We start from the raw sequence: 72,089 nt of genomic DNA on the forward strand, positions 1-72,089 counted from the left end.
ACTCCTCACTAGCACTTCCAATGTGTACTGTGTGCTCGGATAAAATTGAGACGCATAAAATCCATCAATAGAGACAGCATAGTTTTCATTATGGAAACTTGTGCTAAAATAATAATGTGGTCATTTTACAATACTGTGAACTACTGCAAGGTCATCTAACATTTTTGTTCTCATTTTGTGATTGAATTATAATTGTATAACTCGAAATCACAAAGAAGTGTTTTTAAAATACAAAAAGGGCAAATTAGCGTTCTTCCGTAAACCCTCTATAGTAATTTTTAAGGAGGGAAATAATTTAAAATATCCCAGTAGGCTTTTCTTTCTTTCTTTTTTTTTTTTTGGCCATGCTTGGAAGTGGGGTTCCAACTTTTTGGTTTCAAAGAACGCTTAATTAATCTGATGTGAAGAAAAAATAATAATCGCTTTATTTCTCTGGCAGTCTAATCACAGACCACCCCCTTTTCCCCAGCCTTAGGGGAGGGAGCGTTTAATAACCGTCTGTGTAAACTGATGCCCAGGCCGTAAGAGTTCGCAGGAGCTCTGCTCGAACAAGTTAAAACCAAGCAAAGAGCGAAGGGCGGACCTCGAAACAAAAAACTGCTCAAACCAGCCAACGCAGAGGATCGCAATGGCTCTGCTGGCGCGGATCCTCAAAGCCCGTCTGAGCCCGGCGCCCGAGCGGGGCCCTTGGCAGCCTCGGCCCACGGACGCCAGGCTCCCGGCGAGGGCGCGGGCCGAGGACAAAGGAGTCGGGCGGCCGGGGGCGCCGCGGGCCGGGGGCCGGGCAGAGGGACCCCGGAGCCTCGCCGCCATGCCGGGGCCCCGGACCCTCGCCAACCTGGTGGAGCTCTTCTGGAAGGACGGCTTCAGCCGCATCCACGAGATCCAGGTAGCTGCGCGCGGGAGACCGGGAGCGCGAGGGGGCTCGCTCCGGCGGGAAGGCGCCGGGGACGAGGCCCGGGGAGGGAGCGCCGGGAAGGGGAACCGGGGAGAGGATCCCGGGAAGGACGCCAGCAAGGGAACCCCAGGAGGCAGCGCCGGGGAGGGGATCCGGGGAGAGGAAACCGGGGAGGGAGCGCAGGGGAGGGGACCCGGGACAGGATCCTGGGGAGGAGCGCCGGGGAGGGGACCCGGGACAGGATCCTGGGGAGGGAGCGCCGGAGAGGGGACCCGGGAGAGGATCCTGGGGAGGGAGCTCCGGAGAGGGGACCCGGGAGAGGAAACCAGGGAGGGAGCGCCGGGGAGGGGATCCGGGGAGAGGAAACCCGGGAGGGAGCGCCGGGGAGGGGACCCGGGGAGAGGAAACCGGGGAGGGATTCCAGGGAGGGAGCGCCGGGGAGGATTCCAGGGAGGGAGCGCCGGGGAGGGGCCCGAGGAGGCACCGGGGAGGGGCGCCGGAGGAGGGGGTCGCGGGCAGGGGCCGCCCTGGAGCCGCTGCGCCCCCCATGCGCCGTACGCTCCGGCGGGCTGGCCTGCGGAGTCGGGGCGCCGAGAGCCGCCGCCCGGCCTCCCGGGACCGTCCCGAGGGAGGCCCGTGAGCAGCGTCTCTCCCGCGGTGGGTGACAAGCCCTGCGGGTCTTTACGCGGCCGAGGACAGGTTGCGTATGTTCCTAGTCCTTTTTGTTTGTGTTTTATAATTGAAAGAAAACACAACAACCTAAAAATAACAGCGAGGGGTTCGGAGGCTCCGAGTTACGTGATCTCTAAGTGATGGGAAGACAAACGAAAGTTCGTGAACCTCGGCGTCAAGCCAGGTCTGGGCAGGGACTTAGGAAGAACCCAACCGGTCCAGCAACCCCGTCGGAGTGTTGGGAGCCCGCTCGTTGTACGGTGGCTCACCTTGACCCTGCGTTTTGCCCTTCCCGTGCCCACCTCAAATCGCGTCTTTCATTGCAAGGTGATCCCCACCTTTCAGCGTCGTCAAATCCATTCGCTCCCATTTCCTATGGTAGCTGCTCGCTGCTTGCCTCCGTCATTTTCTCAGGGCTCCCACCACAGCACCCGCTGTGATTTCTGGGACCTGGGCCTTTTGACCTCGTCCAAGAACACCCTCCTTCCCCACTACTCACTTCTTTTTGTTCAGAGCTTACCCTTCAACCTTCAGAAACTTCTCAGAGGAAGCTTTTTGTAACCACCCACCTGGGTTTTGGTCTGGTCATTCGTTCATACATTCATTCCCTCAAACCTTAACCTACATGATGGTGCAGAGGCCACAGCTACAGCTGGAGAAGCAGAAACTTACTTCATTGATAGAAAAACAAAACCAAAAACAGTGGGGCAAGAGGAACAATCTTAATTTGACTGAAATTCCAGTTGGCCCCTCCTCTCCGTGCCCCACATGGACTCTACACGATTTCTCCCCAAACATGTTTCTGGGGGTCAAAAATGATTTTTTTCTGTTCCACGTGGAATCTGAACATAAGGTATCAAGATGATAGTTTTCAAATACGGTAAAAAAAAAATGGTTATTTATTTATTGACAAGTTCAATACAGGTTGCTGTAGACTGGAGCATTGGTTGTTTACTAGAGCTGGTTGTTTTGGTAAAACCCTCTCCCCGAGCTCTCCAGGTCACCCCTAAGGCATTTCTAAGGAGGAAGAGAATTATTCTGTCACCTCAAGTCCAGTTTCCTTTCACTCAACTTGTGATCACAGAATGCTGTCTCACAAGGGATTCATCTATAGGGTCCAGGTCTTTCACTTTACATGTGGAAAAGGCCCCAAAGTGTCGGCTGAGTGACCTGCCCACAGTCACATAGCTGGTTAGTGGCAGAGCAGATGCAGTGATCAAGGTCGCCAGGTATGACAGAGCAGGAGGGTCCTGCGTTACATAGCAGCCCTTTACAAGCACCTGTGGAATCTTGGCCAATCAGTTCTCTCTGGACCACGGTTTCCCCCTCTGTGCAGGAGTCTAACCATCCTCATCCATCTCACGGGTTATTGTGAGGTCGTGTGATCAGGGCTGTGGAAGGGCTTTGTAAGCTGTAATGATAACCAATGCATAAGAAGAACGAACAGTTCTGGAACTCTTTTCATGTGCCAGGCACAATTTTAAGTCCTCCATGTGAGGTAATCTCTATTATTTCTCCATTTTGCAGGTGAGGAAACTGAGACACAGTGGAACCTAACTTCCCAAGGTCACCCAGCTAGTAAACTGTGAGCTGAGATTCCAACTCCAGAGTCTGTGCTCCAGCTGGCTACACAAACTGAGTCTGTGGCTGACTGTATCATTCCTTGGCCCTCCACCAAAAAGGGCCGTAAACTACCTGTGTCCTTCATCTCGTTCTTTTTGCCCCTTGGTCAGTGGCTCCCTTGTCTGATTGTGCCCATTCAGTAGCTGGATGTGCCCGAGGAGTGGCCCATCTCCCAGTAGTTCCGGTAACAGTCATCCTATCAGAGACCTGGAGAAATACCCTTTTGAGGTCACCTGTTTGTTAGGCAGAGTGATCCCTTGGCACCTGACACATCCCAGTTGAGTCTGAGTGTCTTCATCTCCAGGCAGCGGGACTTCAACTAGGTCCACAAAGAAGCAAACAGCTTCTACCTGAGAGCAGAAGAGTGGAGAGATGACAGACCCTCTGGCCCGCCATTTCCGTGGTTGGGAGTTGGGGTGATAAGAAATGTTGGCAGATGCCAAAGAGGGATGTAGTCATTTCCCCCATGCTTAGCCCTGCCTATGTCATGCTTTTTTTTTTTTTGACCACACCACACAGCATGCGGGTTATTAGTTCCCTGATCAGGGATCTAACCCACGCCCCCTGCATTGGAAGCATGGATTCTTAACCACTGGACTGCCAGGGAAGTCCCCATGCCTATGTCATGCTGAGCCATGCTGGAGGGTACTTTCTCTCCTTCCTTCTTTAATTATTTAACTGGACTATTTAACCCATTTACATTTATTGTGATTTCTTTTTTTGGTAACAACTTCATTGAGATATAATTCACATATCATACAATTCTCCCACTTAAAGTATACAACCATCACCACAATCAATTATAGAACATTTTCATAACCTTAAAAAGAAACCCCATATTGTATTCTTTAGCAATCACTCCCCAACCCTCTCATTCCCCCAGCCTTAAGCAACCACTAATAATTTACTTTCTGTCTTTATAGATTGGCCTATTCTGGACATTTCATATAAATGGAATCATATAATGTGTGGTCTTTTTTGTCTGGCTTCTTTCACTAAGCATAATGTTTCAAGTTCACCCATGTTGTAACATGTATTAGTACCTCATTCCTGTTTATGAACAAATAATATTCCAGTGTGTGGATAGACCACATTTTGTTTACTTATTCATCAGTTGATAGACATTTGGATTGTTTCTACCTTTTGGCTGTTATGTTTTCATTTCTTTGGGTATATATCTAGGCGTGAAATTGCTGTGTCAAATAGTAACTCCGTATTTAACCTTTTGAGGAATTGCTAGACTGTTCTAAAGTGGCTGCACTATTTTATATTCCAGCAACAGTGCAAGAGGGTTTTGATTTCTCCACATCCTTGCCAACACTTGTTATTATTACCTGTCCTTTTGATTATAAGCACCCTAGTATGTGGGAAGTGGTATCTCATTGTGGTTTTGATTTGCATTTCCCTAACGACTAATGACATTGAGCTTCTTTTCATGAGCTTATTAGACATTTTGATATCTTCTTTGGAGAAATGTCCATTCAAATAATTGCCCAGTTTTTAATTGGGTTATTTGTTGTTTTTTACTGTTGGGTTTTGTAATAGTTTTTTTATATATTCTAGACATAAATCTCTTATCAAATATGTACTTTGCAAATATTTTCTCCATTCTAGGGATTGTCTTTCACTTTCTTTGTAATGTCCTTTGACATTACGCACATTTAAAAATTTTGATGATGTCCAATCATCTGTTTTTTTCTTTTGTTGCTTGTTCTTTTGGTATCATATCTTAAGACGCCATTGCCAAATCCAAGGTCATGAATATTTACCCCTATGTTTTCGTCCAAGAGTTTTGTGGTTTTAGCTCTTGCATTTAGTCTTTGGTCCACTTTGAGGTAGTTTTTGTATGTGGTGTGAGATAAGGGTACAAATTATTTTTTGTCTGTGGCTATCCAATTTTCCCAGCATCTTTTGTTAAAGAGGCTATTCTTTCCCATTTAATTGTCTTGGCACCCTTTTTGAAAATCCATTGACCTTAGATGTATGGGTTTATTTCTGGGGTCTCAATTCTATTCCAATGATTTAGATGTCCATCCTTATGCCAGTAGCACACTGTCTTCATCACTTTTATAGTAACCTTTGAAATAGGGAACTGTGAGTCCTTCAACTTTGTTCTTCTTTTTTAGGATTGTTTTTGCGGTTCTGAATCACTGGAATTCTGACAGGGATTATGTTGAATTTATGGATCAGCTTGAGAAGTATCGCCATCTTAATAATATTAAGTCTTCCATTCCATTGACATGGAATAAATAAATTCCGTTTATGTAGGTCTTTAATTTCTTTCAATGATCTTTTGCAGTTTTCAGAGTGTAAGTTTTACACTTATTTTATTAAATGTGTTCCCAAGTATTTTATTCTTTATGATGCTATTGTAAATGGAGTTGCTTTCTTAATTTTATTTTTGGATTGTTCATTGCTAGTGTGTGGAAATACAATTGAATTTTGTGTATTGATCTTATATCCGGCAAGCTTACTGAACATGTTTTTTAGCAGATATCTTAGAATTTTCTACACGCCAGATCACGTCACATGTGAATAGAGACAGCTTTACTTCTCCCTTTCCAATCTGGGTGCCTTTTCTTTCATTTTTCTGCTGGGGGCATTTTTACAGGTTTATTACAGATTTCCTGCAGGGAGCTTTCTTCACAGGGCAGGCTGGGCGGCTGCTGAGTGTCTGAATGAAAGGGGCAGGCAGACCCTGTTTGACTCAGGACAGTCAAGACCCTGCAGTTCATCTACATCCACATTCCTCTCACATTGCTTCACACAGCTAAGGTTTTTTTAAACACACATCTTTAAAGAACTAAGAAAACTTCTATGAATATGATTAATGATGTGAAAATACGTTTACCTCAGGAATACTTAAAGCAACCACTCTTTTTTTGTTTTAATTAATATTTATTGGAGTAGGGTTAGTTTCTGCTGTACAGCGAAGTGAATCAGTTATACATATACATACATCCACTCTTTTTTAGATTCTGTTCCCATGTAGCTCATTACAGAGTACTGAGTAGAGCTCCCTGTGCTAGGCAGTAGGTCCTTATTAGTTATCTAGTGTGTATACGTCAATCCCAATCTCTCAGTTTAATCTCTGCCCCCTCCTTTCCCCCTTGGTAACCGTAAGTAAAGTGGCCGCTCTGATTCAGTTCTGCATAATGCAGAGCTTCCCTCTGCCCCAGTTTTCTGCTCCCCTAACATCCAGGAATGTCCGTGTCAAAGGTATATCATATCTGTGTATTTTTTTCCTTTTTTGATTTCTCCATGGTTTTGCAGCAGAAACACACACGGGAATATGGAAAAATCTTCAAGTCTCACTTTGGTCCTCAGTTTGTAGTATCTGTTGCAGACCGAGACCTGGTGGCTCAGGTGCTCCGGGCAGAGGGGGCCGCGCCCCAGAGAGCCAACATGGGGTCCTGGCAGGAGTACCGAGACTTACGGGGCAGATCCACCGGGCTCATCTCCGCGTGAGTATGTGAGGCCAGGCTGAGACATGAGCAGGAGCGGGGAGCCCAGGGACGCTCCGCCTCCCTGAACGCTGGGCTCCTAAAGACAGCTATTAATAAAGCACAGAACTCCCAGTGGAATAGTATCAAAAGAGCCTCACGTGTGATCTCCCCAAATCTCCTAAAACCCTCTGGGAAGAGATTTGGTGGCAGGGACAAGGTGGGGAACCCACTAGCCGAGTGATGGAGAGGAGCCATTTTTCGAGGAACACTTTGTGGCTTTAGGTGTCCTTTCGGTGACCACTGAGGGGGCTGAAGCTCACAGAGCCCATCTGTGGACAGGGGTGAGGGTGGTGAGCTGTTTTAGGAGACCTCCAGGAGGGGCTACGAACTTCAGCATTGATCGCCATGTGATGACGTTCCTACCTTATAACAGACTATGGTTATTATACACCTTTGTGTCTTCCGAGAGTGAATCGGTACAGCCTCAGGTAGGGAGGAGAAAACAGAGCATCTGCAGATCCCCTGGTCCAAATCCCTTTGGTTTAGAAATTCTATTTTTGGCTCTTTTGATATACATGTCCTTACACATGAACTGGGGAGTGATACCATCACTCCCCTCACTTTGCAGTGTCTGTCCTGTCTTCACCCCATTTGGGCTGGCAGATCTTGTTGACTCTTTATTGCTGGGAAATTTTTGCAGAGATACTCTGAATTCCTTCCTAGAATATCACTATAAGTAAGATTATTTGGAATTCACTTTATTCTAGGGAGGGTGAACAGTGGCTCAAGATGAGAAGTGTATTGAGACAAAGAATTCTGAGACCGAAAGATGTGGCCATTTTTGCAGGAGAAATCAACCAAGTTATTGCTGATTTAATTAAAAGAATCTACTTCCTCAAGAGCCAGGCAGAAGATGGGGAGACTGTGACCAACATCAATGACCTTTTCTTCAAATATTCAATGGAAGGTAGGTGAACTCAGGAGGTGGGGAAGATGGAAGAGTTGACATTTTACCAAAATATGGTTCTTATCACCCATTGAGCATCTCCTGTGTCCCAGACAACGTGCTAAGCCCTATACATACGTACATGTCATTGTCACAGTGCTCTAAATGGAACCAGGTTGACTGACACTGTTTTACAAATGGGGGAACTGAAAAACTAACCCCCATTTTTAGTGGCAGAAACTTAGTTTCAAATTGACGTCTCTCTAACTCAAGAGCCACGCTCCTGATTACTACACATTTTGTTTTAGCATAGTTTTAAAAGCAACAGGAGTCTAGAGGGCATGTACCACAATCATTCTAACGTTCAAAATCCATGTTAGATGGGTAGCACATTCCCATGGTGCAAAAATCAAACCCAAAAAGTACTCATGGAAAAGTCTCCTTCTCTCCTGACCCAGCTAGGTCACCAGCTTCTTCAAGGGATATTCTTTTTACTTATAAAAAAATCGATAGCATACCAAACATTTTTTCTGTACCTGGGTTTTTGGAGAATTCTGTTAGCTTTCCCACTTTTGTTTTTATTTATTTACTTATGGCTGCCTTGCGCGTGCCATGTGGAACTTCCCTGACCAGGGATGGAACCCGTGCCCCCTGCAGTGGAAGCACGGAGTCTTAACCACTGGACCACCAGGGAAGTCCAGATTTCCCATTAAAAAAAAAAAAGTTGCTTCAAATTTAAGTTAACTTTTTAAAGTTCTGGTATTAATGCTCTTTACAAATAGTAACAAAATCAACAGAGAAGTGAGTTGTAAACACACTGAAAAATCCTCCCCATCCCTGGTTCACAGAGGCCCTTTCCTCTGCCCCCTTAGCTCGTCCTGGGGCTCCCCGAAGTGTGGCCGGGAGGAGCCACCTTTCAACTCCCCAAAGTTGGGCAACTGGCTGAAAGGTTGGGAGTTTTGCCTTGTGGGTCTTGAACAGACTGTTAAGCTGAGGGCGCACTGAGGCAGAGGGTTTATCAGCATTGAACCCACAGCGCCCTGGGGGTCAGGACCTGGTAGAGAAAACCTCAGGGGTAGGCACCTGGATCACTTCTTTTTTTAATTTATTTTGGCTGCACCGCGAGGCTTGTGGGATCTTAGTTCCCCGACCAGGGATGGAACCCAGGCCCCCTGCAGTGGAAGCGAGGAGTCCTAACCACTGGACCGCCAGGGAAGTCCCTGGACCACTTTTGAAAGTTACATTTATGGCCAGATATAGTATATTGATGCTGTGAATGATCTAGAAGGAGAAGAAGAAGGGTTGTAACCTCTCTCCCGCGCAGGAGTGGCCACCATTCTTTACGAGAGTCGTCTGGGCTGCCTGGAGAACAGCGTCCCGCAGGCGACGATGGACTACATCGAGGCCCTGGAGCTCATGTTCTGCACGTTCAAGACGTCCATGTACGCCGGTGCCATCCCTAGGTGGCTCCGCCCGCTCATCCCCAAACCCTGGCGGGAATTCTGCAGGTCCTGGGATGAACTCTTCAAATTCAGTAAGAGAAGAGTCAGGGCACCTTTTGTAGAATCAGATGGACCTGACTTTCCTCCTAGTTGTGTATCTAACACTCACACAGGCAGTGGGTATTACTGTAGGGGATTCCCCAATGGAGTTACGTGCTATTTTGACTCAAGAACTTTTATATTGGTTTCTCGAATGAGCAAAAAGCACGTGGGTTGTGACCACAAGTAATGTGACAGATTTCTCACTTAAAAAAAATAATAAATTTATTTATTTAATTTATTTATTATTTTTGGCTGCATTGGGTCTTTCTCTAGTTGTGGCGAATGGGGGCTACTCTTTGTTGCGGTGCACAGGCTTCTCCTTGTGGTGGCTTCTCTTGTTGTGGAGCATAGGCTCTAGGCACGCGGGCTCAATAGTTGTGGCACGTGGGCTCAGTAGTTGTGGCATGCGGGCTCAGTAGTTGTGGCATGCGGGCTCCATAGTTGTGGCTCACAGGCTCTAGAGCGCAGGCTCAGTAGTTGTGGTGCACGGGCTTAGTTGCTCCGCGGCATGTGGGATCTTCCCGGACCAGGGCTCGAACTAGTGTCCCCTGCATTGTCGGGTGGATTCTTAACCACTGTGCCACCAGGGAAGCCCTGAAGAGGCGATTCTTAACCAAAACTTCTTTCAAAAGAAACACTGTTTTCAAACAGGCCAAATTCACGTTGACAACAAGCTGAGGGACATACAGTGCCAAATGGACCGAGGAGAGAGAGCGAGAGGGGGCCTGCTCACGTACCTCTTCCTCAGCCAGGAACTGACACGGGAGGAAATCTATGCCAACATGACTGAGATGCTGCTGGCTGGCGTGGACACGGTGAGCTCTCAGCTTTCCTTTCTTCTCAGCAGAGCACAGTTAAAGCTGGGGGCCTTTCCGAGGAATCTGACAGATGGCAGATACTTTAAGAGGACCATGCTTGTTTGTACTAGCTGAATGTCTGCTTCACTGCTGAGGGTCTCCAGGAGAAAACTCGACCTTTTTTCTTTTCTTTAATATAAATAAAGGTGCACGATGAATTCTGTAAATAACATAGCCCAATTCTATTACCACACACACAAAGTAGCAATATGTTTTAAAGTTTAAAATAATTCCTGATTTGCAAACATTTCTCCAATGTTTCATAATATCAGAAATGAAGGGACTTCCCTGGCGGTCCAGTGATTAAGACTTCGCCTTTCAGTGCAGCGGGTGCGGGCTCGATCCCTGGTCGAGGAGCTAAGATCCCCGTGCCTTGCGACCAAAAATCCAAAACATAAAACAGAAGCAGGAGTGTAACAAATTCAATAAAGACTTTAAAAATAGCCCACATCAAAAAAATCTTAAAAAACAAAAAAGAAATGAAAAGGGCACAGACATTAAAAACCCTCTTACTTATCATTCAAAATATTCCGGGCTATGGAGAACTTCCCAGTTCATTTGATAAAGTCGGCATAACTTCAAAACCTGCTAAAGACAGCTAAAGAAAGAAAAGTTTACTAAGCAGTTTGACTTATGAATACGTACATATATCAATTTTAAATCCTAGTGAATAGATTCAGTTAGTGTAGCAGATGAATAATACACTATGACCAACGAGGGCTCAATATCAGAATGAAACAAAGCATTGCCCATTGATTTGGAGGGAATTCCATACCCTATTACTAAGTGAGAAATGAAGATGCAGAAAAGCATGTATATCCTGTGTTCCCATTAGTAAAACAGTGGCCCTGTCCCATCTGTCCACGTGCACGTGTGTATCGCTGATCGCTGAACGTGGAGGAAAGTATGGAGCCTGCACCCTGGACGGTTAACATGGGTTCCTGGGCTGGGGCGGGGCTGGTACAGGGGTGTGGAAGCCAAGTTCCTTCCAAAAACTTATGTATAATCTGATACATTTACTCAAGTATAAAAAATGGTATATTTGTGGGTATATGTACAGAAAAAGTTTAAAATTTGCTAAAAGAAAGTGGTGAATAAGAAAAAGAAAGGCCAGGCTTTTGGTAATTGGTGGAAGAAAAGTCAGTTGAGTGAAATAATTAAGATTAAGACAGTAAATTTGGTGATTTACTGTGTCTCCAACGCACATCTGTAAGCACCCTTCTGTTCACACAGAATCCTCTGAGGTAGGTGTTACTGTCTTCTTTTAACAGGTGGGGAAATGAAACAGCTAAGCTTCCCTCAAGGTTTTTCCTTCACAGGAGTGCTTCCCGGACTTGAGGAAAGCACAAATCTCCTTTTTAGAGGTAGACAAAAACACCACGGTTGACATTTTTATTATGAAGTCACTAAAACATGTAAAAGCAAAAAACTTCACATAAAGTCATTATTCTTATGGATCATCTTCAACAATAAAGCAAAAAGTATATAAATTAAATACAAACGAGTCAATGCGGACAATGCAAGCGATGAAAGCTCTGATTAACCGTGTCAATGTGACAGTGTGGGTTTGCTTGAGTGGAGAAGCAATGATGGAATGAACGGCCTTGTATCTAAGCGGATTCAGATGCATGCTACTGTTGCCCCCTGGTGGTAACTAAGAGCATCACCGTGAGACGGAGGGCAGAGAGGACTCGTTCCTACGTGAAGGGAACATCTTGAAACTTCACGCTCATTTTCTAAAATGTTATTTTAAAAAGTCAACTTCATTGCAGCATAATTTATGCACGATGAACTGCATCCATTTAAACGGTACAATTCGGTACAGATTGTTGACTGATACAGAGAAGCACAGATGCAATCATTTTTGAAACCAGCACTGCAGTTAAGATCCTGGAGGTTGCTACCACCTCTGCAAGTTCCTCACCCCCATTTCAGTCCATCCCTCCCATAACCCCTGCCCCCGCCCCCGGCAACCGCCTTCTGACACTGTGTCATAACAGTTTGCAGTTTTCTAGAAATCAGTTTGCATTTTTCTAGAAATTTATATAAATGGAATTATACGGTATGTATTTTGTGTCTGACTTCCTTCACTCAGCAAAATGATTTTGAAATTCATGGATCTTGTTGCCTGTAAAAGTAGTTTATTCTTTTTTTATTACTGGACAGTATTCCATTGTATGGCTATACCACATTTGGTTTTTCCATGAATATATGATTTTAATAGAAATTTTCTGTTCTCTTCATAGGAAGCATCTAAATTATTTCCTTCTCATTTATAAGGAAGAACTTGCACGTTGCATTGTATATTACAGGACAGCTTGCCCTCTAAAAATACATAATATCTATTAGAGGGAAATAACATCAATATGGCCTACTTAAGTTAGATTTTTTTTAGATGAAAGAAAGGGCACTTATACTGTGGAATTTCCTTGTTTACAAGAGAGTAAACTACAGTCACATAGGTAATAGTATTGATTTTAGTGAAAATCTTGGAATCTAGGGTATAAAATAGAATTATTTATTCTCAATAACCAGAAATGTAATTCTTCAGTTTAGGAAGTGGTATAAACAATGATACTGCTGCTTTATGCAAATGCCATTCAATCCTTATATGGTGCTTTGCTTGATAAGTGCATGGGAACAATGATGGACCAGTAATAGTCCTGTGACCACCACCTCCCATCCCCCTCTCCCCCATCTCTTCTAGATTAGGGCGACCAGAGCAGCCCTTGCCCAGCCGTGGGCCTGCAGGATGCAGTTCTCGGGCTGATGGGCAGCCTCAGGTCCTTTCTAGCAAAACTCAGGTGACCCTTGTAGAGAAGGTCGAAGAAAGTTCTAGGCACAACTTCCAGGCTTGACCAGCGTTCCTACGTGCTCTCAAACTCCATGGAAGAAGAGGCAGATTGCTCTTCAATGATTTTTTAAAGTTCCAAAATAATTTTTCCTGTGGCTCTTCATTGAAAGAGCGCTTGAATCCCATCGTTGATGTTACTTTACAAAAATCTCTGTCAGTTTTTTTCCAGGAGGAGTTAAGGGAGATCATCTTTTGTTTCAGTAAGACATAAAACGCTCCGATGGACTTACATGGGCGTGGCTTTGCACCTGTGCTTATTCTCCCATGACTTCACGTCCGATGTTGCCTGCGCCTGAAATCCTTGATTTTACTCACCCACGTGCCTGTGTCTGCCGGTTTCTTTATTAGACGTCGTTCACGTTGTCCTGGGCAGTGTATCTCCTCGCGAGGCACCCGGAAGTGCAGCAGACCGTGTACCGGGAGATAGTGAGGAATTTGGGGGAAAGGCATGTTCCCACGGCTGCAGACGTCCCCAAAGTCCCACTGGTCCGAGCTCTGCTTAAGGAAACCTTGAGGTAAAAGGCTCACCAAAATTCATGTCAAAAACCGTGTCCGTTAAGTCTCTTGATTCTTTTATCGCAATGAATGTGCTTTTGACTTAAAAACTGGGTCCTAAAGCAATACTCCAGCGACCCTCGGTGGCAGAAATGTTTAGGAAGGAGGGACTCATGACCATTTTATTTCCTCTCTGCCCTCGACAGAGCAGCAGAAAGGCTATTCTGTTTTACAGTTAGAAATATTCATTTCTTCATAAAGATCTTTAGAGCCATCCTCGAACTTTGTACTCACAATAGACATTTGTTTCATCAACTGTTTCCCAGTGTGTTCCTCTGGGGATAAAGCAGAACAGGACTGACTGTCAGGAAAATGTTCTGGGCTGAGTGGCCAGTTACTAGACGTGCTTACTGCGCTCCTTGTGTGAATGTCTAGTCAAGGCGGAGACACCAAGTAGTGAGGCTTGTTTACTTCCGGACAGGACTTTACTGACCCTGGGAAACTCCGGAGCGTGAGGGATACGGGTGGTCTTGGGCAGGCTTGGGTGGGAGGTGGGATTAGGTGACTCGTGAAGGTTCTTCCTCCTGTGAGGCTCAGGATCGTGACCACAGCATGCCTCTGTGGAGGAAATGCCGTGACACGGAGCAAAGGTTATTCACAGAGTACACACTAAAATAGTGCTTTTAAACCTGACTCGATAATGATATTTCAAGCTGGCTTGCATCTTCCATCTTCAGCATGCTGTTTAATCTCAAAAAAAAAAAAAAAAAAAAAAAAAAAACGAAGAGAGAGAGAGAGAAAGAAAGAAAAAAGCCAGCTGTGTGTTAACTGGTATTTGTCAATTAAAATTTATTCAGTTGGGCTTCCCTGGTGGCGCAGTGGTTGAGAGTCCGCCTGCCGATGCAGGGGACTCGGGTTCGTGCCCCAGTCCGGGAGGATCCCACATACCGCAGAGCGGCTGGGCCCGTGAGCCATGGCCGCTGAGCCTGTGTGTCCAGAGCCTGTGCTCCACAACAGGAGGGGCCACGGCAGTGAGAGGCCCGCGTACGGCAAAAAAAAAAAAAAAAAAAAGTTTATTCAGAGTTTTCGTAGGATCACTTCCCGGAGAATCCAAAAACTGATGTAGCATTTCTCAGAATCTATTTCTTGGAGCCCTGAGTCCTATGAACTATTCCTTGATAAAGGGGTCCCATGCTTGCACAGCTTTCAGAAATTCAGCATTATTCCTCTTGGAACTTGCCCGGTGGTGCAGTGGTTGAGAATCCGCCTGCCAATGCAGGGGACACTGGTTCGATCCCTGGTTGGGGAAAATCCCACATGCCGCGGAGCAACTGAGCCCGCGTGCCACAACTACTGAAGCCCGCGCGCCTAAAGCCCGTGCTCCGTAACAAGAGAAGTCACCACAATGAGAAGCCCACGCGCTGCAACAAAGACCCAACACAGCCAACAAATAAATTTATTTAAAAAAAAAAAAAGAATTATTCCTCTTGGGAGCACAGTAGCATTTTAAAGGTTTTGCTTTGTGTTCTATAAATTTTTTTTGACTGTGAGGCCCCAGAATACTCGCTGGGCAAAGCTAGGGAGCCCATGAAGATCCTTGCAAGATTTCCTGGTTGAAACTGTACCACGTGTTACTTTTTAAAAAATGAAAATGGCAATATATCCAGACTTTTAAATGTTTAGTAACATATTTTGAAAGTCACCGCTCCCTTCCTGTCCCCGTTGGCTCTTTCTAGGCTGTTTCCTGTGCTGCCGGGGAATGGCCGGGTCACCCAGGAAGACCTGGTTGTTGGCGGGTATCTGATTCCCAGAGGCGTGAGTTTGGCGGACGTGGCGGGGCTGGGCTGAGCAGGGGCGGTTGGATTGGAAATTTGCTTCCACGTTTCGGGTGTCCCTGTACCTAAGCAAATATCTGTAGATGTCCTTTTCTTCTGCCTATATTTTTACGATGAAGATGGGGCTTTACGAGCAAGGAGATGTGGATTGTGTGATGCTGCTCTGGCAGAAACGAAGGCAGATATTTCTGTAGCTCGCAGGCCTATTCAACCCTCCCTCCCCACCCCCACCCCCACCCCCCCGCTGGAGGCCCCAGGGAAGCAGCAGTTCCCTCCAGGGAGAGTTTCTGAAGGACTTGAATTGCCTTCTCTGTGGCTGCATTGATGTTCATTCCGGGTAGGGTGTGAATTGAAGGGGGACCTGCCATCCCGGGTCTGCATGGCCTCTTGGGCCCTTACGTGACTCTTCCTGGCCCGAAGCATCTCTGGAGGGTCGGTCCAGCTGGGGCTATGGCTCTGCTCTGCTTTCCCTTGATTAAGTTCTTTATTACTTTTCTGGTGAAAACGGTTTGCTCAGACCCAGCTGGCCCTCTGCCACTATGCCACCTCCTACGAGGATGAGAACTTCCCTCGGGCCAAGGAGTTCCGGCCTGAGCGCTGGCTGCGGCCAGGAAACCTGCGCAGGGTTGACAATTTCGGGTCCATCCCCTTCGGCTACGGGGCTCGAAGCTGCATCGGGCGGAGGATTGCAGAACTGGAGATACACCTCCTTGTGATTCAGGTAGGGCCTGCGGGCTGGGCTTCATCCAGGTGACTGGGCTCCGTTGCTGGATCAAGACTTAGGTGAAAACAAGGAAACAAGATTTTGAAAACTTTCAGAGCTTCCTGTTAAATCTCTTTTATGTGTTAAAATGCCTCCCCTCCCCCTGCAGTAGCCACCTCTAGCCCCATGGCCACCTGCCTTGTTCCTTTCTTCCTTGGAGTCACATGGGCAGAACTGGGATGTGTGTGTGTGTGTGTGTGTGTGTGTGTGTGTGTGTGTGTGTGTGTGTGTGTAGCAGGGGTGGGTGGTTACAGGAGCCCAAGCACTCCCACAGGGGTTCTGCAGAAAGGCTAGTGGAAGGTGTCCAGCAAGCGGCCCTCAAACATTATGGACCATCCCGTCACCAGGAGCCCCTCGAAATCAGGTTCCTGGGCCCCGGCCACAGAGAGAATCACCTGGTGGGTCTGGGGTAGGGCTCTGGGCGATTCTGATGTCAGTGGTCTAAGGAAGTGCACGTGGTGGGGCACGGGGTATCTCTACTTCTGCTGGTGGCTGTGTCTGCTGTTCAAGCCCCGGTCTCCCAGGCCTCCTTCCTTCAGAGCTTGTCACTGTCACCTTCACCATGAAGGAAGTCACGCTCACCCCCTGCCGCCCCCTCAGCACCTCGTCTTCTGTGAATCAGCCTTTTAAGCAGGGAGGTGGCTCTCAAGCTTGTTTGGGTTTTGAAACATCAGGAAGGCTTGGTTTTGATGAGAGAATACCTTCCATGCAAATCTCTAAATGCTCAAGTGTTTACTTCTGCGCTTGTCCAGTATCTGAGCTCAGGCTGCGGCAGGAACTAAATAATGTCTGAAGGAAATTTCATGAAAGAAAAGCCCGCAGTAGAGAAAATTCTATCCATTAGCCTTTCCTGCAGATTTGGGGAGCCTGCCATGGAAAACCTAGGTCCAAGTTTCGGGAGCTATGACTCCAGGCTTTGGAAGCATGAGGGGATGACCTGGGGACCCATCTCCCTATTTCACCGATGAGGAAGCTGAGGCTCAGGGAGCTGGAGCCACGTGCCACGGTTGCCACGTGACAGGTGCAGGGCACGAGGCACGTGTCCTGTCTCCTGCCTGCATTTCCCCTCATGTCACCGGGGTGTTTCCTGCAGGCCGGCAGAGCCCAGGGCAGAGCACTCAGGGGTTAGGACCTTTATGGACGATGGCATCAGAGAGTCTAAGGGATGGGGAAGCCTGGCTGGCCTGTGGGGGATTGTGGGCATGGGAGGCAGGCTCGGAGGGCTGGAGGAGGTGAGGGGCCATGGCCAGGGAGGTGGGTGTGGAAGGGGGCGAGGAGGACACCAGCCGGGCCCACCTGGCTCTGGTGGGAAAGCTCCGGGGACCTGGTGAGACCAGCAGAAGCAGGCGCCGGCCTGTCCCTCGGTTGTCCCACCTCTGTGGACACACGGGTGGCTGCAGTCCTCCCAGGCGAGAGGTGTCCCTTCCAGGGCAGCTGTCCCGGGCAGCGGTGGGCCCCATGGACGCTGGCCAGGCCCAGTCATGCCCAAGGTGAGAGGCATCTCCGTGTGGAGGATGGACTCCAACCCCAGCTCTGCCAGTTTGTGGTTCCGACACTGCTGAGCGTGTTTCCTCATCCACAAAATGGGCCAAATACCTGCCTTTTGGGTGTGTGAGGAATAAAAATAGTCTAAGCAGAGTCTGTGTTGTCTGCACACCTGCTCTCAGTGTCTGCTCATGGGGACTGTGTTTGGGAAGGTCCTGGCTCCATCAGTGCTGCTGTGTGTTCCACAACCATGTCTCCGATGGGCAGAGGCCATTTCCAGGCAGCCTTTCGGGGGGGCTGACTGCTTCCTGGATGCTTCCCGCGTCTGACGGCCTGGACAACCATAGCGGATGCTGAGGGCATGAGGGCACAGGTGGTAGAGTGGGAAAAGGGTCAGAAACTGGGTGTTTGGTGGTGGTGATGGGGGTTTTATTTGTTTGCTACTATAACATACACGGGTACCTGCTACAGTTCTTGCTTCAAGAGCCCTCATTTCTACTTGTGCAAGTATAGAGAGGGATCATCATTGTTTGTAATTGCCAAGAGGAAAAAAAAAAGAAACAGAAGGCACAAATAAACAGTACTAGGAATGAGAAAGGAGACATAGCTACAAATGCAGTTGATTTTTTTTTTAAATCATGAAAATACTGCAAACAGCTTTTTTACCAATACATCGGAAGACTTAGATAAAATGTACAATTTACTAGAAAAGGTGTAAATTACCCAAATGGACTCAAAAGAAAGAGAACAGACCTTGAATACATTGAGTCGGTAGTAAAAATATCTACCACCAAATGTTCCAGACCTAGACAGTTTTATTGGCAAGTTTTATCAAACCTCCAATGAACGGGTGATCACCATCTTACACAAATAGAAAATAGAAAAAGGAAGTCTTGTTTTTATGAGACTTGTATAACCTTGAGAGTCACAACCCGGAATGGATAAAATAAGAAAGAAAAACTACAGGCCAATCTGATTTATGAACAAAGATGAAAAATACCTTAAATGAAAAATTGGCAAGCCAAATCCAGCAATGTATGGACCAGAAATGCACCGTCACCAAATCAGGTTTGTTCAGGAATGCGAGGATGGCCCACCTCAAGACAGAATTCACCACAATGACAAATTAAGGGAGAAAAACTTTATGACCCTCTCCCAAAATAATTGATAAAATTCAACACCCATTCACGAAGAAACTCTCTTAGCACACCTGTAATGGAAGGGCTTTCCTTAAGCAAATAAAGAGTGTCTATCCCAACAAAACAGCGACTTATGCCTGTGGCCTATGGGAAGGGAAGGTTTGGCTTTAATGCTGCAATATTAATGTGTTTCCTTGAAATCAGGAACAAGACATTCATATTGCATGGAGAGTGGTTAGAGGACACACCCTTGCTCCTTGGGAACTGGAGACTTGAGGTGGAAGGGGGGCCTTGTGTTTTGGCTTTTACATCTCCTGTGTAGTTTTCATTTTTCAATGAGCATGTACTGCCACTCAGAAAGGAAAAAGGCCCTGTGGGATGTTGGCCATGGAGTGAGGAGACCTGTGTGTGATTCTTTCCTCTGCCACGTGGGAATGCGCGAGCAGTCCTGTGAGGTCAGAACAAAGGGTCAGAGATTAGATGTTGAGGTGAAGGCATCTCGATGCCAGAATGTTCTAGAGCTGCCTAAATACAGGTCATTCAGCTTGGCTCTCTAACAATGACAAAGTAATGATTTTAGCGTGTGTCTTCAGTGCAGCCCTGCTCCCTGCCTGACCTCCACCCCCGGAGCCCCAACTCACCCAGAGGACCCATCAGTGGGTCTTGCTGCTTTACCTGGGAGACCAGGCTGGAGAGTCAGGGTGGGCTGGGGTGTTTGCATCCCATGTGACAATATAGGTTCTCCAGCACTGATGCTCTCTTAGGAGGTTGGAGCATGGGAGGGATGAATGGCTGGTCTGCTACCCTGCACTGTCCCCACCGGCCCTTGAGCAAGGCCCTGCCTCCCCTCCAGGAACCAATGTAGTTTTGACAGAGGTCCTTAGAGCAGGTTGCCTTTTGGGAGATTAGTGCTTGAGGCTGACAGATACTTAAGCGTTCTTTAAAACGTCCCAGTTTCACCCTGAGAGGTAGGGCTGCTTCTCCTTTTGAACTGCAGAAGTGAGAAATGGAATCAAAGGTGCAAATGAAGAATATTTAAATTAAAGACAGTAATGGATAAAGTCTGACGGCTGTGCCCCTGCTGTGTCCGCACCACCACTGAAGTGGCTGCAGACTCCAAACCAGCAGGAACCCTGGAATTTCACTTTGTTCCTCTTTCCTCCTTGCTCCTTTGATCCCTTCTTTTTCTAGACCTACAGCGGAAGTAATACAGTTAGAACTCTGAACTAGCTAATAAAGTGTAAGTCATTTGAACCTCTGTTACTGAACAAAGTTCACGTGCCCGACGTGCAGTGAGGCCAAACAAACCAACATGTCTGAGTTTCAAGCAGAGAAAGGTTTATTGCAGGGCCAAGCAAGGGCATGGGTGGCTTATGCCCCCCAAACCCCGAACTCCTTGATGGTTTGTGGGGAGAAGCTTTTACAGGCAAAATTTGGGTTAAGGGCTGCAGGGCTGATTGGTTGGTGGTGAGGTAACTGGGCGGGGCTCCAGGAATCTTGTGCTCATCTTGAAGTTACCATCCTCCACCTGGTGGGGGGACCTTAGTTCTGCAGAAGTGCTCAAAGATACCGTAACGTATATTCCTTGAGGAGGAACCAGAACCCAGCCCCAAGCCTGCACTGTTGTTTCTTGACTGCCCCTCCCTTGTTTCTGCATCCCCTCCCTTCCCTAATTAGTAACTGCTCGAGTCCTCTCTTTGGAACTCAGGGAAGGTCAAGGAAGTCGTATGACTTCTTGCTTGTTTCCTCCAAGCAAGAAATGGGGACATGGAAAGGTTTTTGTGCCCAGGAGCCCCACAGGGTCCTGCTCAGTTTAAATTCTGATTGCGTATCTTTGTCCCATGGGCCTTGTTGCTCAGTGGGCATGCTGGGCTCCTGTATAGGACCTGATGCCCTGTTTCCCACATCTCTCGTTCCCTCGGCTCCCTGCAGCTGGGGCTGTCACAGGAGTATGGGCACTCCAGCAGTGCTGTGAATTTTCTGCTTCCCAATTTTGAAGTCCTTCTCTCTCTTTCTTTTCTTAGTTGCTTCAACGTTTTGAGATCAAAATATCTCCATGGACTAAAACTGTTCATGCAAAAACCCATGGGCTTCTGATGCCAGAGGAGCCCATCCACGTGCGTTTTGTTAACAGAAAGTGAGCCTGGCGTTTTCACCCAGCTGCCAGACCGACACACACCAGGTGTTCGTGGGCCACGGATGATGGTGGGGGAGAAAAGGATCCCTTCTGGGGGCTGCCTTGGTTATAAATTGGCCTCCTAGTTTCTGGGAGGCTTTGAAATCTTTATGCAAAGTAATGTGAGAAGATTGCTTTACTTTTGCATACCAGAGTTGCCTTTTCTTTCTTTTTTTTTTTTTTTTTTTGGAGAAACAGCTGTTGCGAAGCCAGTGGCACTGAATTCTCATATGGTGTCTTACCCTTGGACTCACTATTCACTTACCCATAGTCTCCTCTGCATTTGGGCCAGGAAATGTTGGCATACATATAGATTCAGTGCTTGAATATACCTTCTCTAATACTGCATCCGGGACTGCCTGTTAGGATACAATTCCAACTTCTTGTTTTTAATTTGAAGAGGAAACATTAAGAGACCTCTGTAGAACAGACCTGTGGTTGCCAGGGGGGAGGAGAGGTGAGGGAGGGAAGGATTGGGAGTTCGGAATTAGCTCTATAGCACAGGGAACTATATTCAATATCCTGTGATAAACCATAATGGAAAAGAATATGAAAAAGAATGTATATATGTATAACTGAATCACTTTGTTACATAGCAGAAATTATCACAACACTGTAAATGAACTACAATAAAATAAATTAGAAAAAAAAAAAAAAGAAATGCCTCTCTAATACCATAATTACGGGAAGAAAACACCCAGGTGACACCAAGCCCCAGATTTAGGTCCTGCAGCAGGGCTCCGAATTAAAAGGACCATATTCTTATTTTTTTCTCCAAACTAATATTTCTTTTTCTAGTCATAGCTCCTAAAGAAGTTGAATATTCGTTTTTTGGTTTGAAAGAAATAATCAATAAGAAATAAAACACCTGGGGAAGTCAAGAATCATCAGATTTTCTAACCGAATCTAAGTACTCAGCAGATGTATAAGAATTGAAAATCTGAGCACGTGAAATTTCATTGCCTACATTGAGAAAAATGAATTAAACAAACACTGTGGAAAACAGTGTAACTTTAGAACATTTTTATTTCAAGGAAAAATAAATATGTAAATGGACATTCTCTAGACAAAATCATATTTTTATCTTCATAGTCTTATTTTAAATATCCAAACTGGAAATGGGATCCAGCTGTTGGTGCTGACATAAGGCTCTGACTGAATGCCTCGGGTGCCTAGGAGCCTTCCAATGTTCTGTTGCTCAGCTCATGCCACCTGCTGGTCGCTAGTAAAAAAACACAATTTTATAACATTCTCTCGTGCCTTCATGCTTGAGACCTCTTAGTCTCAATTCCACAAGTCTCTTTACATAATCCTTACCCTCAAATCACTTTCCTACGAATATATACCATAAATCTTTCTTCCCCTCTTTAGTTGGTCATTCTGCAAAGTAATCCTTAAATAAAATAGAAATAGTATCAATTTCACATACCATATTTGTTTGAGTATATAAAGCGTGATGACGGAATAACTTTAGTGCGAGTGCTGTAAAAATATGTAGAGTTAAATATGAAATTATGTCATGAACTGAAAAAGTGTTGGATTCCTTTGAGTTAGCAGTATATATATTAAATTTTATAAACTAGATACAATTTTATTCTGTTTGAGACTGAAATTTAAAAATATTGAGACACCAGGAAACTTGAGGTGAACTCTTATTCTACAAGGTGACTCTAGTGATGTGTGGCCCTGCCCAGGGATGGGCACAGACAGGTGGGTCGCACCTGTGCCCACCTCTTGGTCTCCACAGACAGAGAGAGAGGCAGCCAGACCTTAGGAGCCCCCTGGTGTGACCAACAGGACGTGCATGGCACCAACTGTGAAGCAGTCTTGCCAAAGAAAGTGAAATCGAATCAGTTAAGTCTCTAGATCCACCAGTTTATGGGAAATACAGGGTACAGAGGGGCATGTTAAAATTCCATGCGGATGCAATCAGCAAAATCCAGCCCATAGCAAAGTCTACAGGACAAATAACTTTTATTTCCCCAACAAATAAGTGACAAGAAAAAAGAAAAAGAAGAAGGGGGAACTGTTATAGATTAAGAGATTTAAAGGATAATTAGGGAAATTTGAACACTGTGTATTTGATGATATTAAGGGATTATTGTTACATATTGTTGTTTACATTAACAAGAGAGACCTTATCTTTTGGAGGTCTTCCTTAAAGATATAAATATGTAATGTTTATGGACGGAATGTTATGATATCTTGGATTTGCTTTAAAATAACCCAGCTTGCTGTGGAGGGTGGGTAATGTGTGTGTGTGTTGGGGGGTGGGGGGCTGGGGGAGGAAAAGATGAACCAAGATTGGCCCGATGTTGATAAGTGTAGAAGCTGGGTGATGGGTACCTGGAGGATTCACGCCTCCATTCTCTGCTTTGTGTCCATGTGAATGTTTCCATAATAAAAAGTGTCTTCAAAAACCAAAGACTTGATTGACTAATAATCTCATAGTTCATTTCTTTTTCAAACTGTTTACAAACCAGCAAAACTGACTGTAAATTAGGTTCTTCAGGGAGCTATACCTTCTCTTTCAATAATTGTTAGAAACCATCGATTTAACTACCTAAAGTACAATTGTTGTGCTCAGATTTGAGTGACCTGCCAGACAGGGGTCAGCTAGCCCTCGTAGCTGAGAAGCCAAGGCAGGGCACAATTCCAGAGGTATTAGTAAGGAAAGGGGAGCAGGGCTAGGTGCTGCCACCAGGGAGGGGTGAAGTTGGTAAAAACTGTTAGGTAGCTAGTCAGACATGAGCGGGTGCTGCCCCATCCTGGAGGGGGTCATCTCTCCCGGCCCCCCACTGGTAATCAGAGCACGGCCAGAGATCCTCCCTCTTCCAGTCAAGGACCACCGCTGAGTTTCCAGGCTTATCTGGACTAAGCAGGATAAAATCGCCAACACAGGTTGGTGCAGGGGCACCAAGACCTAAAAAGTGACTCAAAGTAACCCAGGGTCCATTATGCCGTATTTATAATAAATTAGCATTGCGTTTTTTGCCCCGCCCCTTCCCCCATGCTTTTCGCTTGGGTACTTCTCGGTGGTAAGCACCTGCGCAGTAAGAGAAACGTCATATAACCTGAAACTGTCAATCAACTTGTCAGTTAAATGACGTAGGGCGTGGGGAGGGACTGCCACCCGTCTAATAAGCCCAGCCCTGCCCTGACTGCAGGGCTGCTTCTGGAGAGCGTACTTAACGCTTTGCTTCATAAAACTTGCTGCCTAAACCTGCTCTCTGTCTCTTGACTGAATTCTTTCCCTTGAGAGGACAAGAACCTAGGAATCGCCGGTCGGCCGGGAATAAAACCACTGTTTGTGGGACAGTAGGGGGTGGTGAGGGCCTGCGGAGTACGCTCCCTGCAGGAAGGTTTTCAAACTCCATTTCTAAAAATGTGCTGGTCAAAACTAAAGGGGTCAGCAACTGGCCAGGCTGAGAGACGGCCAAGGCAAGGGGTACCCCCGGAGGCCCAGGAGCCGTGCGCACGGGGACTGTGGTGGTCACAAGCAACAGGCAGACCCGGGGGGGACGGGAGCTGGGGCCAGTCACCAAACTGAAGGAAGAGCTGATCAGCCAGGAACCAGGAAGCACTGTCCAAGGGCCTTTGGCTGCAGGATCTCTGAGTGACCGGCATCCCAGCTGGAGGGTCCCCTTCCCCAAGGCGTTTGACTGGCTTGCCTTGTGATCCATAGGTGCCTTGACCAAAGGAGGAGGGGGGCGGTGGGAATGCCCAGCTGGCAAAACCAGAGCTGCCAGCAGACCGGCATCCCCAGCTCCTGGCTGGGCAGAATTCTCAGGGTGAGACTGAAAACGACATACCCTCTCTCACGGCCGTCCCTTCGAACCGGTGCTGTGGTCACTTCTAGCCTCAGATGAAATCTTGGGCAGTTTTAATACGTTTTATATCACTCCTAGAAAAGGAAAAAACCTCCAGTTACTTTCAGCCACTGTAACACTCTCAATCACGGATGAAAACATCCAGTCCGGTGTAACTAAACATCCCAGAACTTCGTGTAAAGTTGGGCACTTCCACTCCCCCAGCTCTGGGCAGCTCCGGCTGGGAGCCTGGGGAGGGGATGGGGGGAGGTTGGCTTCTTCTTCCTTTTCTGCGTTGCCCCCACCTCCCACCCCGCAGCCCTCAGGCTATCTGTCTTCTCTGAGTTTGGAGCTGTCAGGAGGAAGGAGGGCAGGAAGCTTGCTCCCGTCTGATGCAGGAGACCTGGCATCAGGCTCTCCGGCCTGGGCGGGTGTCCCTCCACTCCTCTGGGGCTTCCTAAATGAAAACCTGCAGCTGCAGGGCCTCTCCTCCAGGCGGCTTCGTGACTGTCCCCTCAGCCCTGGGCATCCAGCTTGGGTCCCGTGGCCCCTCCCAGCTCTCCTCCTGGCCAGAATCTAACCCCCTGCCTGACTCCCTGTTGTCCCCACCCTAGAGGGTGTCATTTCCTCCCCGTGTGTCCAGTGCTGCGTGGGCTCACTTTCAGGTGGTGGGAGCTGGCCTCAGGTCTCGGGAGCCTGCAGACTCCAGGCAAGGGGGATCAGGCTCCCTCTGAGTGGCTCTGGAAGCCCCCCTCACTCAGCTGGGGGAGGGGAATGTGGGGTCCCTGCCACCCACTGCTCTATTTGCAGCTGTTGCAGCTTACCTGAAAAGAGACATTCTGGGTAGCGGGGGGAAGGTCCTGGTCCCTTGGTCACTGCTCCTGTCCACAGATCTGGGGCCTGGCTTTGAGCTGATGCCGGGAATAGGACCGCCCCCACTGGATGTCAGGCGCCAACACGGAGGTATGCGCCTGGGCTTCCTGGCTCTTGCAGACCAGGGGCAGCGCCGGTGTAGAATGGACACTGAACCCTGCCTGGAGTGGAGTAGGGTTGGGGTGGGCAGCAGTTCCTGACAGCTGCTTAGAGCCCCGTGTCTTCTAGTTCTGCAAGCTTTTCATTTAAAGTGCTAATTTAATTGTACTGGGTTCTGCATGGTGTGGAGACTTGCTCTGTGGCCTCATACAGGGTTAACTTATGAAAATGTTCCATGATGCTTGCTGGGTTCAGGGCTCCACATCTGCCTTATGCCAGGCTTGCTGTTGTGCTGTTGAAAACATCTGTATACTTCTTAATGTTCGCCTATCCATCACTGAAAATGGTGTATTAAAAATTCCCACTCTGATTGTGGAGTTGTCAGTTTTTGCTTAATATAGCTTGAGTTCATGTTATTAGATGCATCCGAGTGTTGTTTTATTTTCCTGGTGAACTGTTCCATTTATCATTATGTGGTAATGCTCTTGGTCTCTCCCGGTGCTTTGGCCTTAAAGTCTATTTTGAACTGACAGTGATTTAGCCATTTCAACCTTATTTGATAATATTTACATGACATTTCTATTCCTATTAGTTCCTGTCTCCACAGTCTTTTACTTTCAATCACATAGTTTTCTTTTGTTTTAGATGTGTCTCTTGTAAACAGATTGTAGCTGGATTTTTAAAAAATCCCACTTGGTGATCTCTGTCATTTAACTCTTTTTTTAAAAAAAAAATTATGTTATTCAAGTATAGTTGATTTACAATGTTGTGTTAATTTCTACTGTACAGCGAAGTGATTCAGTTATACACATGTATACACTCTTTTTCATATTCTTTTCCATTATGGTTTATTGCAGGATATCAAATATAGTTCCCTGTGCTCTACAGTAGGACCTTGTTGTTTATCCATTCTCTATGTAATAGTTTGCATCTGCTAACCCCAAACTCCCACTCCATCCTTCCCCCACCCCCTGTCATTTAACTTTTAACCTTTGTTGTGGTCACTGATACATTTGAAATTATTTTTAACTTTTTATTTTGTGCTTTCTCTTTATCTCCTCCTCCTCTTTGACTCTGTTTTCCTGACTTTTGGTTTCTTTATAAATTTACTTATTTACTTCTGGCTGCATTGGGTCTTTGTTGCTGCACGTGCGCTTTCTGTAGTTGTGGCGAGCGGGGGCTACTCTTTGTTGCGGTGCGCGGGCTTCTTATTGCAGTGGCTTCTCTTGTTGTGGAGCACAGGCTCTAGGCATGCGGGCTTCAGTAGTTGTGGCATGCGAGCTCAGTAGTTGTGGAGCACAGGCTCTAGGCATGCGGGCTTCAGTAGTTGTGGCATGTGGGCTCAGTAGTTGTGGCGCATGGGCTTAGCTGCTCCGTGGCATGTGGGATCTTCCCGGACCAGGGCTCGAACCCGTGTCCCCTGCATTGGCAGGCAGATGCTTGACCACTGCACCACCAGGGAAGCCCTGACTTCTTTTTGACTGGATTGAGTTGTCTTTCCTTTACCCCGCCTACTGACTTGGAAATTATGCATTCTATTTCTACTCTTTAATGATTACGCCTAAAATTTTAACACACATGCTTAACAAAGTCTAAAATGACTCCGTATCTCTGCTTCTTCTTGAAGGTCACCCCCTTCTGTCTTATGTTTTTGTTGTCCAGTATTTTAATTTCACCTTTCCTATCCTCTATATTACTCATTATTGTAATTATGGTTTTATATAGTAAATACTCATTTATTTCCTGCATCTCAGATCTTCCTTCTGGTTTTAATTTCTTTCTTCCTGAAGTACATCATTTAGAAGTTCTAGCAATAAAAGTCTGTTAGTAGTAAACTCAATATTTTACTGGAAGTCTCTTTATTTTGTGCTCATTTATGTCATGTTTTCAAATTTTATATAAATAGTGCACACTGTATCACTCTGCAACCTGCTTTTTTTCTCCTCTCAGCATTGTTTTAAGTGAGTTATTCATGTTGTTACATGTAGCTCTGTTTCTTTCATTTTAACTCTTTATAGTATTTCATTATATCAATACAGCACAATTTATCTATCTGTTCGCTTGGAAGAAGACTTTTTAAAAATATCTGTAGAATTTTACCTTTTTCTTCTGGTACAGTGCAGAAGTTTACGATCGCAGCAAGTATGTACTTATTCCCAGGTTTTTAACTATCAATCATCACAGCTTGAAGTTCAATTCATGCATAATCACCACAAGCAAAGGAAGTACAATCATCCACAGTCCAACGAGATGCATCCACTTTAAATTGCATCTAAAATTGATTTATCCTTCATCAATTAAAAATGTCTTATAAATGCAACAGAAAAAAATTTCCAGATTTGTGAAACTAAATGGGGACCAACACTCAGTAGAAGTAATTAACAGAGAGGATCATAAATTTTTAAAATCTCAGGCACAAAATGTGTAATAGAAATTTAGAAACTGGTTTACTTTTGTCAGCCAAATACAACATTATGAACAACAGCTGCATCTGATCCAGAAATCTCCTGTTACTTGGACTCCTATCAACGGAAGAATGCAGAATTATTCTATTATAACTGGTTGGATCATGAACTATTAGCAGTTCCAACTGGTTCATTGAGATGTTTCTTTTTAGTTATGCTCTTACAATTTCTAGTTAATATGGTATATCTAATTATAATAATTTAACTACTTGGAAAGTTAAAGTACGTACCAGAAAGGAACATGCCTACAGAAATACAAACACAATTAAGAAACATAATGTTTTCAACTTGGAAGAAGACTTTCAAGAGAATTTATTTCATAATTATATAAATTATAATTATAATAGAAAATATTTATTTTATAGTAGAAAATAATTCTATTTATTTTATGTTTTGGCCACACCATGCAGCATGTGGGGTCTTAGTTCCCTATCCAGGGATTGAACCCGTGTCCCCTGCACTGGAAGCGTGGAGTTTTAACCACCGGACCACCATGGAAGTCCCTCTATTTATTTTATAATTTATTTTATGATAACTGTTATTATTGTATCTTTATTGTGAAAAATTTCAAACAACCATCATAAATAGAGTAATGAACCCTGATGTATCCAACCTCAACAAAAGTCAACTCATAATCAATCTGGCTTTATGCATATTTCCACTCACTAGATTATTTTGAAGCAAACCCCACACATAGTATCATTACATCTGTTAATAAACCATAAGGATTATTAAAAGAAAAACCTCAGAATACCATAATAACACATACAAATTTAATGATTCATTATTATTATTAAACATCCAGTCTGTTTTCAAACTTGTAGTTGTTTCATGACTATAATTTAAAAAAATAGTTTGAATCAATTCAAATGAGACCCAATCACTGAGACTGACCGATATGTCTCTTAAGTGTCTTTTAGGGTTCTCTCCTCTTTTTTCTTTCTTTTTCAAGATTTCCTTGAAATTTATTTGTTGAGGAAATCAAGGTGTTTGTCCTGTGTAATTTCCCACAATCTGAGCATTGATCTCATCCTGCAGTCTCACTTAGCATGTTCTTCTATCCTCTGTTTGTCCCGTACATTTGTAGCTAGAGCTAGAGGTCACCTCCTTCTTGAGTCATTTAGTTGAGTATAAAACTCTCTATTAATGGTTATTTTTTCTCAGCTTTTTTTTTTTTTTTTGCTGTACGCAGGCCTCTCACTGTTGTGGCCTCTCCCGTTGCGGAGCACAGGCTCTGGACGCACAGGCTCAGTGGCCATGACTCACGGGCCCAGCCGCTCCACGGCATGTGGGATCTTCCCGGACTGGGGCACAAACCTGTGTCCCCTGCATCAGCAGGTGGACTCCCAACCACTGCACCACCAGGGGAGCCCCCTTTATCAGCATTTTGAAGATATTATTCTGTCTTTAGACTTTGGTTATTGCTATTGAGAGGTCTGAGGTCAGTCTATCTGTACTTTGTAGCAATTTATCTTTTCTCTCTGGCTGTCCTTGTCCTTAAAGTTCTCCAATTTCATTATTTTTATTTCTCTTACTTACAGCTCATTTTACTCCCTAAATTAGAAGATTCATGTCCTTCATCAATTACGGAAAATTCTCAGCCATTATCTTTCTGAAAAACTGTTCTTTCTCCTCTTCTTTCCATACATTCCTTCAGGAACTTCTATTAATCAGAAGTTGGACCTCTCATTCTGTCTTCCATGTCTCTTATCTTTTCTTGCAAAATTTCCATCTCCATCTCTCCCAAGTGGCACTCTCAGGAATTTCTTCATACTTATTTTCCAGTTCACTATTGCCCTCTTCAGCTGACTTGTCCATTGAATTTTCCATTTCAATAACCATTATTTTCCATCCTATAAACACTGTTTGGTTCATTTTTAAGCAAGCCTAGTAATATATTTTAATACCATCTTGCTCCTATATCATGCTCTGACTCCTTCCTTAATTCTTTGATGATCTTCAATGTAATTACTTTGCAATCTGTATCTACCTGTTCTGTTGTCTCCAGTTCTTGGGAGTCTGGTTCAGTGGCTCCTCACCTCTGTTGGCTTTTGCTCACAATGGCTTGTTCCTTGCTTGCTCTGTGGGTTTGGACTGCACATCCCCGTGGGTGGGGCCTTAGCTGTAGAGCACACGCAGCCCCTACTATACTCCTTTAGGGAAGTATACTTCCCATACTCCTTTAGGGAAGCCAACTCCTTTGGGTTCCCTAAAGGAGCTCTATAGTTGCTTTTGCCAGATACCCCAGTGATGTTCACAGCACAGAGCTGCTGTTTACTTGTTTCTCAGCATTGGGTTCCTGGAAGGTCAATGCATGAGGGCGGGCCTGTGGCTGTGTATCCCCATGGGCATATTTTAAGACAAATTCTTTTGTAGCCCCCCCTTTTTTTTTGCCACTGGACAGATTTTTGTGTATTCTTTGAAAGTGAAAAGCTTTAAGGCTCCTAGCTTTTTATGAGGGCGGGTGCTCAGTTCTAATCCCCCTCTACTGTGCTCCGGCTTCTCTTGCCTTCATGATCATTGAAATGCAAGCCCTTTGGAAACTACTAACCTCCCCCATCCAAGGCAGCCAAAGTGTTAGCCCCCCCCCCACCCTTTTATTTTGGACTTTGGTGTTCTCCATGTGGTAGAATAATGTCCCTCACCCCAAAGATTTCTGCATCTTTATCTCCAGAATATGCTAGAGGACATGGCAAAGAGGGAATTGAGGGTGCTGATTATCCGGGTGGGCCTGATAGAAGGAATCACAGGATCCATATAAGTCGGGGAAGGAGGCAGAAGAGGGTCAGAGGGTGGTGTGACTACAGAAAAATGGTCAGAGGAAGGCAATGCTGGCCGTGAAGGTGAGGTCGGGCCCTGAGCCAAGGAATGCAGGTGGCCTCCAGAAACTGCAAAAGCTACAGAAGTTGATCCTCCCATAGAATGCAGCCCAGTGAGACCAGTGGTGGACTTCTCACCCTCGAAACTATAAGTACATAAATCTTATGTCGTTTTCAGCCACTAAGTTTGGGGTCATTTGTTATGGCAGTGATAGAAAATGAACACACTCTCCAAAATGTTTGGCTCTAGGTCTTTTTACTTTTCTGTGGACCCATCCATGTATTTCAAAGGACATTTATTATATTTCTTGCAGCATTTCTGGGTATTTCATAGCAGGGTATTTTCGCTCTGCAGTCTATCACATTGCCGGAAGCAGAAGCCCCTGCCTTCACTGTGGAAAGTTTCATTATATCTTTATTCCCAGGCCCGTTTTGTTTGGGTCCCTGCATTGTATTCTCAATCCACAAATGTCTCCTGTCATGGGAACATAAGGCCAGGAGGAGGATTAGTCCACACTTCCGGATGGGACGCCTTTAGGAACAGACACAGATGTGGGCAGACAAGCTGTGAACTAGAATGATCTTGACGGGTCCCAAGGTCAGCGTCACACATGACTGCTCTGGTTAAAGGCCCATCCTTGTTAAAGGGATGATCGTAGAGGGGAAGAAGATTGTAGTCACTACCGGATGCTTGGTGTTATATCAAGGCTCTAATTTAGCTCTTGGATAATAAAAACCTTCTCTAGAACTCTCTGGTTTGTTTCATCCTTGGACTCTGCAAAGGAGCCGGTTCTGCTTTGGCCATCGAGTGGGTGGAAGGCGGGAGCAGAGGTCTCTGCAGAGAGAGGGAGTGAGCGCTGGTCCTCAGGGCAGGTCGTGCTGTGACTGTAATAAAACCACAAGTGCTCTTGGTACCCAGCGTGGGTTTTAACATGTCAGGCATGTGGTAGGTGGTTCTGTTAATATTACCACACATGGATTCTAAATTACAGCCTCAGTGAGAACCTAAGATTACAGCAATCCTTGCAGAACTGCCCCCCTGCCCAGTTCCCCAGGGCCTGAGTGGGACCAGAGAGGAAATGTCCAGGGGACCCCTGCTGGGACATGATGTCAAGACAGCCCCCAGGGACCTCCAGGGGTTCGAAATTGCCTTCTGTGTGAAAGAAGGTAGGCCCAGAAGATTTTTCATTCAAAATTCTGTCTTTAAAAAGGAAACAAAATAGTGTTTCGGCTTTTGGTAGAGATGGAGAGAAGTAACACCCTCCTCCAGGGTGTGCAAGCAATTTCCATAAATAGATGATTCCCGAGGAGCAGCGTGAGGGTCCCTGAGCAAAGAATCTTGCCTCAGGGAGGGAGGCCGTGGGGAGCACTGTGAGGGTGTCCCATCTTAGGGAGCAGGTGGCATCCGCTCGGCTCCAGAGTTCGAGTCCCCTGTCACCTGCATCCTGAACATCGTTACCAGATGGGCGACCCCCAGCCCTGCTCCCATCTTCACCCCGCCCGAAGCTCCTGACCCCTGAGACGCCTCCCAGCTTTGTTGCAGACAGAAGAAGCTTGGGTCTGCCCAGACCTCAGTGCTGTCCAGCTCTTGACCTTGGCGAGCACTCAAGGACCTTGAGGGCTTTGCATAAGCACAGGGATAGGAATCGCTACTTTGCTTGGTGAGGATTAAATAAGACCATGTCCGCAAAGCATCTGGCACATAGCTGGACCCACTCTGCGTGTCTTTCCCTACATTGCTTAATGGAGAGGCCTCACAGAATCACTGCTTGATACAATTTGCAGCTGATTCCACATGAGGGTGGGGAAATAGTCGACTTCTGAGTCCCGGTTCAGCGTGGTGGCCGAGGACAGGAACACTGTGTACCATTAAGTTTGGTCCTGGGGGACTGAGCCATTACGAAGTCATGGTCCAGATGGGAAATGAGGTCCAGGAGGTGTTGGAAACCACTCGGGCTGGCTTGGTCCTGGCCGTGCTGCTGACAAGCTGCAGGACTTTGTGAAGTGACTGGATCTCCCAGGCCCAGGACTCCCCAGCTCAAGGAGTTGTTCTCGCCTACTGTCTGGTCCATGGAAAGAAGGTTATAAACCCCAGCTCCTTGGGTCTGCCTTTGACTGGCAGCTCCTGCAGTGCAGCATCTCCGCCTTGCACCCCTCTCCCCTTGCGGTCCTGATGCTGCCCACAGCCTGTCACCTGTCGGGCATCTCTCCGCTGGGGCTGCAGTCAGCTCAGCCCTGACTCCTGCCTGGTCCTACGCTGAAGCTAGTTCATACCACCTGGCTCACAGGAGTTGATCGTATGCTCTTTTTTAAACAAATTAATTTATTTTAATTTATTTATTTTTGGCTGTGTTGGGTCTTTGTTGCTGCGCGTGGGCTTTCTCCAGTTGTGGCGAGTGGGAGCTGCTCTTCGTTGTGGTGCATGGGCTCTAGGTGCGCGGGCTTCAGTAGTTGTGGCACGCGGGCTCAGTAGTTATGGCCCACAGGCTCTGGAGTGCAAGTTCAGTAGTTGTGGCACACGGGCTTAGCTGATCTGCGACATGTGGGATCTTCCCGGACCAGGGCTCGAACCCGTGTCCCCTGCATTGGCAGGCGGATTCTTAACCACTGCGCCACCAGGGAAGCCCTGATCATATGTTCTAAGCTAACTTTAGAACCACTGCAGGAGTATTTACACAAAGGAAACTAGCAAATTCTACGGCAATGACTTCCGATGCCAACTCCTCAGAGTTGGGCCAAACTTCACAGGTTGAAGGCACCGTCTCCACTAGACGGCCCTCACTTCAGTCCCAGATGCAAGTTCTAGGGTTCCCAGGCCATGTTCCCTTCTAATCAGCTGGCTACAAATGTGGAGGTTCTCACCACCCCCTCAGGTCCGGTCGTTTGCTAGAACTATTCATAGAACTCAGGAAAATGCTATACTTAGGGTTACAGTTTTTTTATGACCCAGGAACCCAAATCAGAACAAAGGGAGAGATGCATTAAGGTGCCGTCCCCAGGGACACGCTGTCTTCCTGGCACGTCCCTGCGTGATGATACGCAGAGTACTGCCAACCAGGGAAGCTCCCCTGAGCTCTGGTGTCGGACTTCTTATTGGGGTTTCATGAAGTAGGCAAGAATGATTGAATCGTTGCCCGTGTGATTCCATCTCCATCCCCCCTCCCCTACTCACACTCCCCAACCCCCATCATCACTCGAGGTCCCAACCCTGTAATCACATTGTTGGTTTTTCTGAGTCACCTTGTTAGCATAAAGCAGCAGGTGTGGTCCAAGGGATCCATCACCGCTTGGGAAATTCCAAGGGTTTCTAAACCCTTGCTGGCCCGGGGAACTAGGGACAAAGGCCAGTCAAATTCTCTATTACTCAGTTTCAAATCAGCGCCCACTCCACACGGCAGCCTTCTTGGCGCCCCACTCCTGTTTCCTAGCGCAAGCACTTGGGCAGGCCAGACTCATCTTCTGCCTCCAGTCAAGGTCAAAGGTTGGTAGCAAGCCTCTGGTCAGGGGTCACTGGTCCAACCAGTGGGGCGGGGTGGTATGGGTCATAGGACGTGAACCATGACCCCCTAATCTTCGTCTTTAGCTGCAGCTACGTACAGGCCTTCACTGGGGCTCCTGGAAGCGCGGGCACCAGGATTGGAGGGTCTGCTGCGACAGGGAAGGGATGTCAGCTGAGGGACCAGGTGGGGAGGTTTTCCTTGTGGCTCCGTTAAGCCCTTAACACCACACTTTCCTCCCGGAGAGGCTGATCTTGTCTTTCCTTTTGTAAATTTCTTCCCGATGTTCTCAGGCTCGCACACAGCAGCACAGCCTGGCCCATGAGGTCTCCTCCCCTCCTGTGACTGACTCCCTGAGACCGAAGAGCCTGGATCCGTGTATTTTCAGAAATCAAGACATCGATCAACGTTTGTCCCAAAAGCAATAACTATGACGAAGTACCTACTACGTGCTAGCTCATGAGTAGGGAGAGGTGTAGAAAGCTTCAGGATAGCGCTGTTGGGTAGAAAGAAACTGTGAACCACGTAGGCAATTAAAATTTTTCTAACCGCCACACTAAAAACGTGAAAAGAAACAGGCCAAATGAATTTAAATAATGTATTTTATTTAACTCAATATACCCAAACTACTACCATTTCGACATGTAACCAATGTGAAAATTATTAATGAGATATTTCACATGTTTTCAAAATATTCAAAATCTAGTGACTATTTTATGCTTATAGCATGTGTCAGCGAGGACCAGCCCCAATTCAAGGGCTCAGTAACCTCCTGTAGCCTGTGGCTGCGTATTGGACAGCACAGCTACAAGTTGATTATATGTATAGTTTATATATTTTAAAATTATATATATTACATATTTATTTCTTTTCTTATACTCAGTATTTCATAATGACTATAAGGGAAAAGAATCTGAAAAAGAATATATATACATATATATAACTGAATCATTTTACTGTGCGCCTGAAATTAACAGAACATTGTAAATCAACTATACTTCAATAACAAATAAAATTATATAGATCACATATTTACCTCTTTGGTATTATATATATGTATAAATATGATATATTTTCTTCTCTGGAGGAAAGATGCTGGGGAAAACCATCTTCAGGAGGCCTGGTGCCTATATCCTGGCTCCACTGTTTGCTGGTAAGTTACCAGCCCTCCTGAGCCACTGTTTCCTCATCTGTGGCATGGAGCTAATAACACAGGCACAGAATTGTTGGGAGGGTTAAACGAGCTACTCTGTGGAATATGGTACAGAACAGGTGATTGGTTAATACCTAGCTTGTTCTCTGTTCTCAAGGACTTCAAGTCATGACACAGATCCAGATATTAAGTTGGCTTCTGACCCAACTTGACCAGAATTCTAACGAAGAAATCACAGCCAACAAAGATCAGGTTCGTTGTGTAGCAGGTAGAATGCCAGTTCTGTGGGCTGTCAGTGAGGCCCTATCAATGTATCAAAGTTATCCATGGTCAAACACATCAGGACTTCGCAGAGCCTTAATGTATTGACAGGATGTATTGTGAATCTCTGAAAGTGGGACGTGTCCAGATTCCTTTGACCATGTAGCTTTTTCTATAGAGCCTCTCAAGGAGAGACAGGGAACACCTTGGTGGGCTCCCTGCTGTTTATATCAATTATAAGAATCAACCACATGGAGCATGCCTTAAACTCAATTTATTCCCTTGACTGCGCTGGTTTGGGTTTAACACGTTCAGAGCAATTTATGCTGGAATGGAAGGGTTGCCTAAGAGTATGGGCTTTTCAGACAGGTTAGATAGAGCATCCAAGATTCACAGAGTGATGCAATGTTACAGCTGGAAGACTCAAGACTGCCTGCTTCCACCGCTGCCCCTCCCGGCCCCCTCCAAGCACATGGCTTGACCGCCTCTGTCCCATAGTGCTTCTGTGAACATTAGGGTGCAGATATCTTTTTGAATTAGAGTTTTAGTCTTTTCTGGATATATGCCCAGGAGCGGGATTGCTGGGATTCCATATGTGGCAACTCTAGTTTTAGTTTCTTAAGGAACCTCCATACTGTTCTCCATAGTGGCTGAACCAATTTACATTCCCACCAACAGTGTAGGAGGGTTCCCTTTTCTCCACACCCTCTCCAGCATTTGTTATTTGTGGACATTTTTTTTTTTTTTGGCCTTACTACGTGGCTTAGCGGGATCTTAGTTCCCTGGCTAGGGATTGAACTCGTGCCCCCTGCAATGGAAGCATGGAGTCTTAACCACTGGACCGCCAGGGCAGTGCCTATATGTGGGCTTTTTAGTGATTGCTATTGCCAGTTGAGTGGCTCTGCTGGCATTGTGTGCTTCACAACTTTGGCAACCACAGACCTTAGGTGTGTGCGACGCACTGGCAAAAACATACGTGGACTGCTGCAGGCTCCGTGCCCCGGTGGGAACAGATCCTGCCACGTGGGGTCCCCCCTGAACTGCTCAGAGCCCCTGACTGGGCTTCGGCCCCTGCTCTCAGGCTCCCAGGCGGCCTCACTCGTGCCTGTAGACGGTTCTCAGGGTTGCTGCTCTCCTGAACCCTGTCTGGGTCGCTGACTGCTCACAAGGCGGGGCTGTTGCTGCCGCATCCCTGCCCTGGACGCCGCCTCTTTGGGGGCTGCTGAACTTGGGGGCCCGCTCGCCAACTGCCCCGCCGCATGGAGCTCATCCAGGTTTGGTTTAGAGATGGGGAGAAGGCCCCTCCCCCACTCTGAGCCCAATCTGTCGGCTCACCTTGAGCCTCTGAAAATAGGAGCCTCCCGCCTTCCTGTCTCTCCTGCCTCGGCCCCCAGCGACCCTGACAGCCGTCTCCTTAAACGCCTGGGGCGTCTCTGGCTGCATCTCCTTGAGAACAAGCACTTGGGATTTCCCAGGACCTTCGCAGTCCTTGGCTGTCTCAGTCCTCACCACAGCCCCCGGATGCTCGTTACCCCACTCCTCATATTAGAAAATCGAGGCTCAGAGATACGGCAGTGCTCGTTCAAAAATCATAATGATGGCGAGTCCCAGGTCTGGGTTTGAATCCACCTTGTCCATGCAGTCCACAGGGATTTATTGAGCACCTACTGTGTGCTGTCTGCATCCAAAGCCCACGCTCTTCCTACACTGCCTGCTGCCCAGGAGCGGGTCAGAACAGGAGGCTTGGGGTGGGGATGGGGGGAGGTGGGTGCCAGGCCCGAGGGGAGGTGCTTGTGCTCTGTCTCACCACTAGATGGCGCTGCTGGCCCGGCCGCCCAGCCTGTGCTGGGGCAGCAGCGTCCAGCCCGACAGCCGCTTTGGGCCCTGTTGTTCATGAAAGCAGGACAGCCCTGGCCATGCTGGGAGAGCACTTTAAAGAGGCCAGCAAGCCACCCCCGAGAAGTTCTCGTTCGTGGAAAGCTGGAGCCTGAGGGGACTCTGAGACTCCCCTGCTCCTTCCTGCGTTTTGGTTTCTCAGAAGTTCCAGCTGTGGAAGGTTCAGAAGGCCCAAGAAGGTGCTGGAGGATAGACCCTAAGCCCAGCTTCTGGAAGGAGGTCGATGGGGATAATCCTGGAAGCCTGGGGTTAATTTGGGGGGCTTCCCCGCCCCCCGTAAACTTAATTTAAAAACGTTTCAAGCCTACAGAAGAGTTAAAAAAATAGTACAATGGGGACTTCTCTGGTGGTCCAGTGGTTAGGACTCTGCGCTTCCACTGCAGGGGGTGTGGGTTTGATCCCTGGTTGGGGGAACCAAGATCCCGCATGCTGCACGGCAGGGCCAAAAAAAAAAAAAAAAAAAAGGTACAATGAACACCCATTTCTACCTCACCTAGATCACCGCTTAACACGTGGACATACCAGCTTGGTCTCTTTCTCACTTGTGCGTGTGTGTGAACCACGTGAGAGTCAGTTGTAGACAGGACTCTCCTCCCCCTCCCCCCATCAGTTCACCTCAGCTTGCCTCTCTTAAAAGCAAGGCCATTCCCTCACTTAACCATGATGCTGTTCTTTGTGGTTTTACTTTTTAAGAAAAGAAAGGAAGGGAAAATGTATCTGGCTTAAGAACTTGAAAAATCTCCAGTGAGATATTATTGCCAAGAGTGAAAACATTAAGACGCCTAATGTTGTTTAAAAGATTCGTCCCTGGGAGTTCCCTGGTGGCCTAGTGGTTAGGATTCTGCGTGTTCACTCTGTGCCCCGGGTTAAATCACTTTGCTGTACAGCAGAAATTTTTAAAAAATTTCTTTTAAATTGAAGTATAGTTGATTTACAATGTTGTGTTAATTTCTGCTGTACAGCAAAGTGACTCAGTTATACATATATATACATTCTTTTTAATATTTTTTTCATTATGGTTTATCCCAGGGTATTGAATATAGTTCCCTGTGCTATACAGTAGGACCTATACAGTAGGTCCCGACGGACCTTTCTTTGGTGGTCTCCTCTCTGGAGTGAGGGGAGAAGGGGCCACCTTTGCGTCCTCCTGGACGATGCTGTTAGGATGCAAGCCCGTGCCTCCTGGTGTGCCCCTTTTCAGCTCTGTGCTCTGAGGCAGGGTTATTTCTGGGGAAATAAACAGCCAGGGACACGGAGCAGCTGGTTGCCTCCCCTTCCTTTGCAGCCCAGTCCTAATTTCTCTGCAAACACACCGCCATCCGCTTTTGCCCACCACATGTGAGGCCAGACCAGGAGGGAATTCAGTAACACCCTTTCCTTGGGTCCATGTCTTGGTGGGCCTGGCCATGATGGACTCCCGGGGTAGACAGATGACTCACTGCTGGACCCTGGGAATGTCAGCCCTCCCTTACACGCTCGAGGTGAAGCTGATGAGTAATCAGTGCCAAAGTGACACCTAAGGGTGCCTGGCTACTGCCACAGAGCACTGATTCTCAACTTTTGAGTCTCAGGAGCTCATAAAACTCTTAAAATTATATGAGACCTGGGAGAGCTTTAGAGGATGTGGATTATATCTATAGATATTTAGCATCTTAAAAATGAAAACAGAAAATTTAAAGCCATTCATTCCTTTCACTGAGTGCTCAATCATGTATATATATAGACCGCTATAGCAAAACCTCATGGTAATGACAAACCAAAAATCTATAATAGATATAGACACAAAAAAGAAAAAGGAATCCAAACACAACACTAAAGAGTCATCAAATCACAAGAGAAGAGAACAAAAGAGGAAAGGGAAAAAAAGACCTACAAAAACAAATCCAAAACAATGAACAAAAATGGCGATAAGAACATACTGTACATATCAATAATTATCCTAAATATAAACGGATTAAGTACTCTAACCAAAAGACATAGACTGACTAAATGGATACAAAAACAAGACCCACATTTATGCTGTCTACAAGAGACCCACTTCAGACCTTTCACCGAGTGCTTTTATTCTCTGACCCTCAGAATCCTCAGCTGCTTTTAAGTGTGTCCACTGCCGTTGGTCACTTTTGCTCTCCTCCCAGAAGCTGCAGGCTTTAGGACCCTCCACCCCTCCAATACGCACGCACATGCAGCAAAAGGCTCGCTCCTATGGTGCAGCTGTCTTAGTGAGCTATGATGAGGTCACCTAAGTGTTTCTCGCTAAAGTGTGAATGACTGCCAGCCCCAGAGCTGCCAGGAAAAACCTGACTGGAAGACGAGGCATGCTCAGACAAATACTTCTCTCCCTCTCTGGCTTTTCTAGCCATGTGACAATAGAAAGAACATTCTACCCACCTGTGGGAGTTACTGTGGCGTTTTCGACTCCAACTTCCTGGACTCTTTCTGCCCTTCAGAGCTGCTTCTCCTCTTCTACGTCTAGGCCTTTAAAAAGACTCTCCCAACCCCACTAGTGTGGTGGGAGGCCCCAGAAGTGGGGCCTGAGTACTGTCTCCAGAACCTCAAATTTTAGTACCACTGTTTCCTGTCTGTGGAATCTGAGACCTTTCATCCTCAGTTTACCTTTAAACCACTGCTCTAAACTGTACTTTAAATGGCTCTTTGACTCATGCATGTAACGTCACTCAGATTCACTGAGTTACGCAGTTTTCCCCAAGGTTGACGCTCTTCATCAGACAATATAAAAAAAAAAATCACATTCGAGAACACTGCCACCCATCTCAACAGAAACATCCTCAAATATTTGGAGGCTGTCAAGCTCAGGACGGCAGAGATGAGTTTTCCAAATTTCTCATTTTCGCTTGAATGCTCGGATTTTTTCATTGGTGGCAAATACTGTCATTGTTTCCCTTGAAATGACAAGCTCACTTTGTTCCTTTTTGAAGAAATGTCTGTCAAATACCCAAGTCTGAATAACCATTGTGTGTTTGTCATTCTTTTAGTTCAAATGAGATTTCATTCTTTCAAGTTATTGAAAATGTTATTTTCAAAATGTTACTTTCAAAAATGTTACTGCATGAGAAAAAGCATCCAGATCGGCTCACACCACAAACAGCCCCGTAAGTGCTTCTCTCCCAACAACGGTGGTCTTGGGGTGCCCCGTAGAAGAACTCTAGGCCACCTTGAATTCCATACACTTAATATTTTTTACGGCTTCATCAGGGAGAATCTTCTTTTAAAAAATTCTCATATTCTCATATTCTTTTCCATTATGGTTTATCACAGGATATTGAATATAGTTCCCTGTGCTACACAGTGGGACCTTGTTGTTTATCCATTTCCTATATAACAGTTTGCATCTGCTAACCCAAAACTCCCAATCCATCCCTTCACCAGCTCCCTCCCCCTTGGCAACCACAAGTCTGTTCTCTATGTCTGTGAGTCTGTTCCTGTTTCATAAATTCAGTTGTGTCATATTTTAGATTCTACATATAAGCGATATCATATGATGTTTGTCTTCCTCTGTGTGACTTACTTCACTTAGTATGAAAATCTCTAAGTCTGTCCATGTTGCTGCAAATGGCATTATTTCATTCTTTCTTATGGCTGAGTAATATTCCATTGTGTATACGCACCACATCGTCTTTATCCATCATCTGTCGATGGACATTTAGGTTGTTTCCATGTCTTGGCTATTGTGAATAGTGCTGCTGTGAACATAGGAGTGCACGTATCTTTTCGAATTATAGTTTTGTCTGAATATATGCCCAGGAGTGGGATTGCTGGATCATATGTTAGTTCTATTTTTAGTTTTTTAAGAACCTCCATACTGTTCTCCATAGTGGCTGCACCAATTTACATTCCCACCGACAGTGTAGGAGGGCTCCATCAGGGAGAATCTTAAGAGGAACTGGCACATGTGATGGAGAATCACATGGCCACTGTTGCCTGAGCAGTGCAAAGGCCCGCAGCTTTACCCACTGCTGTTTTGTGCTCCCGCAATGCAAACACCGGCAAAACTCAAGTGACGTTTCAGTGGGACCATGAAAATAATTTTGACCTCATGGACTCCCTTAAGGGTCTCTTGGGAGTCCAGCTTGCCTGGACTGTGCTTTGAAACCCTGTGGACGGGAGCATCTGATATGTTCCCTCAGTGTTTTCTTAGCACGGCTCCCAAGGCCCCATGGGCTGGGCTCCCGGCAGAAGCTCCGTAAATGCCCGCTGGCTGAAGGCTTGGCATCTCTGTGAGGCAAGTTTAGGGAACAGAGTCTGGATAAAGGAGAAGTTAATGCCCAGAGCCAGGGGACTGCTCTCTGGAGACTAGTAGGTTTGGGGCAGTGCCCAGGCATAGGTATTTTTTAAATATTTAAATGATTTTAAAATCCTACTACAAGAAAACTAACTGCAGGGCTGTGAAGCCAAGAGCAGAGAGGCAGCCCAACTGCAGGGGCAAAGCCACAGTCTTCTCTCTGCTCCCCTGGCTTCTCCTTAGAACAGTCTAGACGGGGCACCTTGACCTTCGACCACAGGCCCTGGGCTGTGTTGCTGTGTGGCTTTCAGGGCCCTCCTGAGGAATGTGCGCTCAGGGGCCCAGGTGGGGATGAGGGCACTGGCACCACTGGGTGCCATTGGAATCACAGAGGAACAGCGCCTGACTCTGGAAGGGATGTGGCCACAGAGCGTTGGAGCTGCACCGGTCAAGGTTAGGAGGCCAGGGAGCTGTGAGTGCCCTGCCCTCCAGGCCTCCATCAGGGGTCTCCCTGCAATTTTCATCCTGAGAAAGACCTGCAACCCCCCAGAACCCTCTCTTTGGCCCTGCTTCAACCCAGGGGACCCTTAGTAAGTCACCACTGTTTCCCGGAGTGGCCGTGATTTTAATTCTGTGCCCACGTCACACCCCGAGACAAGCTGACCAGCTCCAGCTTCTGTGGCCCCGGCCCCGAGCACTCTGTCCAGGCACAGGGGTCAAGGCCCAGAAGCCCATGGGCTCCATCATCATCCATGAGCCTCCCTCCTTGGGCCGTATCTGTGGCTTTGAGGAGGTGGCTGGTGCCAGTGAGGACAAGGCTTTTCTGGTTCTGGGAGATATTTTTGATTTAGTTTTTGTAAGTGTCCTCTGCCCTCCAGAGAACAACCCCTGGGCTACTGGTCTGAAAAGCTTCCCCGGTGATTCTACTGCATGGCCTGGAGAGAACTTGGTTTGTTTATTTATTCCTTAAAATTGACTATTCGGCAGGAAACCAGGGAAGATATATATATATATATATATATATATATATATATATATATATATATTTTTTTTTTTTTGCCGTACGCGGGCCTCTCACTGTTGTGGACTCTCCCATTGTGGAGCACAGGCTCCGGACACGCAGGCTCAGCGGCCATGGCTCACGGGCCCAGCCGCTCCGCGGACCGGGGCACGAACCCGTGTCCCCTGCATCAGCAGGCGGACTCTTAACCACTGCGCCACCAGGGAAGCCCAGGGAAGATATTTTTGAGATCTAGGTGGAAAGCAGAGCTATGTAACCCCACCTGAGGTTATGCACTTAGAAAATAGAGCAGTATGTTCCTACGTAGCTTACATATATAGATTATTCCGCCAGGACTGTATTTGAAATTTGGTTAACGCTTTCATTGATTATGTTTATCTTCCTGTAATCAATTTCAAAGAGGTATTTGAAATCTCGAAGACCAAGTTTCTCAACAGCATTACAAGCTTGTAAGAAAAGTAGCATTACTTTATGATGACATGAAGGGTAGAGAAACCATATTTGTGTTTCCACAGGCTTACGATCAAATTTTCCTGAAACTTGGAATCCTGGGTGTCTTTGTCCGCTCAGGCTGCCATAGCAAAATACCATAGGCTGGGTGATTTAGACAACAGAAATTTATATCTCACAGCTCTGGAGTCTGGAAGTCCAAGATCAAGTGCTGGCTGATTCAGCTCCTGGTGAGAGCTCTCTTCCTAGTTTGTAGTTGGCCACGTTCTTGCTGCGTCCTCACCTGGCAGAGAGAGGGAGCAAGCTCTCTGGGTGTCTCTTATTATAAGGGCACTATTCCCATCATGAGCTCCCGCACCCCATTATCTTATCTAACCCTAATCACCTCCCAAAGGCCCCATCTCCAAATACCGTTACATTGTGGGGTTAGGACTTCAACATATGAGTTTGGGGAGGACACAAATATTCAGTCCATAAAACTGGGCTAAAAGCAAGCCTTAAAAGTTAATTTACAGTAAACATAGGGAGAGAACTCTAGAGAAGTTTACCTAACTCTGGAATATGTAGTTATGTACATTATAGGGAGTGTGAGGCCTAGAAAATTGGAGGCAGCCATCTCTAGGTTGCCTGGTCCCTGGAGGGGTGTACTGATACTGCAGAAAGTAAGTGAGAGAATCCAAGGTCCAAGGAGCAAGTGTGTCTTCCCTCCTCTCAGGAACTGCTCTGTGCCCTGGTTCAGGAGTGCCCTGCTTGCTGGAGATTTTCCATCCACTCCTGTCATATCACCCAGGTAAGGACCAGAGTGAAGAAGGCCATGTGCTTATTATTTACTACAAGGTCGTTAGTGAGAAATCTGTCTCAGATCTAGAACACCTCATACGTGCATTTGGGATAAAATTAATAAAGATGAACTTCAAAAGCCAAAAATGTTAAGTAAAAAAAAAAAAAAAAACAGGAGGTGCTTATATACAATGGAATATTACTCAGCCATAAAAAAGACTAAAATAATGCCATTTGCAGCAACGTGGATGGGCCTAGAGATTATTATCCTAAGTGAAGTAAGTCAGCCAGAGACAAATATCATTTGATACTGCTTATATGTGAAATCTAAAAAAATGAACTTATTTACAAAACAGAAATAGAGTCACAGATGTAGAAACAAACTTATGGTTACCAGAGGCAAAGGGAGGGAGGGATAAATTGGGAGATTGGGATTGACATATACACACTACTATATATAAAATAGGTAACTAATAAGGACCTACTGTATAGCACAGGGAACTCTACTCAATACACTATAATGACCTATATAGGAAAAGAACCTAAAAAACAGTGGATATACGTATATGTATGATTCAATTTGCTGTACAGCAGAAACTAACAGAGCATTGTAAATCAACTCCAATAAAAATATTAAAAAAACAGGTGAAAAGTTATGTATTCTGAATGATTATAACTAGGCAAAATACCCTCTAGATAGAAGAAAAAATAAAAAAGAAATGGCTGAAATGATTAACATGATGGCAGCTGCAAGGTGACACATTTGGTGATTTTAATCTGTCTCTCCTCCTAAGGTTTTCTTAAAGAGTGTATATTAATTCGACAATTGAAAAAATTAAAAAGAAACCCTTTGCCTGAAGGTCACAATGAGTCCAACGGTGGAATGGCTGGAAGCAGGACCTCAGTCCTTGTCTTCTTTGAAGAAACAATTCAGCAAAGAGACCAAGATTGTGAAATAGAGACGGCGTTTATTAGAAGCGAAGTATGTGTGGAAGCGCACACGGGCGAACTTGGAGTGAGTTGCATGCAGTAGCGGCGGCTTAGGTTGCTCCTATGGGGGGACGTCTTCCAGGTTGTCTCTGGCCAGTCATCTGGAAGTGTCAGCAGGAGACTGGTTACAGCTGCTCACCTGGGGCCTATCTATCTCCTGCCTCAACAATAGAGAATCTCTCTGTGTTAGTTATCTATTGCTGCGTTACAGGTTACGCCAAAACACAGCAGCTTCAAACAACATCCTCGTTATCTTTCAGTTTCTGTGGTCAGGAGTCCAGGCCTGGCTGAGCTGGGTCCCCTGGCAGCCCTGGGCCAGACGTGCCACCAAGGGTCTGGGGTCTGGGGAAGCGAATATTACAAATTGAACTTGTAAGTTATACTAAGCTTATGGAATATATTTGAGTGTCTTGTTTCTCTTTCTGTTTTTCGATTTGGGGTTTCATACATGATTTCTAAAGTTTTTCGTTGTGACCGTGCTCTCCCTGTGCTTGTGTGAATCCAGATCTCACAAGCCCTGGAGGTTTGCATTGCGGACCTTGGTCTTCTTGACAGCGTTTATGGTGTGTTTGGAGCTGGTTCCAGCAGTGGCTGGAGAAGGGGTTGCAGAATTTCTTGGCAGTCAGTCTTCCTTGGGGAGATGCATTATCAGGCATGATGGCATGGGGTGGGGGAACCATGGCTTGTACTATTCAGTAAGATGAGAATGAAATAGAAGCCCTGTTATTTTAAATTTTATTTATTTATTTATTATTATTATTTTTTTAAATTTTTTTTTTTGCGGTACGCGGGCCTATCACTGTTGTGGCCTCTCCCGTTGCAGAGCACAGGCTCCGGATGCACAGGCTCAGCGGCCATGGCTCACAGGCCCAGCTGCTCCGCGGCATGTGGGATCTTCCCAGACCGGGACACGAACCCGTGTACCCCGCGTCGGCAGGTGGACTCTCAACCACTGCGCCACCAGGGAAGCCCAGAAGCCCTGTTATTTGAAAACACAAATGCTATCCATGCAGGAACAGTGCATGTTCCTGCATGTTCCTTCACCTGGGGTCTTGGTGACAGCTGGGCCCTCTGGCATCTGCTGCTCACCCATCTCTCTGGGACCAAGGTCTTCCGACCTCCTCCCACAAGTGTAGCCTCTCAGGGAGTTTGTGTGTGGGGGGTCCTCCAGGTTCCCAGAAAGGCCTTTAGGGACTCGTGGCTCCTGGCCTCCCTGCCCAGTCATGGCTTGGCTGACCTGCCCCTGGACTGGACCCTGGTGGGCAGGGCTGGGCAGGGCCATGAGGAGCTCACATTTCCAACCATCAGCTCCTTTCCTCTCGGGAGAATCCTATGAGCAGCCCTCAAGCTCCCAGGGAGCGGCTGCATCCTGCATCCAGGAAAGCAGCCCTGTTCCAGGCTTCTCCCTGAGGACACCCCACCCCTGCCGGGGTCCCAGCCCCTTAGCAGCACAAGGACTATGAAGTGGACGGATGTGGTTAAGTATGCGAGGCTTTCTAGGGCAGGACTTCCAGACCTGAGCTGTGGAGGAGGGTTGTGGGGAATAAGCACAAGCACAGACTGGTCATGCCAGCATGTGGGGCTCCCGAGAAAAGCTTTTGGAACTAGAGGATACATGTGTCATTGGAGGCCACCTTCTCCAAAGGCTCGCTACTGCTTAAACTTCGGGTCACAAATCCTACACCAGTGGGTTCTTGATTCCCAGTCATTAAGAAAACATACCAGACTGTTTATAATAAAAATGGGGAATGGCCAAAGGTCCAAGAGGGGGATGCAGTGCAGACGGCCATGGCTGCTGAAACACAGCAGGGGTGTGTTTGGAGAGAGCATCGCAGACTGCAGGGGTGCACTGGGAGGCTGTGAGCAGAGCTGGGCAGGAACAAAGGGTGGCCCGATCTCCACCCAGGCCCTGTCCAGATCCCGTCTGGAGAGGGCACCGCCCCTGGCACTTCTGTCAGTGGACACCCACTGCCACCCTCCCTGGGTCCTCAGTTCCTCTGCTGGGAAAGATGATCTCACCAGCTTGGTGACTCTGGCAGAAATACGGAGTCAGCCAAGCCCAAGCAGAGACTGAGTCGTGTAACCTCCCTTGGCCAGCAGGGAGTGAGGAGGGAGAGGGCTTAGCTTTCTCCTGCCACATAGTGGGAGGCAAGGCCTGGCTCCCACCAGACAGATAGGGAGCGAGCTCCCTTGGCTGATAACACCAAATATCAGGTGTCTCCACAGTGGCCAAGAAACCGTGCTATTTTAACCATGCATTTGAAATGCCTGGTAAAAGAATTCTGTATGTTTATGTATATATGTTGTTGATTATTATATATATATCATATAGAATACATTTAATATACAGGTTACAATTATATACAATATAGTAGATAACATATACATATATATATACTGTTCAACAAAAGCATCAGAGCTGAACATAACAGATCATTCTTGCTCTTTTTCCAATCTTACAAAAACATGTATACAAGCACTGGCTGGATTGTGGTAAGCCATTGTAGCTCACTGTTTATATTGTTCTTTTGAGCTGTTGCTATTTGAGTTCAGAAGAAAGAAACTGTGGTAGAAATGCCCGTGGAAACACTCATTCTCTAATCTACTCATTTTGAAAGACATGTATCTTCTGGTGGCATCAGAGGCTTCGGATGTCGGTTTTCAAGATGGTGATTCCCACCAGGAAACCTCTAAGAGCCCATGGCAGAAAACATACAGTTTGGGAATGACCAAGGTTTATGTCAGAGCTTGGAATAAGTGCTGAACCGAGTCTGGTGGAGTTATGATTGGGCTATCCTGTCCAACATTGGGACAGTCAGATAAATAAGAACACAGACCATTCATTTTGCCCCCCACACTTACAATCACTCTATTTTAAGGTCTGTGCCAAGCACAGCTGACAGAAATGGAGGTTACAGTCTGGTGGAAGAGACAACACATAATTAGAATGTTATAATGACCTATACTTCTTAAGAGTATGACTACTGAGCCAGTGAGCCACAACTACTGAAGCCCGCGCACCTATAGTCCATGCTCCACAACAAGAGAAGTCACCCCAATGAGAAGCTTGTGCACTGCAATGAAGAGTAACCCCCGCTCACCACAACTAGAGAAAGCCTGCGTGCAGCAACAAAGACCCAACGCAGCCAAAAAAAAAAAATAGTATGTTGGTGGCTGTGAAGTCCCAGAATAGACTCAGTGTATCTTTCTGGAGAGTTGATTCTGTTCTACAGGAAATAATTTAAAATCAAATAATGTTATAATAACCACAGTTGGGAACAAAACCCACTTGGATATATTGTGGAGTAGAATGTAAAATATGAAGTGGATATTGGTGAAAATTGTGGTGTAAGGACTTCTGAAATCTCTCTCTGTAAGAGCAATGAGAAAGTTGGCAAAAAAGGTCAGAATCAACTTTTTTAGAACTCTGGAAATTAACCACAGGCTTGCAGAAATCTGGGAAATACTTATTCAAGAAAAATGGCAGAATCTTGGTAAAAATGATGGGCTTTGTGTCATTTTATTCAGTTCTAGTCCTATCTACTATGATAGTTTTGAAAAATAACAGCCCCATTTGCAGTGAACATCAGCAGTCTGGCAGCCACCTAAGGGAGCAGACCTGGTCTGGAGCTCTTTCAAAACCCCATCACCAGAGAACTGTCATTGTTTGACCTGCTGGTGGTTCCCTGGAAGACCCCTTTTACAGGGTTGTCTGTATCTGACCAGACTCTGAACACACACAGTGTGAAAAACCTTTTCCCAGGAAACATTTGTTGAAAACAATTACAGGCAATTGATAACAGCTGGGTTAAATAATAGACTAATCAAAAAGCTTAATAGGAAAAGCTGCAGAATGAGATGTCCAGAGGGGTGTTGAAAAGCTCTAAAATATTCCTGGGAATCTAGAAGGCCACCTTCATGCGTAGGGTTGTGAGCATGCTCAGAGCTGTATGCAGACTCAAGAAAGACCTGAGAAAGCTCAAAATTCTCACCTCTGGCTGGTCTTGAGGCTCCGTGAAAACTGTAGGAGTTGTAAACTGCCTGGCTGAGTGTGAAGGCACATCCAACACACACACACACACACACACACACACACACACACAGCCCTTCAGCACAGACTGGCAGACTTACTGGTTCCAAGTGTTTAAGGAAATCTCTATCCAATCATTAACTGATCACTAGGCTAACTGAGAAGAAACTTCAGAGACCACATATGACAAAGAATACCCTACTATGTAGAAGTAGTTCAGAAAAGGCAGTAAACAAACAAAACAAAAACTCAACTACAACAAACAGCAAAAAACAGCAAACCCTGGGGAGATGGAGAGCTTGTTTTTCAGAATTGCCATAGCATATTATTTCAAATGTTCAGTTTTTCACAAAATGTTCTCAAAAAATTAGGAGACATGGGAATTCCCTGCTGATTCAGTGGTTAGGGCTCAGTGCTTTCACTGCTGGGGCCTGGGTTCGATCCCTGGTCAGGGAACTAAGATCCTGCAAGCTACATGGTGTGGTCAAAAAAAAAAAAAAATTATGAGACATGAAAAGGTACAAAGTACAACCCATTCACAGGAAAAAAGCAATCAATAAAAACTGTCCCTGAGGAAACCTAGATGTTGGACTTACTAGATAAAGACTTTAAATTAGCTATTTTAAATATGTTGAAAGAACTAAAGAAAACCATGTCATACTACAAGAAAACATATGTATAAGTAACATATAATTTATATATCTTTATTGATGTTCTCTATTTGTTGTGACATCATTCTCATGCTTTCCTTTAGTATAATATGGATGTATATACATATAAAATAAAAGTACAATAACTAATATGAAAACTTCACCAGAAGGGCTCAACAGTATATTTGAGCAGACAGAAGAAAAAAGTTAATGAATTTGAAGATAGAGCAATTGAGATTATCCAGTCTGAGAAGCAGATTAAGCAGAAAGAAAAAAGAATGAAGAAAAATTAACAGAGCCCCGGAGACTTGTGGACACTGTGAAATATACCAGCATATGCATAGTGAGAGTCTCAGAAGGAGAGGAGAGAAAGAGGCAGAAAAAAATATTTAAGATATATTGGATGAAAACTTCCAAAATTTGATGAAAGATATTATTTCATATTATATATATATATATATATATATAAAACTTCCAAGTGCTCAAAAAACTTCAAGTAGGGTAAATTCAAAGAGATCCATACCTAGATACATCATAATCAAATTCTCAAAAGACAAAGACAAAGAATCTTGAAAGCAGTAAGAGAGATGATTCATCACGTATAAGTGATCCTCAATAAGTTTAAAAGTTGATTTCCCATTAGAAACAGTGAAGGAAGCAGTGGAATGATAAATTCAAAATGGTGAAAAAAAACTCTCAAACAAGAATTCTATATCCAGCAAAAGCCTCTTTCATAAATGAAGAATAAATTAAGATATTTAATTTATTCATACAAGCAAACACGGAGAGAATTCATCACTAGGAGACCTGTCTTATAGGAGATATTAATGGGGGTCCTTCAGTCTAAAATAAAAGAAACACTGCACAGTAACTTGAAGCCAGTGAAGAATGAAAAGCACTGGTAAAGTAACTACATAGTTAAATATAAAAAAGACTATAAACGTATATTGTTATTAACTCTTTTTTTCCCATCTGAACTGAAAGACAACTGTATAAAGCAATAATTAGAAATCTGTGTTAATGGTTACAAAATGTATAAAGATGTAATTTGTATGAAAGTAACATCATAAAGCAGAGGGGAAGGAATGGAGTTTTATTGGAAGAAAGTTTTGTATATGATTGAAACTAAATTGGTATTAATCTGAACTAGATTGATATAAATTAAGATGTTAATTGTAATCCCAGAGTAACCATTAAGAAACAATCTTTGAAAATATATAGTAAAAGAACACTAAGAGAATAAAAATGTTATACTAGGAAACATCTATTTAATACAAAAGAAGGCAGAGGAATAGAGAAACAAAAAAATATAAGAAATATAGAAAACAAAAAATAAAAGGGCAGATGTAATTCCAACTCTATCAATGATAACATTAAATGTAAATGGATCAAGCAATCCAGTCAAAAGGCAGAGATTATCAGACTGGATTAAAAAAAATAAACAAATAAAACAAAACAAAATGAGACCCAACTATATGCCGTCTACTGGAGACATGCTTTAGATTCAAAAACACAAGCTGATTTAAAATAAAAGAATGGAAAAAGATGTGATGCAAACAGTAAAGAGAAGAAAGATGGAATGGTTATACATGGAACAAAATAAACTTTAAAAATGTTACTCTAAGTAAACAGGGACATTTTATAATGATGGAAGTGTCAATTCATCAGTAAGACGTAACATTATAAACATATATGTACCTACCAGCAGAGCCCCAAAATACATGAAGCATGACATATTTAGAAGGAGAAATAGATAATTCAAGTAATAGCTGGAGACTTCATATGCCATATTCAATAATGGATAGAACTAGACAAAAAATAAATCAACAAATAGAAGACTTGAATGTCACTATAAACCAGCTAGAACTAACAGCCATCTATAGAACTTTCCACCCAACAAGAGTAGACTATACATTCTTCTCAAGTGTACCTGCAACGTTCTGAAGAATAGACCATTTGCTAGGCCATAAAACAAACCTAAATAAATTTTAAAGGATTGAAATAATACAAAGTATATCTTCTGACCATAATGGTATAAAATTGCAAATCAATAACTGATAGAATTTTGAGAAACTCACAAATATGTGGAAATAAACAACGTACTTCTAAATACCCAATGGATCAAAGAAGAAATCACGCAGGAAATTAGAAAATACTTTGAGATAAGTGAAATGAAAGATGATACAACATATCAAACTTACAGGATACAGCTAAAGCAGAGTTTAGGAGAAATTGATAGCTGTTAACACCTATGCTAAAAAAACAGAAAAATCTAAGATCAATAGCTTAACCTTCCACTTAAAGACACTAGAAAAAGAATAAAGTAAACCTAAAGCAAGCAAAAGGAAGGGAAATAATAAATATTAAAATGAATATAAGTGAAATAGAGAACAGAAACACAGTAGAGAAAAATTAATAAAACCAAAAGTTAGTCCTTTAAAAAGATCCTCAAGATGGACAGTTATAACAACTTTGATAAAGAAAGAAGAGAGGAAACTCCAATAACTAAAATCATAAACGAAATAGGGGATATTACTACTGATTTTATAGAAACAAAAAGGATTATAAAGGAGTACTATAAATAATGTATGACAATAGATAACAGATAAAATTGATAAAGTTTTAGAAAGACACAAACCATCAGAATTGACTTCAAAAGAAAGAGAAACTCTGAATAGACTTAAAATAAGAAAAGAGACTGAATTAGGCATCAAAAAACTACCCACAAAGAAAAGCCCAGGCCTAGATGGCTTTATTGGTAAATTTCACAAAACATCTAAAGAAAAATTAGTACCAATTCTTCACAAACCTTTCCCAAAAATAGAAGAGGAAGGACCTCCCAAATCTTTCTATAAGGCCAATATTACTCTAATAGCAAAACAAGACAATGAAATCACAAGAAAATGCCAGACAATCTTTTTTTAATGAATATGAATACAAAAATCCTTAACAAAATACTAGCAAACCAAATCAAGCAACACATGAATAGATTTATATCCTATAAACAAGTGAAATTTATCCCCAGAATGTAAGATTGGTTTAATATCCTGAAATAATTAAGGTAATACACCATATCAATAGATTAAAAACAAAAACCACATGGTTATCTCAGTAGAACAGACAATAAGGAAAACCATTAACAAAATCCAGCACCCTTTCATGATAAGACACTCAACAAAGTAGGAATAGAAGGGAACTTCCTTGGGACTTTCCTGGCAGTCCAGTGGTTAAGACTTTGCCCTCCAGGGCAGGGGGTGTGGGTTTGATACTTGGTTGGGAAGCTAAGATCCCATATGCCTTGGGGCCAAAAAAACAAAAACCATAAAACAGAAGCTATATTGTAACAAATTCAATAAACACTTTAAAAATGGTCTACATCACTTTGTTATAAAGCAGAAACTAACACACCATTGTAAAGCAATTATACCCCAATAAAGATGTTAAAAAAAAAAGGAACTTCCTCAATCTAATAAAGAGCATCTATAAAAGCAAAACAAAACTAAAACAAAAACTCCAAACCTACAGTTAACATCATGCTTAATAGTGAAAGACTGGATACATTTCCCCTAAGATCAGGAACAAGAAAAGGATGTCTGCTTTCACTATTTCTATTCAATATTGTACTGGAGGTTCTAGCCAGGGCAATTGGGCAAGAGGAAATAAATGGAACCCAGACTGGAAAGAAAGAAGTAAAACTTTCTCAGTTCACAGATGACATGGCCTTTTGGATAGAAAATCCTAGGGAATCCACAAAAAATTATGAGAACTAATAAATGAGTTCAGCAAAGTACAAGCTCAATACACAAAAATCAGTTGTATTTCTATACCTTAGGAATGAAAAATACAAAAACGAAATTAAGAAAACAATTCCACTTATAATATCATTAAGGGGAATAAAACACTCTAGAATAAATTTAACAAAAGATGTATACAATTTGCACGTGGAAAACTACAAAATACCACTGAAAAAATTAAAGAAAACTTAAATAAATGAAAAGGCATGCCTTGTTCGTAGATCAGAAGACTTAATATTGTTAAGATGGCAATACTCCCCAAATAGATCTACAAATTCAACACAATCCCTATTGGAATCTGAGCTGGCTTCTTTGTAGAAAGTAATAAGCTGATCCTAAAATTCATATGGAAGCCCACAGGACCCAGAATAACCAATATTTACAATAGCCAGGACATGGAAGCAACCTAAGTGTCCATGAACAGATGAATGGATAAAGAAGATGTGACACATATATACAATGGAATATTACTCAGCCATAAAAAGAAACGAAATTGAGTTATTTGTAGTGAGGTGGATGGACCTAGAGTCTGTCATACAGAGTGAAGTAAGTCAGAAAGAGAAAAACAAACACCATATGCTAACACATATATATGGAATCTAAAAAAAAAAAAAAAGGTTCTGAAGAACCTAGGGGCAGGAGAGGAATAAAGATGCAGATGTAGAGAACGGACTTGAGGACATGGGGAAGGGGAAGGGTAAGCTGAGATGAAGTGAGAGAGTAGCACTGATGTGTATACACTACCAAATGTAAAATAGATAGGTAGTGGGAAGCAGCTGCATAGCACAGGGAGATCAGCTTGTGCTTTGTGACCACCTAGAGGGGTGGGATAGGGAGGGTGGGAGGACGACGCAAGAGGGAGGGAATATGGGGATATATGCATGTGTATAGCTGATTCACTTTGTTATACAACACCAACTAACACAACAATGTAAAGCAATTATACTCCAATAAAGATGTAAAAAAAAAAAAAAGCAAAAGAGGTTACTGTGAAGAGCAGATAAATGAAGTGTAAGCAAAAAATAAAAAATAAAAAAAAGAGAAAAAAACAGTGCCAGAGTACTTACACTTCCCAATTTCAAAACATACTACAAAGCTATGGTAATCAAGACAGTGTGGTACTGGCATAAGGATAGACATGTAGATAATGGAATAGATGAGAATTTGGAAATAAACTCTCACATTTACAGTCAATTGATTATCGACAAAGGTGTCAAACCAATTCAATGGACAAAAAAGTAGTCCTTTCCACCTACTTTGGTCTTATTATAAGGATAGTGGTTTCATTATTGGTATAGTTTGCATTTAGAGACACGGATTCTGGACCAGGTCATATGTGCATTCTGGACTCTGCCTCTGCCTGTGTAACTCTGTCTTGATCTTTCTGGCATTTAATTTCCTCATATCCAAATTGGGGTAATAAGCTCATTTTAATTTCTTAAGAGTAAAATGTTTCAGGGATTCCAATGATGGAATCCTGTGCCACTGGATTCGTTTTCACACACACAAAAAATCTTTTGAGATTTTATTTGTGAAAAATCCAGTCAAATCAAATTTATTTGACTACTGAAGGACCAGGCTAGTTAGCAGCTATGCTCATGCCAGTCTGACTGCTACTACTTGTTATGTCCACACCAGCCAGAATGCCAGTCAGTTTAATTTCTACAGATGGCAGCTTCAGCAATATGATATTATTTAGGAGAAAGACTTATATCGTATAGTACTGCTCTCTTTTCTCCCAAACAAGAGGATGCTTTTGAGTGTGTGGTGAAGATCATCAATAATATGAATTCTAGAATAAGCACCATCATTAGTTCACATGTTGGAATTTCTCATACTATGTTTGTAATACCCTTAACGTAGGTTTAATACCCATTTCCCAGAGGTGAGAAACATCTGGTTATCACCATCATTTTAGGTGAACGTCTCAAAAATTTATATTTGTTTTAAAATGTAATATTTTGAAATACCATTTTGATGTATATTTTGCCTTCCTATGAGTTTGACTGTGTTAGATACCTCACACACGTGGAATCTTGCCGTATTTGTCCTTCTTTGACTATCTTATTTCACTTAGCATAATGTCCTCCAGGTTCATCCATGTTGTTACAAATGACAGGATTTCCTTTTTTTTAAGGCTGAGTAATATTCCAGGATATTCATATACCACCCTTTCTTTATCCATTAATCTGTGTAAGCAGGAAATAGAAGGGTGGTTGCGTTGGCTGGGGGAGAGGGAAATAGGGTGTTGTTGAAATTGTATAAAGTTTCATGCAAGAAGAGTAAGATCTAAAGATCTGCTGTACAACAGGGTGCTTACTTACACGTATCAGTACAGTCCTAGGCACTTAGAAATTTGTTGAGAGGGTAGATCTCACGTTAAGTGTTCTTACCACAAAAGAAAAGGAACACAAAGATGCTTTTGGAGGTGATGGGTATGTCTACTACCTTGATTGTGGTGATGGTTTCACGTGTATATGCATATATCCAAACTCATCAAATCGTATACATTAAATATGTTTGGTTTTGTATATCAGTTATACCTAAATAAATCTGTTTTTTTTTTGTTGTTGTTGTTTGTTTTTTGCAGTACGCGGGCCTCTCACTGTTGTGGCCTCTCCCGTCGCGGAGCACAGGCTCCGGATACGCAGGCTCAGCGGCCATGGCTCACGGGCCCAGCCGCTCCGCGGCATGTGGGATCTTCCCGGACCGGGGCACGAATCCGCGTCCCCTGCATCGGCAGGCGGACGCTCAACCACTGCGCCACCAGGGAATCCCATAAGTCTGTTTAAAATTAAAAAAAATAATCCTTTCAATAAATGGTGCTGGGACAACTGGATGTCCACGTGCAAAAAAAAAAAAAGTTTGATTCCCTACCTCAAGCTACATATAACATTTAACTCATACTGGATTAAAGATTAAAGTAAGAGTTAATGCTACACAAATTTTAGGAGAAAATATAGGGGTGACCTTTATAACTTTGGATTTGGTAATGGTTTCTTAAGTATGACATCAAAAGCACAAGAAATAAAATAAGTAAATAAACTGAACTTCATCACAATTAAACCCTTTTGTGCTTCAAAGGGCACTTTGAAGGTAAAGTCCAACCCACAGAATGAGAGAAAATATTTGCATAATAGCTGAAAAGTAGAAACAACCCAAACGTCCATCAGTGGATGAATGGATAAAGAAAGTGTGGTATCTTCCTACAATGGAACAATGTCAGCCATAAAAATGTACTGATTCATGCTATAACATGGATGAACCTTGAAAACATGCTTGGTGAAAGAAGTCAGTCACAAAAGGGAACATATTGTATAATTCCGTTTGTAGGAAATGTCTGGAATAGTCAAATCTATAAAGACAGAAAATAAATCAGGGCTGCAAGGGATGCGGCAGCTGGTGGGGGTAATAGCTTAAAAGGTCTGAGGGGTGGCTTTGGGGGGGGATGATGAAAATGTTCTAAAATTGGTTGACTATATAAAAACTATTGGGTAAATTGTATGGTATTAAATTGTATGGTGTTAAAAATGCATACGAGTGCTTTAGGACAAAAGTTGAGACTCCAGGAAACCGTGCCCTTGTGTAATGCTCTGTCAATCCATATTTCAATCTATATTTTCAATATAGATTCAATCTATATCTCCTAGACCTTTCAGCAGAGACCTCTGAGGATATCTGTGGGTCCTGTAACCCATGCCAGAAGAGAGACGAGTCCAGCATCCCAGGCAAGGTTAGTGTGATACTAGTGTTCACGGACCCATGAGGGCAGGGGTCCCTCCAAGCTGTCAGGATGCAGGATCCCTTGGGCTTTGCGAGGCTTGTCAGCTGGACACACTTTCCACGCAGGTACTCTCAAGAGAGGCCTCCCAGAGCCCCGTGGCTGTAATCCCCCTGCAATGTGAATCAAGTTCCCTCTGCTAAGCTCACAGGCTAAATGGGCAGCACAGCTGAGGGCCAGCTCATCTTTCCCCCAGGACGTGTAGCCGCAGGGATCCTGAGCCCTTTCTGAACCATGGTAGGCTGCTAAGAATAGCGAGAGTACAGTATGTGAGCCTCTGAAGATCTGGCCATGGAGTCAGGAGTATTCACAGGCCTTCCTGGAATAGGAGCTCTTCAGCCTGCAGTATTGCTTTGAGAACGCCCTGTGGTCTCTCCTGTCAAAACTCAGCCTTAACTTCCCCTCCTCCAGGAAGCATATCTTGATTTACCAAACCTCTCTGATTGAATTTCTCAAACGACTGAACACAAATTTGGCTGATGAATAGATCATGAACAGGTGATGTCTGTCGGGTTTTGAGGGAGGACTCTGGCCCTAGCATCTCCTTTGGGGCCTATTAATCCTCTTTTTGGACAAATTGACATATAACATGAATGTTAGTTATAACTCTTTTTTTTTTTTTTTTTGGCCATGCCTCGAAGCTTTTGAGATCTTAGTTCCCCGACCAGAGATTGCACCGGGGCCACGACAGTGAAAGTGCAGAGTCCTAATCACCGGACTGCCAGGGAATTCCCAGTTATAACTCTTCGATTGTAAGTGACAGAAACCCAGCCCAAACTTGGGTAGTAACTGGGGTGATGGAAGCAGAAACTCAGTGCTACTGCGGGAGGGGCAATCCTTTAACGAAGGAGGTGCCTTTTTTAGAGGAGGCAGTACTGGGCAGAAAAACAAACGATGTCTATTACATGATGCTGACTGGATTCTTTGGTGCTGAAGCTGCTCCAGATGAGCTGCTGAGAGAGCCAACAGGGGAGGACATTTACTATTTTTTGCCTGCCCAGCACCCTCTCTCCCATTCCACAAACCGCTCCAGTTTCTTTTTGGGAACCACCCTATTCCTGCTCTCAGCCCATGTGCTGGGATGAGACCCCGCCCTAGCCAGGAATGGGACACATGACTCAGACTGGCCAGTCACGTAGTCCGTTCCCTGCAGCCACACTGACGGTCCCTGTGAGTGTCTTTAGGGCCAGGGCAGTGGGTCACTCAGTTCTGGGTCCCTGACAGCAGCGGTTCCCAGACGTGGAGGGCCCTCAGAACACCTAGGGGCCCCTCCCCAGATGCACTGAATCTGCAAATCTGGGGCTGGTCTTGGGCATCTATAGTTTTGATAAGGTCCCTGTGGAACATGGATGATTAGGCTCGGGAATCATCGTCCCACTGTGTTTGTATACAGCAGGTGCTTTAGAGCTGCTGGTGTCACGGAAAGGGCCGGAGTCTGTTTTTCAGGTGTGCTTGTACTAGCTGGCTTTGAGTCGCTCCTGGAAGTAGAGCAGCCAGGACTCTGTATGTGTTGAGGTGGTCCTGCCACTTTCAGCTGGTGATCTACGTGCTCCCTGTTTGGTGAGATGGTCTTTGCTGATGGGAACAAGGCCTCCTATTCCAAGAGCTGGCAGAGCTCCAGGGGTCTGGGACACCTGAGAAGACAGCCAGGTTGAAATGGGCTCCCCTGATCAGCCCCAATCAGGCCACTTCAGGATGACTCAGAATGTCAGGCCTTCTAAAATTAATCTGTGGCCACATCTAAAATCGGCACCTTGCTTAGAGGCACTGGCCTCTCCTTGCCCCACAGAGGGTTTGGGACCATGGGTGAGCTGGGCCTGGACGTGCTCCATCTTTCTGCCCCTCAGACATTTGTCTGACTTTAGACTTGCTAACAGACAGTTTTCCTTCTGCTTTTTTCTTTTTATTTATTTATTTTTTTTGTTTTAAATTCGCTCCCTTCTAACTGCAAGCAAAGGTTATTTTTATGACCAGGGGTTTCATTTCTCAAAAGGAGGATGACAGTTGGCAGGTACTTTAGTACCATGTCCTTAGTTCTTACTAATGGAATTTAGGTGCAAATTTAATCCCAAACATTAAGAGCCCTTTTTTTTTTTTAAAGATTTTTTTTTCTTCCTGACTAAAAGGGCTGAATACAATCATTGTAAAAATTTCAGATAATACAGTTCTAAAGAAGAAAGCAATAATTACTGGAAATTCCTCATCCAGGAAGAAACACTTATGGGATTGTTGGTGCATTTACTTCTAATGTTTTTTAAACAAATACCTAAAGCCCACAGATTAAAACAAATTAAAATGCATAATTTGCATATATGGAAATAAATGTTAAGTCCAAGAAAGTCTTTGGATTCTTCGTGCAATACGGGCTCCTAGAGGGAAGAAATCAGATATTTGGAGTCTCTACATCAATGTTACTTTTAAATTGTCTGTCACTCTCATAACCTGTTGATTAAATCACAAATCAAAAAATTCTGGAAGGCAATTTGGATTTATGTATAAAAAGCCAAAGCTGCCTACCTTTTGACCCAGCAAATGCAATTATAGAAATTTATTTTAGGGCAGAGCTCCCCAAACTTTCTCACTTCTTGGTGCTTTCAGTGTCTCAGAAATTTTGTCACAGCTCCTCCTAGGCCAGAAGAAGCACCTCTTAGTTGATTAAGTAGTTAGGTCCAAATAACTTAAGTATCTTTGTGCTAAAAACGTGGTAGTCATTTGAAAAAGTAATACACATAATTTGAAAAAACTTTTAAAATTTCAGACTTAATAAATTAGACAGCAACACTGGTAACTAGAAGAAGGCAAAGGAGCAATGTCTTCAAAATTCTGGGGGAAAATGATTTATAACCCGGAATATTGTGCCTTGTCTGGTTCATCCCTGTTTCTCCAGCACCCAGTCAGGGTTTGGCCCAGATTAGTTGCTTGATGATTAGTCTGAACTGAATGAATGAGCAAATGGACGAATGAAGGAATTTATAGGACCTGCCAGTTTCCAAGTTTTCTTCGAAGTCCTGAGAGACAAGTGTATCTATCTCTAAAGCCCGAGCCTTGGAAAGGTGAGTCTGGGGACTTCCTTGGCGGTCCAGTGGTTAAGACTCTGCCCTTCCAATGCAGGGGGTGTGGGTTCGATCCCTGGTGGGGGAACTAAGATCTCACATGCTACCATGTGCCAGGGTCAAAAAATAAAAAAAATAGAAAAGGGTGGGTCTGCATCTGGAGGCCAGGCTGAGGGGGTGCGGAGGGAGAGGATATGCAGACACCCCAGGATGTGCCCTATGACACTAGGGGATGGGGCCTAGGGTGCTGAGGGCGCAGGTATAGGAAACAAGCGGCCCTTTGCTTTCAAAGCCTGGTTTGGAAGAGTACGATTCCACAGACATAGGGGACCAAAAGACCCGGTTTCAGAGTCTCCCTCCCTGGCACAGTTTCATCATCCGCAAAATAATAATAAAAACAACAACAAGAGCTATTTTCACAGTGGGCATTAAATGAGTTTAGCATCATCCTGGCATGCGATTAGCACTCCACAGATATTGGCTATTAATATAAGTGGCTGCTCTCTTAGAACCACTTTCTCGAGTCTAGCGGGCACGTCCCGGGCTCACCGTGGTCCCCAGAGCAGAGTGAGCGCGTGCTTGCACAACAGCCCACAGCGGGAAGACTTGGAGTGTTCCCCTTCTGGTCCTCCTCTTCCCATCCCTGTCTCCCTTTTTACTTTCGTTCCCACCCCTCCTACTTTCCACACCAAAGAGGAACAGGAAGTGAAAGCAGTAAAAGTAGAAAAAGAAAAGGACATTTTCCTGTAAGTTAGGGATGTCTCCTGCTGCGCTGGGGTCCCTCAGTCCTGATCTCGGATTTGGGCTCTTTGAGGGCAGCCATCAGGCCTTCCTGTGAATTCCGTGTAGAATTCCCTGGATAGCAAGGCTTAAATTAGCTCTTGTAAGATTCCGGTCCCGGCCAGTCTTATTCATTCTAGCGCGATGGAGTCTGACTGTCCCTCTCCCTCCCACACCCCAGACTGCTCTCTCCTGGAGATCCCACTGGTTCAGGTGCTCCTTAGCGATGGGAGGGCTTTTGGAGGACCTAAGGGATGGTGGCAGGGGAAAGTTAGTGACCGTGGATCCCACATAGCGTGGAGCTGGCTATATTTTGTAACATCTCCTGGACGCTAGGCTCAGACAAGCTAGTTCCTTTAGGGCATGCTTGAAGTGGACCAAGGGTTCCGTCTATACTAGGCAGGACTCCTAGGAGATAAAGTGGCAAATCATAATCGTCACTGTCACACAGCAACTGTTAATATAGCACCTACAATGAACCAAGATCCATCCCAGGCCTTCTATGTACCTTATCTTACTTAACAACAAGAAGCACCATGTGTAATATGTGTCTTTTATCCCATTTTGCAGATGAGGAAACTGAGACTCAAAGAGGTTAATGTTGGGACTTTCCTGGTGGCGCAGTGGTTAGGAGTCTGCCTGCCAATGCAGGGGACACGAATTCGATCCCTGGTCCGGGAAGATCCCACATGCCGCGGAGCAACTAAGCCAGTGCACCACAACGGCTGAGCCTGCGCTCTAGAGCCTGTGAGACACAACTACTGAGCTCATGTGCCACAACTACTGAAGCCCACGCACCTAGAGCCCGTGCTCCGCAACAAGAGAAGCCACCGCGATGAGAAGCCCATGCACCGCGACGAAGAGTAGCCCCTGCTCGCCACAACTAGAGAAAACCCGTGCACAGCAACGAAGACCCAACGTAGCCAAATAAGTAAGTAAATAAATAAATTAAAAAAAATTAAATTAAATTAAATTTTAAAAAAGAGGTTAATATTTGTCCAAGGTGGCAAAACAAACATTGACCATAGTCTGTCTGATCTGAAGATTAGTATTTTGAGATATGAGAATATTAACTGAAGGGTGGTGTATGATTGTGAAAAATCGGAAATCATCCTTGATTTCCAGCAATAGAGTAACAATTAAATAGCATGTAATACATCTATACAATGATTAAGATTGATGTTGCAGTATTCATTAACATGGGGATATTTGCACAGTATATTCTTGTTTACTTATTTATTTATTTTAAAATTTATTTATTTATGGCTGCATTGGGTCTTCGTTGCTGTGCACGGGTTTTCTCTAGTTGTGGCGAGCGGGGGCTACTCTTTGTTGCGGGGTTCAGGCTCGTCACTGCGGTGGCTTCTTTTGTTGCAGAGCACGGGCTCTAGGTGCACGGGCTTCAGTAGTTGTGGCTCACAGCCTCAGTAGTTGTGGCATGCGGGCTCTAGAGCGCAGGCTCGGTAGTTGTGGTGCACGGGCTTAGTTGCTCCGCGGCATGTGGGATCTTCCCAGACCAGGCATCAAACTCGTGTCCCCTGCCTTGGCAGGGAGATTCTAAACCACTGTGCCACCAGGGAAGTCCTACACAGTATATTCTTAAGGAGAAATAGTCTATATAATGTGATTTCACTTTTGTAAGCTAAAACAGATGTTGCAGGACCTTACAAATATTAAGAAGAACATTATGCATGCATGGAAATATGTCTAGAAGGATGCAGGCCAATGTGTTAATCTTGGGCCTTTGCAATGTGAGGTTATGGGTGATTTCTACTTCCTTTTTCATTGTTGACCTGAATTTTCTAATTTTCCAAAACACCCAAGTATTATTTATTTATTTATTTTGATGTTCCCCTTTTAAAAAATTTTTTTATTGGATTATAGTTGCTTTACAATGTTGTGTTAGTTTCTACTGTACAGCAAAGTGAATCAGCTATACGTATACATATAACCCTTCTTTGTTGGATTTCCTTCCATTTTGGTCACCACAGAGCACTGAGTAGAGTTCCCTGTGCTATACGATGGGTTCTCATTAGTTATCTATTTTATATGTAGTATCAATAGTGTATATATGTTAATCCTAATCTCCTATTTCATCCCCCTCCCCCGTATTACTTATTTAAAAATGATAGAAGAAAAGGGGATACTGGTCTGGGAATAAGGAAATGCAGTGCTCTGATGCCAGCTCTGCCACTGATTTGCAATCTTGGGCAAGTCCTTTTTGTTCTGGGTTTTAGCATCTTCATCGGTAACATGAGCAATCTGTGTAGTAGACAGGAAGGCCCGTGAGGCCTGGGACAATGTCTATTTTGTTTTAGAAGTGTCTGTACTCAGTAAATAGTGAATTAATGAGTAAATTAATGAGTGATACAAGAGCCGAGAATTAAGAGGGCTGGTGGCGCAGAGGTTGAGAGTCCGCCTGCCGATGCAGGGGACACGGGTTCGTGCCCCGGTCCGGGAAGATCCCACATGCTGCGGAGTGGCTGGGCCCGTGAGCCATGGCCGCTGAGCCTGCGCGTCCGGAGCCTGTGCTCCGCAACGGGAGAGGCCGCAACAGTGAGAGGCCCACGTACCGAAAAAAAGAATTAAGAGTTGTGGTGGGTGGGAGAGTTTCAGAGACATGACATGTAGCTGTGGTCCTCAAATGTGGTCCAGAGGCAGAAGACCTGGAGGTTGTGAACTTTTTACGGATACTATGAATAATCATGAGACTGGTCTCTGTTACATTCAGTTCACTGGCACTGGAAGCTAGTTCAGAGTGCTGGGTTTAGTGTTGAACAGACTTGGACTCCAGTCCCAGTGTTGCTGTTTGCCAGCTATGAAGTCTTGAGCAAATTATATATATTTTTTCTAAGCTTGTTTTCTCACCTGTAAAATGAGAATAATAATTGATACTGAGCTCATAGGGTTGCTCTGAGCATTTGAACAATCTGTTTATAAATTAGTTCAAAATGGTAGACTGGGAACTTCCCTGGTAGTCTAGGGGTTAAGACTCCATGCTTCCACTGCAGGGGGCACGGGTTCTATCTCTGGTTAGGGAACTAAGATCCCACATGCCATGTGGCATGGCCAAACAAACAAACAAACAAACAAAATGGTAGACTGAATACCAGCTACTTTTTCCTAATCCCCAATCCTTAGAAACATCAGAAGAGATAAAAACATATAATCCATAAGTGATCTGGGAAAGTGGTAACCTCAGTGGATTTGACATTGCAAGGAATTCCTGAAAGAAGAAAGATGGTGGAATTGGAAGAAAGAAACCATTGCCTAAAATGTGTGTAGGAGAGACCTGCCAAAGAAGGTGGGAGTGGCTTTGAAGGTGCTTCAAGCTTGAAGACAGTGGATGGGGGTGGTGGTGAACGACAGGGTAATGGCTTCAGATGTTGCAGTAGGAACAACCAAGACAACCAGCAGCCTACTCCTCCCAGCCCACCTTCCCTTAGCCAAATAGCAGCAGCCTCCATCATTCAAATGTGGGCACTCAGGCTAGAGACAAGGCAATACCCAGGAAGAATGGGCACTGGGTAATGGCACACTTTTCCATCAGCGTTTTTCTTACGCACTGTCATGCCTCCCACACAACGATGGGAGACATTAGCCATAGATGGGGTAAGAAGAATCTCAAATCCAAGATGAGCACACAGCCAAGGGTCATTAAACACCGAGGAAAAACACTGCCGTGAAAGAGGCACAGAGCACAGTAAACAGAGGAACTGACACCCAAAGAAAGAGAGCTAATAACAGAGCAGATAGATTAAACATTTACAGTAAGCACGGACATCCTCAGAAAGTTATTAGAAGAAACAGTCTGATATCTCAGAAATAAAAAAGGACTCCAAAGCATACTCAATAAACGGGCTATGAACAGGTTGGATACCTATGGATAATAGCATATAAATGAGCTGGAAAATCAAGTTGAGAACTTCTAGAATGCAGTGCAGAGAGAGAGAAGGAGAGAGGGAGAGAACTACGAGTTAGGGTATATGAAGGCTAGATTTAGAAATTCAATATCCATGAAACAGAAGTTCCAGAAAGAGGGAATAAAGAGAGTGGAAATGAAGAACACTAGAATAAATACAGGAGGAAATTTCTCAAATTGACGAAAGGCTAAAGTTCTCATAGTGAAAGGGGCCATCACATGACAAGCAGAATAGAAAATTAGGTGATGAATAGACACGTAGGATGAAATTTAGAACATGAAGGACAGAGCAAAGCAAAGCAGATTAATATCAGATTCAACTGCAACACTGCATGCTGGAATATCTTCAGAAGTCCCAGGGAGAATGATCTGAACCAGCCAAGCTATCATTCAAGGGTGGGGGCAAAATATATAAAGACAATTTCAAGCATCCAAGGATGATCAAATAAATCATCTTCGATCTTACCTGTGAGAGGATGCATTCCAACACAATGAGAATAATTCCAAGAGAAAGCTACAGGATTTAAGAAGCATACATAAAAATTAACTCAAGCCTGTTCTCTATGTCTGTGAGTCTGTTTCTGTTTCATAGATAGGTTCGTTTGTGCCATATTTTAGATTCCACATATAAGTGATATCGTATGGCATTTGTCTTTCTCTGTCTGACTTACTTCACTTAGTATGATAATCTCTAGGTCCATCCATGTTGCTGCAAATGGCATTATTTCATTCTTTTTTATGGCTGAGTAATGTTCCATTATATATGTACCACTTCTTCTTTATCCATTCATCTGTCAATGGACACTTAGGTTGCTTCCACGTCCTGGCTATTGTAAACAGTGCTTCTATGAACATAGAGGTGCATGTATCTTTTTGAATTATAGTTTAAGACAAAACTGTACTTGTCGGCAGGTAGTACAACCTTCTACCTAGGTAACCCAAGAGAGTTATTTGGCAAATGATTAAAATGAATAAGAGAATTCAGCATGCTGGTCAGGTTATAATAGCTTCAAGCTAGCATAGGCCTTTCCTACGGCCCAGCGATAATTAAGTTGAAAGTGCCACCACCAACACCACCACAAACCATCATTAGTGATCTTACTTTTGTCACCATGCTGCCCTTTTAAAAGTAAACCTTCCAGAAAAGCCATCTTTAATCCCTAACCTCTCTGGTTGAATGTCTTTTCTCCAGGGTGGAGGGAGCAGATGGGAAGAAGGGTGCAGCCAGCAAAGGGGCAACCTTGGTGCCGCCTGGAATCTCCCTCTTTCTGGAAGAACTGCTATTTCAGGCAGGACCAGAGTTGGCAGCACAAAAGAGCACTTGGCCAGCAGTGAGAGGATTGGGAGGCCAGAGAGAGAAAGTGATGAGGTTAAATAATGACCAGCAGAGGTGCAGCCACAGGCCAGGTCTCACGGGACCAGCTCTCTGTGGTGGGAAGCGCCTCTCCTTCTGGGCCTCTGCCTTCCAGGGCTCAAGGTCTCCAGAAGCCACGGCCCAGCATAGGGCAAAGTCTGAGGAACAGAAGGGTTAATGCCTAAGCCAGTGGTTCTCAACCTTTGGTACCCGCAGAACCACTGGGGATAGAGGAACACCAAATGCAGATGCCAGGGCACCCCACTCTCCAGAGTCTACCTCAAGGAGCTCCTGAGGGGGGTCCAGTGTACATCAAAGCAGGGAAACCCTGCCCTGGAGTTATGCACTAGTGGAGTCTGGGCTTCTCTTGCTGCACTGGCCCTTAGGCAAGGGCTGGCAGCTGTCCTGACCACAGCAGGGCCTGGCTGCCTGAGCGGCAGACTAAGAAATGTGTGACATCGTCTCCCCACTCCGGGCACCCCATCATCCGCTCCCTTTGCCCATCTCCTGACTTAATTGTTTTTTCGTCATCTCATCATTTCCACCATTTATTTCATGTTTTAAATTTTATTTCTTAAATTGAAGTATCCACCCTTAATGACAGGAACAAAGAATTTTAAGAAAATCTGAATGCTCAGGCCAGCACCCCAGGGCAATGAAGTCAAAATCTCTGTGGTAGGGCTGGGGCCTCAGGGTTTCCTGAAGTTCCCCACGTGATCCCATATGCAGCCCAGACAGCCATCCCCTAAGGGTGACCCATGGGCCTCGCCAGTGATTGGTTCAGGGATGGGTGTGTGACCCAGTTCTGCCCAATGAGACGTGAGAAGTCTTGAGGGTAAGGCGTTTGAAATTCTGTCAGTTCCGGAGGATTCTTCAGTCATAACAAGGAATGAAGTACTGACCCATGCGACAACACGGTCGCTCCCCGAAAGCATTAGGCAAAGTTTAAAAAGCCAGGCAAAAAGACAACATATTGTATTATTCCACTCACACGGAACGTCCACAAGTGGCAAATCTATAGGAACAGAAAGCAGATGAGTGGTGACCTAAGGCTGGAGAGAGGAAGAGGATGGGAGAGTGACTGCTTCATAGTTACGGGCTCTCCTTCCGGGCTGCTGACATTGATCTGGAACTGGGGAGCGCTGATGGCTGCACATCATCGTGAGGGTACGAAATGCCACTCGGGGTAACTTTTGTGGTGTGTCTTTCCCACCCCGACACACACGCAAAGTACAGCCGTTCTCTGAGAGAGTGCCTGGGAGAGATGGTACCCCTCTGTGTCAGGGGAAGACGAGGTGAATCCCCAGATCCTGTGAGCAGCCTGAGGAAGGAGCCAACACGGAGGAAGGTAGAGCAGAAAATGGGGCAAAGCTGGTCACAGATGGCCTGGCTGAGCCGCTGAATCCGCACGTGCCCCCGGGGTCCATCCCGCTTCCAGGGGCTCTGTTATGGTTGACGGTAAATGCCCTCTGGTTTAAGGTTGTTTGGCTCAGGGTTTAAGATCACACGCTTGACTTTATTTATTTCTTTTTATTGCCTGTGCCACGTGGCTTCTGAGATCTTAGTTCCCCGACCCAGGCCTTCGGCAGTGAAAGTGCCGTGTCCTAACCACTAGACCGCGAGGGAATGATCCACAGGCACGTGTGAGTGCCTTGGTGCCCGGCCTCATACCCCAGACACTGCCCACAGGCGGGCAGCATGGGGGGACCCAGCTGGAGAAGGCGTGTATCCCCAGAGGGGTGGTTAGAAGAGGGGGATCAGCCTGTGAGACTAGGGCTGTGGCCTTGGGGTGGGGCTTGGCCCACAAGTCTGCCTTCCTGGTCCTCATGGCTGGACCACACTTAAGAGGGGCATCCAGGTGATATAGTCAAGGATGAGGGCCATTGACTTTGAACAACCGTTTCTCTTGCTGCTGAGCCAGTCTCACCCAGAACTTATGAGAAGATCTTGGGCTTCCCACGGCAATGTCCCCAGTGGGCCGGGACGTGCTAGCCTCAGGGAGGGGAACCTAGGCCCTAGGCAGCTGAATTTTCACTGTCAGTTCAAGCACTGGTGTCTGAGATGAGCGCACTCTACCTGTCCCCAGAGTTGACTGAAAGAAAAACACACAACGTAAAAATTGTGAGTTTTAAGTTTTATTTGGAGACCTTACTGGGGACTACAGCCTGGGAGACAGCCTCTCAGTAGCTCTGAGGAACTGCTCTAAAGGGGTAAGGAAGGAGTCAGGATGTATACGAACTTTTTTGCTGGTAAAAACATGTAGTCAAGCAACAAAGATTACTACTAATCACTAAGAACAGACATTTCAAGCTGATGATATTAGCACTTTTCTAAGTATGGGAAGATGCAAGATCCAGGGTCATTTGAAATTCTTCCTTAGATACACATCTTAACTATCTAGGGATCAATATAACCGAGGCACAGAAAGTTCCTGTTTTTCTCCATCCTGAATCTCCCGCAGGGTGTGCCGTTGCTGGGCAGCTGCAGTGGCCGATGGCCTGATCCCCGTAGAACTGGAACGGCTGGCAACATTTTTTTCTTTACACCTGGGACTGGGTGACACCAGGAGGCCTCTGGGCCTGCCTGGCTGAGACCACCTCCCCATGGTGTGTCCAGCAGCTCCCAGAGCCGCTCCGTCCCTTCCAGCTCTCCTGGGCTCAGGCCTCCGTTCTGCAGGGGCTCTGTAAGAGGAGTGCACTTTGGCCCTTGAATGCAGGGGCAGGTGTCTCCTCAAACTGCCTCCTGTTTTTCTGGAAGGAGAGCAGCCTCAGTCTCATTCTGTGGGAGGAGATGACTAGTGTGTCCGGGACTTCCAAGACCGAAGGGAAAATTGCCACAAGCCTCAGGACCAACTTCCACTCAGACTGGACCTTGTGTGTGAGCCAGGCATTTGGAGAGATGCAAGCCAGAGGCTTCCTGGCATGGCTGAGACTGGCTCGGCTTTCAGACCAGGGGGGCTTCCAGGCTCATCCTGGGAGTTAGTCACGCCCACCCCCTTGCTGATCTCACTACCCATCCACACTGATAAGCAGAGTCCCAACCCTGCAGGGCTCCTCTCTGCACATCATCCCCACCTAACCCTTCTCCCTCCCCTGGGGGCTAACATGCACCCCCTCCCCCCCAAGCCCTGGAGTTCCTGTTCTATTGCTAAGATGTGCCTACGTCATTAACCTGGGGGCCAACTTCCATCTCCTTCTTCCCACAGTGGATGGACACGGGCACTAGACCGCAAGGCTCCCCCTGAGTCCTGCGTCACCCCTCCCAGCCCTATTCCATCTGGACATCGAGACCCTGGAAGACTCCCAGCGTCCATCAGATCCCCATCAGGCCCGTGCTTCTTCTCACTCATTCATCCCCCTCACCTATCCCCCTCCACTGTTCCCCTCCTCCCAAGGTCCTGTCCTCTCTCTGTCTCCCCCTTTCCCCAACCCCAAGCCCTCCTCTGTTCTCTGATGCCTTGGTCCCTCTACTTAAACCTGTGCCAGTGTCGGGGACTAATGGGCATCTACTCACGTGGTCTAACTCCTGCCTCACCATCCCCCGACTCCCCACCTTCTATAGCCGACTAGTACCGGGCACTGGGCAGGCCCGGGCACCTGCTTGCCTCATCTCACCTTATCCTCACGACAGACTCCTGAGGAGGCGTTGATTGCATGCTCTCACAGCCGGATGAGTGAATGAACATCTGCCTTCCCGCAGGTGTGGGCTTCTCCAGGGTCTCTGCCCTAGGCTCTGACGCACAGTGAGGCTGCCACAGGGACGGCTGATGGAGGGGCAGATCATTCTGTGGTACTGGGGACTGTGGGTGACTGGGTTTCAGGAGTGAGGGGATGAGAAACCAGGCTGACTTGTCAGGACAGACATCCCGGACTGGGGTAGGTGACAGACAAGATGCTGGGCTGTTGCCCGTAGATACTTCCTGGGCAGGCAGCTAAGAGGCAGTGAGCTCTTCCCTTCTATCCATCTTTCCCTCCCTCCTTCCCTCCCTCCCCCCATCTACCCATGTAGCTTGGTGTAGCTGTCCACAGGACATGTGGGTACCACAGCTCAGTGGAGCAGACCAGGAGGAGGACCAGTGGGCTTCGATAAGGACTGAGAGAAAACAGGGAGCAGGTTCTAATACCAAGGGGTCAGCTTGGCCAATTACTGCCCAGAGGAAATATGGGCACAGGGGGGCCTGATATCCTGATTTTTCTAGAGAATCCAGAAATGTGAGTTTTTAGGTACACTCTCCTGATTGTTAAGTGTTGACAACTAATCACATTTAAAACACTGGACAGGCTCCAGCTGTGTGAATCAGGCAAAACGTGTACAGGCTGGAATCAGAGCAGGGGCCGCCAGTGCGCAGCCTCTGACATGGGATCCGAAACGCAGGCTTTGGAGTCAGAGGTAGAGCCTGCTAGTGCACCGGCTAACTGAAAGATGTGGGGCAAAGCACTCAGCCACTCTGAACCTCAGTCTCCTCCTCTGTAAACTGGGGTGAGATCTACCCACCTCGCAAGGATGGTGTGAGGGTTAAACAGGTAACGCAAGACAAGCGCCACACACAGCGCCTCCTTGGAGCGACCCCGCCCCCCACAATGATGGCTGTTGTCGCTGTTTCCCATCACAGTGGAGAACGTCGGCCCAGGGTCAGGCCCGGGGGCAGCGCGGCAGCGAGGACCCTCCCAGGCAGCCCCTGCAGGCTTGCTAGTGCCGGGTCCTTGCGGCTGGCCCTCCGCAGGCCCCAGGACCACGAGGAGGACGAGGGGCTCCCAGCCAGGACCGAGACTTCCCCTTCCCCTCTCCTTCCTCCTTCCCCTTCCCCTCTCCTTCCTCCTTCCCCTTTCCTCCTTTCCTAGTTCTCTTCCTTTACTTCTGCTGAAAGCGAAAAGGGAAGTTTAAAAAAGCAGAACAAAGGTTTTGGTTATATTTTTTTTACTTTTTTTCTGGCCGCGCTGTGCCGCCGCACGTGGGATCTTAGTTCCCCGACCCACAGGGTTGGGGGGAGGGGGGAGGGGGGAGAACCCGCGCCCTCTGCAGTGGAAGCGTGGAGTTTTAACCACTGGACCGCCAGGGAAGCCCTTGGTTGTATTTTTTGTTTGATTGCTTTTTAAGCGTATTTGAAGTCTCAGTTTTCGGAAAAGTCAGCATAGGTCACGGGGTAAGTGCAGGGAGTAAAGGTTGTCTTCGTGGGGATCAGAGCCCGGGGCACTGGGTCCTGGAGACCCCTAATCTCAGAAGCGTTCCTCCTCCAAGCCTCTGCTCAGTGAGTGTTCTGGGGGCTGCGGGGCTGCGGGGAGGAGGCAGGGGGGCGGCTGGGGTGAGCGCAGGGGCAGGGGTGGCCCCTTGATCCCCAACTGTACGTGTCGCAGACTCTCCTGATTGCTTGAGTCGCCCTCAGTTCGTTTCTGTTATTTGACTCCTAGAAGGAGTTTTCTGGGTTTCAGGCAACAGTGCCTGGTCCACATTCACTGTGGGTCCCCAGTGTCTCTGCTCTGGGTCTGGGAGCCCCAGATCTCTTCTTGCCTCCTATGGTGTCACTACAGCTTCTGCCTCTCCTGTGACTGCTGTCTGTCCAGCTGCCCCTCGCTGGGGCCAGTGGGCAAGGGTGGGGGCCTGGGTCCTTGGCGCTGCTCCGGCTCTTGTCCCTATGT

The 72,089-nt window shown here is 45.5% G+C and overlaps 1 protein-coding gene across 1 annotated transcript; it reads left to right on the forward strand.

Moving 5' to 3' along the window:
- The first annotated feature begins 628 nt into the window (after positions 1 to 628).
- On the forward strand, positions 629 to 20,698 carry CYP27C1 (cytochrome P450 family 27 subfamily C member 1). The gene is made up of 9 exons (XM_065881078.1): positions 629 to 889; positions 6,467 to 6,657; positions 7,407 to 7,606; positions 8,910 to 9,119; positions 9,781 to 9,944; positions 13,189 to 13,355; positions 15,072 to 15,150; positions 15,688 to 15,891; positions 20,582 to 20,698. Exons 1-9 carry the CDS (start codon positions 629 to 631, stop codon positions 20,696 to 20,698), a joined length of 1,593 nt encoding a protein of 530 aa, XP_065737150.1.
- The last annotated feature ends 51,391 nt before the right edge of the window (positions 20,699 to 72,089 follow it).

The sequence above is a fragment of the Phocoena phocoena genome, chromosome 7, assembly GCF_963924675.1.
Source record: "Phocoena phocoena chromosome 7, mPhoPho1.1, whole genome shotgun sequence".
NCBI lineage: Eukaryota > Metazoa > Chordata > Mammalia > Artiodactyla > Phocoenidae > Phocoena > Phocoena phocoena.

Excerpts from the sequence above, each read along its gene's own strand:
- CYP27C1 (XM_065881078.1), top strand. The coding sequence starts at position 629 with ATGGCTCTGCTGGCGCGGATCCTCAAAGCCCGTCTGAGCCCGGCGCCC. Across the intron at positions 9,945-13,188 it reads TGCTGGCTGGCGTGGACACG|ACGTCGTTCACGTTGTCCTG; the intron begins GTGAGCTCTCAG and ends TTTCTTTATTAG. Across the intron at positions 13,356-15,071 it reads CTGCTTAAGGAAACCTTGAG|GCTGTTTCCTGTGCTGCCGG; the intron begins GTAAAAGGCTCA and ends GGCTCTTTCTAG.